This window comes from Anomalospiza imberbis, chromosome 1 (genome assembly GCF_031753505.1).
Source record: "Anomalospiza imberbis isolate Cuckoo-Finch-1a 21T00152 chromosome 1, ASM3175350v1, whole genome shotgun sequence".
Classification (NCBI taxonomy): domain Eukaryota; kingdom Metazoa; phylum Chordata; class Aves; order Passeriformes; family Viduidae; genus Anomalospiza; species Anomalospiza imberbis.
This window is the reverse complement of record NC_089681.1, coordinates 37,539,309-37,611,397: the sequence shown is the minus strand read 5'-3', so window position 1 is coordinate 37,611,397 and position 72,089 is coordinate 37,539,309. Positions and strand designations below refer to the sequence as shown.

At 36.6% G+C, this 72,089-nt stretch overlaps 1 long non-coding RNA gene across 1 annotated transcript; it reads right to left on the bottom strand.

The window, feature by feature from the left end:
* Positions 1-44,993: 44,993 nt before the first annotated feature.
* Positions 44,994-54,292, bottom strand: LOC137477532 (uncharacterized). The gene is made up of 2 exons (XR_011001048.1): positions 53,093-54,292; positions 44,994-45,165 (listed from the first exon to the last, which is right to left on the bottom strand). It is a non-coding gene; the product is annotated as an uncharacterized lncRNA (long non-coding RNA).
* Between the last annotated feature and the right edge of the window lie 17,797 nt (positions 54,293-72,089).

The following is a 72,089-nucleotide window of genomic DNA, read 5'->3' as shown; positions in this document are numbered from 1 at the left end:
ATCCACCTAAAACTTAAAATACTTTCATTTTGTAATACATGTTGACTGCTCCCTTACCTCCACTCTACAAATACTCTTCTCTGTAAATTCAAGGCTGGAGATTTAAAACATTGAAGACAATGTAATGGAAAATAGTAATAAACACATCAAAATTTTGAGCATTATATTTACATTCACATCTCTTGCTTTCCCCTCTGGTTATGTACTGTGCATCTTTTCAAACTGACTGTAAACCAGATTTTCAATGGAACCTCTGTCTAACTGGATAATCGCGCTAGCCATGTTGGTTCTGCAATACACTACAAACACTATTTTCTGAAATACCAGTTGCAGAAACCAGTGATCAAATTAATAAATTTTGTTTTCCAGATTATGCCCTCATCTCCCAGAAAGCCTTTTGCTCGTCTATCACTTAGGCTGCAGTTAATTGTTACATCACTAAACTATGGTAATTAATTGCATGGTCAAACTTGCTGAGGAGGCTGGTTTTTTGTAATTGGACCTGTTTGCCTGTTCTTGAGTACATCTTATAAATTTGTTCTTGCCACTTTGCAATGAACTGCACTCCACTGGTGCTTACTTATCACCTGGTTTTGTGGATGAACTCGGCTTTGTGTATTTTCAAGTCTTTTACTACTGTTCATGCACAAGCAGATGGTTCTAGTTAAGTTGAGGCACAGTGTCAAAGTTGCTGCTTCAATCACAATTGCTTGTCCTATTGATATTTTGTATACATTGAGATTTTTTGCCATCTGGGGAGCATGGAAGAACACTTCCTCAACACTCTGAATCAATTAGGGATTTGTTTTGTTTTCTTTTGTGCTGGGAATAATAGTGTGCACCCAGGCGCACAGCCCTGAATTATTTCTTCTTCAGTAAGTTCTTCATTTAAATACATCACAAATATTAATGAACTCCTCAGAACACTTCTGCAAGAGAAGGAATCATTGCTAGTACGTAACCAAGACATGGAGAAATAAGGAGTTATATCCACAAGAGGCTATGAGATACCCTGCAATCAAACCCAGTTTCATTAATATCTTACCTAAAAGATCATTTTTGTTGAACTGTTGAACCCAAACAATATCCTCATGATATGAGGATGAACATGAACTATTCACCCAAACAATATTCTCATTGGAATGACTGGGACCTTCTCTCTTAGATGAATCCTCTTGTAACTCCATGGTTACTCTGTTATGTGTGGAATTAAGGGAATTTTAAGGAAACTGTGATAAAATGACGTGCCTACTGGGAATGTGCTTAGCCACTGGCAATTGTTACCCAGCAGGGAGTAAGATTTCTCCCACAAAGTTACTCAAAGCTAGGTAGAAAAATTGTCCTTTTGTAAGAAACATAGTGCTACTTTTAATTTAGCTGTTCCTTTCTCCAGAAGAAATTAAAAGCTATATATGTCCAATTTCCCCAAGAGGCAATCATGCTGTCAAAACCCATTACCATAGGGAAAAGAAACAAAATTTTAAAACAATTGAAAACTCGCCACTAAACAAAAGAGAAACTTGCCCACTATACAAAAAACTGTAGCCATTTGAAGTTGTCCACCAAATGCAAATATTAAGCTTTAAAGAACAAAAGCCACAGGCTACTCAGTCAGTGAAACACAAAAAAAATGGGTCAGATCCCAAAGAGCTAAAATATTGCTCATCATTCGCCCTGTATCAAATTTCTGCCCCTATTGAACTTACTATATTATGAGTCATAGGAACAAAGCAGGAGGGCAAGATGCATAATCATCTTCCAGTGAAATATCTTTTTTTTTTCTTGACTGTCCTCAGACTTCCATCCCAGACTTGAATAAGATTCTGTCTTTTGTCAATTGTCCCATATTAATTTCTACATCAACTTTCTCAGTGGAACCTCTTCAATTGTATTGCTGCTGGTAAGGTCCATTAGGTTACAGATGTTGCTTTTTTATTCTTAGGAGCCCTAGAGCCTTCCTGTTTCTTTCTGTCATCTGGGATTTTCAAATGCTTCAACTTAGACATCTTTCCATCGACTTTAATAGATTTTGCATCAGGCCACAAACTCCTGACTTTGTTTTAAATTTTCTTTAACTAGATATTCACCCAGGGTGCTGCTACCTGAGCCTTAACACCAGCAACCCTGCCTGGTGCCCTGTGATGCCTTCCAGCTTCCTAGCTCAGGCGCTGTGCCACTGACAATACCAGTGTGGATCTGCCATGTCTTTCAATAGTGGCCCAGCGTGTAGCTTCCCCACCCACACCACAGCCTGGCTGTGGTCTCCTACTCTGCACACCACCTGAAGGGTCTGCAACACCAAGAACTGCTTGCCTCTGACTTGAGATCAGTTTTGGCCTCAAGGACTGGAAATCCTAGCATAAGAAATGCAAATGTGATAATTTAAGATATGAATTAACAGTAGGCTGAAAAAACAAAATAGCTGATGAGAGGGGCATTTCTTAAGCCTTGTTCAGCTTAATCTGAGCAACTGATGGAATGAAAAATCTAACTTCCATGCTAAATAATGCAGCAGGTTCCGGTGAACATACAATTACTGATAATAGAAATTTAATCAAAATGAATAAAATAAGTTAATCGGTTAATTAATACTTCATGTCTGCTTTCTTTTGCTTCCCCTACTGTTATGTATCATTTACCCTAAACAATTCATCATGACTGTTTACACAAAAGAAGATGTGGTCTCTGTGCAGAAGAACTTAACAGTCACATTTTAAGCTTGACCTGGCTGGATGCAGGACCAAGATGGAAGGGTTAATACCAGTCCTGCCTCTGTGCCATAGGCCCTACATTACTAACAGATAATGGATTTTTGTTTGCTGACAAGGGAGAGGTTTGTACTATGACAACAAAAAGGTCAGCCTTTCCGATCGAGTGCAACAAAACAGTGTTTGTGGAATTTCATGTGGTTAAGAATTTCCTCATGGTTTTTGAGATTAGAAAATATCTGTGAAGTTTACTGTGCACAATACAAACAAGAATGTAATATTGATAGTATAGACAAGCTACAGAGTTTCTCATAAGGTCATTTAGTAGGTGACTTTGCTAGCTATCTGTTGGGATTACTCTTATAAGTACTAGGAATACATTCTGTGCTCTAAATAGCATCTTCTGTTGAGCAATAAAACTTTCCACTTGTTTTCCTGAAGACAAGAGGCAAGGAATTAGGTTTTTCTTCCATAGTGAAAATTGCTGTTATAAAGCTGATGCACCCTGGCTCCTCATTTTCCATCCCACCTTTTAGTGAATGTATGTGCCATTTGCAAAGAAAAAAAAAATTAAAAAGTAAAAACAAATCAGAAGATACTTTCATAATATGAAAACATTTTATCAGAATATGCTTTGTAATATCCTGAGTTATTTTTGATCAACAGGGCAATGTAACTGCTCAACCTAAGTAAATATGTGCTGAATGAGGGCAGAGAGCATGAAGCAAAAGTAGAAAAGAAACCAAATATGTTTCTGTATTTCTGGTACTTATGAAACCAGACAGATTCAGTAAGGCAATCTCCTGAAATGTATTGATCGATGAATTTTGCTGCCCCTACTTTCCTCCTGCAATTTTGGTCAATATTATTTCTGCTGTTGCTTTCATTATTACTGACTTTTTGCTGTTTTATTTGTATTTATGCTCAGAAACTATAAAACATAGAAGTGGTTAGATATGTTGCCACAAAATATCTTTGTGGTTAATAAGGACTTGCCCAGGCTGCTGACAACAATTGTTTGTTTAGAATAAATATTATGCTACAAAAAGGTCATACTGGAACTGGAAAATGTCCAGATTATAGACATTTTGTTTAAGAAGAGATTTAAACAAAAAATAAATAACTCTTTGTCATGATAGAAAGCAGCAATAAATACTTCCTCAAATCCTTGAGGCAGAAATAGTATTAATGTGTAGACGTATGGGAAAGAATATACATGTCACTTTTATTTCAGTAGGTCTTACATTTCATAGTGAGACCTGAGATGTAAATTTCTATTCCTTCTTTCAAAACTTTCCATAGCAGCCTTAAGGCTGGGTCTTATAATTCTTTTAATAAAAATGTGCTCTGTAATGTGAATCCAGAACATAAACTTAGTGAAAGGTGCCTGGAGATATCCATCAATTCTTACTTCAGACAATGTAATATTATCTTATTTAAAGATCTTCAAAATCAGCCCAGTGGGTTGGGACAACAATGGTTCACTGAAGTGATGACAAATTTGCTGCATTGGGAAAAGTTCTGGAAAAGAAGATCCAGTCCGTCATGTGGATTTTGTAGCAAAAGGTATCAGTAGATTATGCTGAGTGACTACATATGTAGTATGCTCACAAGTAGAAGTTGACATATATGTTTTAATTGCAAAATAATGTGTGGGTCATATCAGCTCAGAGCAAATTCCTTCAAATCAAGAAAATCCAAGAGAAGTTGTACTAATCCCACCTAAAAATACCTGTAAGGCAGTTGAAAATCTCAAGTGGAAAGGCTCAAAATATGAATATGTTTGGGGTTTTTGTTAAGCAGTAAGATTAGAATTCTTATGTGCTTTTTTTTGTGGAGCAGAACTTGCCTTGAAGAAGGCTACTAAGAGATTTCAGACTACTGTAACCTTGTCATTCTAAGTGCTTGAATTGGTTGCATATGCTGACTCTCTCTTCTGTTTGGAATTTTAGAAGCCAGCTGAAGCAACTTGAATAATTAACAGTAATGAGGGCCCATCAAGAACTGGATTTATTAGGTAGGTCCTATGAGGTGGGTCCAAAGATAAGTTGCAATTCCTTGTGCTATCTAAAGAGCTTCTTCTCATAAATATAATATTTTATTTAAAAAATTAAGGGCCAAGATAATAAAGGAAAACACGGCCCTGAACTAAGTCCTAAATCTGACATTTGCATTATTTTCCCTGTGACTTGCTGTGTCAACTACACCATACCCTGATCTTCCTTGAGTTGGGAGAGAAGAGAGGTTGAGGAGATATAAGGGAGTGTTTCTCCAGCTTGCTCACACCACTGCCCACATTAGTTTTCAAAGCAGGATCAAAATAGTTCAGTGTAGAAGAGAATAATTGATTGACCTCAACACCCCATATGGCTTTGCCTTCTTGTCAACCCTTCTTTCTCAGCTATGGTGTATGTCATAGTACCCTTTTAATTCTCTAAATATGTGTAAGAAGTGTATGAATGGAAAATTTGACTTCTTGTCTCTCTGGGGTATATTTTACTACATGTACCTACTAGACAAAGTACACAGAGTTGTTTCTGTAGCAATGGGCATAAATCACCTTCACCGAGCTGCTGATAGTCCTGGGTGCCAAGGGTGTGCATTACACTTACACATCTTGGCCCGCTGTCTCCTTATCAAGGATACTTCATTTGGACAGACACAAATCCCTTCACTTTCAGAATTACCTCTGTGTCCCTATATAAACTGGTTTCACTTTACCTACTTCTCAAAACTAAGAAATTTGGAAAACAAAACTAAAAGAAAGGCATATGTTTTTTTTCTAAACAGAGCAAGTTTGTGAGTCCTTCAGTAGGTTCAGTGTTTCAAGACAAGTTTGTCTTTCCCTTTGCATCTTTCAAGGTCTGAGAGATTACCTGTAACTAGCCTGAATTTAGCAATGGACTTAGCACATTAGAAACAATATATGGGCAGGTAGCATACCCTCTTCAAGATTTAAGCGTCTCAAAGGTAATAATAAGACACTGGCAGTGGATAGTTTCAAATTGCTTTTCCTTTCTAATTGGCAATTAGATCTAATTAACTTTTAGTTATTATTCAATGATTTCCTTTAACAAATGGAACCCTGATGAGATCACATCTGTTAAGACCACTTGGTTTGTGTCTCCACGTTCTGTGTATTTCTGTAATTTTAAATTAATTCAGCTACAGTCTAGAAGAAGATCATGTATCAGCTGGAATGAAAGTATGCATTTATCTAAAGTTACCATAAGTCCAGGAAACAGTAATTTGAAAAACAACATTGGTATGTAATCCTCAGGGCTTGGAGAGGAAAACTTGTAGAGATCAAACTATAAGTTTGAATGTATTCAGGGTCTCTTTGATATTAGCTAGTTTCTTTTTGTGAAATAATTTAAAATATTGCTCTTATTCTTAGACACAATGGATAGAGATTTAAAGGGTCATGTCCTCAATTACTAGCTTCACATGAAGGAAAAAACCCACTAGATATGTACTCATTCAAAATAAGCTGAGAATTCTGTCTCAGTGTATAGAAAATATATTTTGCTGATTTTGGATCTTAGAAATTAAAGTTAGGATTTATTTGAGTCTCCAGCATAAGTAACTGAAGATAGCAGATTATATTATATTATATTAATAAGACATGAACAAGCAAATAAGTATACTCAAGTCTTTCAAGAACTCAGCTGCAAAATTTTATCCTTACATGGACAGTCCAGCTAACAAAAATAGAGCTGCTTGCATGAGCACAGAACATTTGCTGCAGTAAAGGTTTGCAGGACAGTCATTAGGCACATTTTGTTCCCTCAGCTTTCCAGGCACTGATTTTATACAATATCTATTTTTGTTTATTGCTTTTTTATTTTCTCACATTGCACTAATATGTGTCACGACTGGATTTTTTTTTTTTGCTACTTACCCCATGTCTTTCCTTCTGTTTCTGTCCCACTTTGAGTGTGTTCTGTGCAATTTCTCAGTAAAACAGCCTGCAAGTATATCCTTGGAAACTGTCTCTATTTTAATCCTACTGATTAGAAATACTTTTCTAACTCAATTTTTCATCAGTTAAGTATTTAATAATTATATAGGTATTGCTCATCTTACATGAATTCAGGTACATATTGACCTGCAGAATAATACATTTCTATCTGAGGAAAATTCATACCATATAGACCACAAAATCAAAGTTTGCTTATGGTTGGTTTTTTGGATTTTTTTTATTTGAGCATCAGATTATATTTCCTTCACAGAAAACAAGAATTTTAAACTTTGCTTGAAGAACCAAAGCAAAACAAAACTGTCAGTGCACAACAATTTATTGTTAAAATGTGGTGCTAAACTTCAAACATGTAACAAACAAAATTTACAGTTATACAAACCTACATGGAGAAGCTGGATGGAAATAGGAGAAATCATTATTCTTTGTATAAACACCCTAAACACCATTAAAGATTTTTTTTGGCTTAAATATAGGGTTGCTATGTATCAGATCTCTGCTACTTAATTTTTGAAATTCAATATTTATTTTTTTCCTGCTTTTTGAATTGAACTTTGTTTGTTTGAATGCAAAAAAAAAACTGGACTTTTCAAAGAGCAAAGAGTATTACTAGCTTCCATCACATTACCTAATTTCAATCCCAGATTTGACCTTTCCCTTGGCTATGATAGGCCTGGTTCAATGCTCATGTGCCATGGTTCATGCTGCTGTGAGCACATTGACATTGTGGAATTATTTCCAACTTTTATCTATGATAGTGAAATGGGAATGATGGCTGCTCAGTCTGCTGCCAAACTCTTCTGTAATTTAGTCTTATTAATCTTCAGAAGTCAAGTAAGACTTGGTTAGCTGGAATCCTTCCAAAAATAACTCCACAAATACTTTGGAAAAGAATAGCTATATGATATTATGTGGGATACATTTTTGTCAAAAGAAAAACCAAACCCCCAAAACTAAACCAAAATTTGAATTCCTGTTTTGATATTTAAGAGCATTCTACAGATTCAGTATTTCATTATTTGAAGCAAGGTTCTAGCATCTTAGGGAAATGTAGAATATGATATGAAAATAGGGATGTTAATTAGCCCTAATGCTTTGCCTAGAACAGGCTTTTGTTAATGATATATGCCTAGGTTAAATATTAATCGTCAGCATTTATAAAGAGCTTTGCATTTTTTTAAGTACTCAGCAAACATAAACTAATTACATGTCACAATATCCTGTCTAATTAGATAACTGTGTAATTTCCCCATAAGATACATTATTTTTCACTTCCTGTCACTGAACTATTTTGTAGTATTGCTTTACATTGCTAAATGGCTTGTTTCCACTCCAGGAATGGTTGAACAATTGGAAAAAAAAATCAAAAACCATGAAAGCTGCCTGGGAAATTTCATTTTCTCATTGGAAAATTCTAAGCTTATTGTTTACTTATAGGAAAAAGTCTGTCTTGCTGAAACTCTTGAATAGAAAAAGATTTTAAAAAGGTGATTTCTTTGTACAATGGAAAAAATGTTGCATATGTTGTTTTCAATAAGAAAGATTTTGGAAAGGCTTTCACTCCAAAAGTTTGGTTTCTTTATATGAAATAAAAAGGAAACACACCTTACATGCCAAACTTTGCAGGAACCTTTCGAAATCTTTCATGCTTTGGCCCAATCTGCTTTCTGCTGCTGGGAAACATTTCCAACTTTTGGTACATGTAGCATGAACAGATCTTCTGAGCATCCTTGTAGATAAAATACAGGTTGCCTTGGCTTTTAAGATTGTTAAAACACAGAATATGTCTATTTGTCTGTTTTTTCATGTTTTCCATTCTCAATCTGAGATAGCTGGAAAGTGAAAAATAAAATGTATACCTTGTAAATTCATGTGATATCACTGAATCAAGAATATTGTATAGGTAGAATGATTTACATAGTATCTATCTGAGGTCAACTTTTTTGGCAATGGTAAATTCCTGCTACATTTTCTCTCCCTTTGATTTCTTGCATGAATGCTGAGATATGTACTGGGAAAACTGATGTCACTGCTGACATCAATTGAAAGGCAAATTACTTTGAAAATACATCAATACACCTAAAGTGACTCAAACATGAATTTCAAAAAATTTGTTCTTCTCTTTTCTGTAGGATGAGACCTGTCTCTTAAGAGATACCTGTCTCTGATATGCCCTGCCACCAAATTGTACCTTGGTATTTACCATGTATTCTTGGAGGAGGTTCTCTGCTACTCTTTCTTGACTCACATGTCTGACCCAGGGTGTGTTAGTATATTGCTAATGCTACTAGATTTGCTTTTACTATTATTTGAACAGGAAACAGCTTGAGTTAGGACCTTTCCTCTTCCTACAGAGCAGCATCTTGGAAATTGGGCCCTAAAAAGCCCTTTATGCACCATGGGCAGAATGAACAGCCGTTTTCTCCTAATGCTTGGCAAGGTTATGAAGTGGTCAGTTTTCGTAGTTGCTCATAGTTGTCAGTTTGCCCAAGCAGATCCTTGGCATCAGGAGGTGACATGGCATTTTTCACTGAGGCAATAACAAATAAATATTTCTGCACAACAATTTTTCTTCTTGAAAAAAATCAGTTATGGTTACAAATTCCTCATTCGTGATTTTTTAGAAAGAGCTATGGGAATGAAGTTCTCAAATCCCACTGAAAGTCAAACATATAAAACTCTTAGGCACTTTAATGTTAGGACTGACTGTTCCTAGGCTTGACAGCATAGCAACTGTTTTTCAAATTACAAACTGTAAAAGTGAAGCATTGGTGAAAATTAGTTTATTTATTTAGGAATTCAGAGAAAGATTGAACTGCAGTGGCAAGTCTGACTCTAAAACACTCAGATATTTTAATCATAATACTAAAAAGGCTCATCTTAAATTTACATTTCTGGTAACATTGGCAATGCAGTTGAGTCACCTTTGCCACTCTTTCTGAAAAAAAGAACTATTTTCAATCCTTGTGGGTATTTTGGTGAGTATCAGGTATGTAATGAAAATAAAAAGGAAAGATTCATCTGTGCTTCTCACACGACCAGCAAATAAAGAAGCATGATCATCTTAAGTTTGTACTTAAGGAAAAAGGTAAAGAAATGTGTTCCAACCCAAAATTTCATGTTCTAGGGAGGACTTTCTGGAGTACTTATGCAAACCTACCTGCTGTCTCTCTGTCTGATTTAGATTTATTAGAGTAATTGAGGAAGCTGTATGTCTTTTGAGTAAAAGAAATGGCTCTTGAGTTGCTCAGGCCCTGCGTCTATTCTCAACCAGCTCCTATTCATGATATGGAGGCATTAACCCTTCCTCTAATTCATAAACCATAGATTCCTGAGGTTGTGGTGAAGCACAGCCGCTGAGCGAACACAGATATTAACATTCCCACAGCTTTAGAAATATGGTATTGTAGCTTATGGAATTTAATAGAGTGCCATGCATTCAATTCCTGTGTCACTGATGTTATTATATGTATGTTAGAAATCTCATCTGAGAAGTATAGATTACTTCAGTGCCTTTTGTTCATCACTAACTCTTTAGAAACCATATGGAGTGGGATTTTTCAAAAGACTGTACCATGGACCTAACTTTGCTCGAGTTCAGACCAGAGAGTTTTATCATTAACTTCAGTGGAAGCTGAAGTAGGTCAGTGCCAGTTTCTGTAGAAGAACCAATCCTTTAAGCTTATTGAAAGAGCTATAACAGGGGAACTCATTCTAGATCCAAGTCAATGGAATCCTGGGTATGAAAGAAACTCATTGCTGGCTCTTGTGTAAAGAAGAGGACCTCATCAACTGGACTTCACAGAAGTCCTTTGGTTTCAGCCATGCATTCATAGATGCTGACATAGGCTTCTTAATTCAGTTTCCAGAAACACATGTTCTGTCTCATTGACAGTCTTACTGAAGGATTCAATTCTGATGGGTGGGGCAGGCTCTGAGAAAACTGATGTAGTGAAAGGTATCCCTTGCCCCTGGCAGGTGATCTTTAATGTCCCTTCCAACTCAAACCATCCTATGATTCTGTGATTCTGTGATTCTTTGGTTATATGTTGTAAGAATGACCTCAGTGCCATTTGTTTTGAGTTCTGATGCCCATGTTTCAAGATACCCCACACTGTGCTTGTAAGTAATATTTAAAATGTCAAAAGCAACCAGAAGTGCTCAATGGGTACCTTAAAGCTAAGATTCTGCTCAAGCATAATACAAGTCAGGGCAGGCAAGTGAACTCTTTCAAACCTCCATGGAGTACACAGTATTTATAATAACAAAGAATTAAATGTGAATCTACAGGACATCAACTGTTTTTGTATCTCAGAAAAATTTGTAAGATTGTTGGCTTTTTGGAAGTAATTAAAATTCACATATAGCCCTGATATCAGAGTGCATTTTGAGTGCAAAGTAGGTCTACACCTTTTTACTGGCCTCTCTTAGCTATTCTAAGGTACCTTTCTGGATGATAACAAATTACTTAAAACTGATTAAAGAGTTACATCCCATTTCTAAATGTGCTGAAGAAATGTAAAAAAAAAAAATCAATTTAGATAAGAATCAGGCACTATAATTTCAGTCTGATAGCATTTCACATCACTTGTAGAGCTGAACGACTACAGAAGTGAAGGACAGTAATGAACTGATGCTCTGCTTCAGCTGAGATTAAATTTTAAACAAATATCTGTATATAGATGGGGATTTATAGAGGAGTCTAAGAAGAAAAACCGTAATGTAGATTAATACAAATATACTTTACAAATCTTCAGCTTAATCCTGGACCATATACCTCAGATAGATTGTATTAATATTTAAGTGTATCAGTATTACTTTCTTTGTTATTTCAGTCTTCTTTCACAGCCTCTTGTGATATACTTTTCATAGCATTTTGTTTTTATCCTAATATGTCAATGACATGCTTCCTTTATTTCCCTGTATTCTACTCCTCTTCTGTGGTTAGCTTTTGGAGGGTTTTTTTAGGCTTTCCTGTGACAGTGAACCAAGAAAGTCTGGAGACCTGGTGATGTTAGCCTTATATGATACTTAAAGATCTGAAACATAAACATCTAAAATTAAACAGTATACTGTCTTCTTTTCCCCTCAATAACCATATTTAACTTCAGTTTTCAGGTTACGTAGAGCTCCAATAAACATTTTCAGCACAACAGAATATTTTGGGGCAAATATTGTCTGTTGTCTGGCATCTTGCCCAGCTCAAAGCAACAAAGGGTAGGACCATGCTCTTCCAGGTTTCTGAGACCACAGTATTCTTTCTGAATAGATATGGCATGTACTTTGTGGGGCAAAATGCTAGACTTAGTCTGAGCTGGGTCTGGGGGAAGGTGTGTGTGTGGGGTGTGGCCTACCAGCCATCACATTTAGCCCCTGTCTCAGTCTTGGACCATACCTAGCCAAATTAAGTACCACAAGAAAATCTAAAAGTAAATATAACTCCATGCAGTCTTTCTGTGACAGAGATGATGGTGAAGGTCTGTATATGACCCTAAAACATAAATCAGTGTTATGCTACTAGATTTACATTGACAACAGAAAGCGAGTAGCGTCATTATTCCAGCACTGAATATGTTTTATTTTCGTAAATTATAAATATTACGTTTTTTCTCTCCACCTTCAGCCTTAAGAATGTGGTTTCACATTTCATTTAATGTTAAATGGTTCATTACATAGAGTAGCAACTTAGTTCTCTTATTATGGTGTTATCTTTCACTTTGTCAAAATATGTCTACTTGATAAGAAATCTGACAGAAGTTGCTTATGATGGGATCACTAACAGCCATCAGTTTCTCTCTAGAAAATGAAACTGTAACCATGGAAACGGCCTTTTTTTGCCAGAATGAAAATGAGACAGCACTCTGCTGCAGCCATTAGTAGAATACACAAATGTCCCTCAAGGCAAACATCTAAAGCAAATGGACTGCAAAGTAAGGAGCACTAATTTCTATTTATTTAGGATTTGTAAACCTAGCAGAGCAAGATATTAACAAAGGAACAAACAAAAGGAGGTTAAAAAAAAAAGATGTTTGTATTTTTCTTTCAATTTACAGAACTCCATATTTTAAATAAAAATGCTTTATTCTGGTCTTATAGCTATAAGCTTAAATAGTACTATAACAGTGCATTTAAATAAAGCTGTGGCATGACTGTGCCTGTTCTTTGCAGAAAATTATTTTTAAAAATACACTACAAGAATGGTTGGGATTTTAAAGCTTTTGGAAATCCATATTTAAATGAAAAGGTATTAAAAATACTGAGTGTGAGACCTTTCTTTCCATGTTGTTTAATTTTCAAACAACCATGTTCATACTGATAAGATACACCAAGGCTGATAATAAGTGTATTCTAAACACTATCAGCAGTCAGCCGCAGCCTGTCAAAGACCTTTCAAGTGTCAGACTCTTCTTACTATCCTCTTTATTCAGTACTATGCCCCTCTTGCTACAAACTGCTTATTGAATGCAGAGATTCTTTTGACAGACTCAGATTAGGTGAGGGGGCTTAAATGGTCAACGATGTACATCAGTAAGATATATCTTAACTTGTTTGCCTTCTCCTTTCACATCAAAAATCATAGTTACACTGGGAACAGCAATGTCTAGCTTCTGTTCTATTTCCAGCTCACTGAATAAAGCAAAGATAAAATTTTCCACTAGGATAGTTAGTTCGTTAACCAAAACTGTTTAGATATTTAATTCATAGCTAACAATGGATTGGAATCATCATGCCAATTACTTACAGATACCTTGGGGTGCTTCAAATACCTGTATGCCTGTAAATATGACAAAGTGACATGCTATGACAGTCACTTTCAGAGAGCTGTTTCCTATAGTGTGATTAGAAATACCCACCATTGTTCTCATATGTTTCACATGGGTCAGGGTCAAGACATACTTATAGAAGTTGTTGCTTACTGCCAGTTTTTTGGTTGTAGATGTAAAAAAAATAAGAACAGGCAATGACAGGATAGAAAAACTAACCTGAGGTAGTTTTGACTCTAAAAGAAGTGTTTGAGCTTTTACAAACTTGCAGTCCACAACCTTTATGGTTTTTCAAGCATTAATCATGTTGGAAATGAACCAACTTGGGTAATTAAAATGGCATGACTAAGACCAATGCCTCACTGGAAAGTTGCTTATCTATCCTATCTGCAAAATGCCACTAAAATATTCCTTTTTGAAATCAAAGGTACATTTTAAAATAAACATAAAAAAGGAGAGGTGTCTTGGTTTTTGGTTTTGCTTGATATTGTCTTTTAATTGTCCTAAGCATATGTTCAGCCATATGTGTGAGTACATATGTATACTCACATAGATGCACACATAAAATAAAAACAGTTTATTAACATTGCAGGTAAGTCTGCAAAATGTTTTTTCAGTCTTAATGAGCTATCTTCCAGAGTAGATGCTTGCCTGGTAAAAAAGCAAGCAAATGAGCAAATCTTTATATATTGAAAGACTAGGGGGGTGGTAGGAATACACAAATAGCTTTATTTTCTTTATTGTACTATAAAAACATAGGACTTTACTGGTATTCTAAGGTAAAGAACACATATTCAGACAAAGTACTAGTTAAGAGCAGTGCTTGCTTATACTAGTAGATATAACAGCTAATTAAAATTGGCAAAATTTCCAAGTAAATAGGGCTGTTATTGGCTGCTGGAAGCTGACAGCTGGAGTTGCAATTCTCTTTAGTCCAGACATCAGAAAAAGCTTTAGCTGGATGATACTAACCTAGTCTGAAGCTCCATTTGAAAAAAAAAAAAAAAAACAAAAAAAGATCAGTTAGCAGCTGAAATGTGTAGCATGAAGATACATTTGATGTGAGAGGACAGAGAATAGGTGATGTATACCACCACATTCTCAGTATTTTTATTACATTTCAAATTCATTCACCTTTACCATCCCCTAATACAATATAGTTGTAGTTTTGGGTACAGGAAATGTTTAGTGGTTGCCTATGATGTGTTATTTCTCTGCAAGATAGTGAATTATATTTATATAAAATTAAACAAATATATGCAAATGTTATGATGTTTAAAGTAAATGTGACAGGGATATTCCATTGCTCAGGTAGTTTGCTGTCCTATATTATTGCCATGCATTCAGTGGAGCTTATGTACTGGATAATTTGCTTCTCCAAATGAGTAATTCTCCAAATTCTTCAATTGAGTAATTATATTGTCCCATAATCCTGAATTGATCCAGTCTTCTCAAGGCAACTAAACAGAGACAATACCTCTCCTAGGCTTCTTCAGTATTCAATGAGATGTGAGAAGCTCACGTAGAGAAAGAAATCTAAATTATATCTTGGAGGTTCTTATTTTTCCCTTTGACCATACAGGGAGCTGTCAACTGAGTTCAGGAAGTGCCCAAAATCGAGTGGAGAAGTTTCTGCAGAAGCAGGAGAAGTTGCCTCATATCCAGAAAAGAACAGATTAAATATTTTAAGTCAGTCTAAAAATGCACAGGCTTGCAGCACATTTTGTCACAGCAGCAGCATCACCATTGATATTGCTGCTACACCACTCCTTCTGTTGGAATAAAAGCAAGAGAAAGAGGAAAATGAGAATGAAAAATTAGGTCACCTAGCAGGAAAAGAGAAATAGCAATGTTCCTGTTAGCTGTACTATGACATTTTTGCCTCCTGATTTGATTCTGATGTAATGCTGACTGTGGCAGGAGAGGCTGGTAGGGCTGGAGCTGCAGCAGCACTCACAGTCCAGACCCATCTCTGGGATCCATAACCTCCAGCAGGCACCTGCCATGCAGCGACCCAGCAACCACTCACTGCAGGACAGGTCAGAAAGAGCTTCTGGCATAACAAATTCAGATTTACCTGTCTTCATTAATATACAGTGGGTTCTGTTCTTCCTCAAGTAAAATGGACAAGTTGAAATACATCTTAGGAAAGCTTCTAGATTGATTTTTTTCTCCAACAGATCATTCTACTCTGAACTGTATCTGACAATACTACAAATCACCATGGGTACAGTGCACTGCTGCATATGGTTATGTTGAAAAAAAACCTGTATATGTAGATATTGGCCTCTGGTAAGTTCAGTTATTTCTGTCCTGAAGAGATGGTTGTGTCTAGATAACAAAAAAGAAATTCACTTTCACAGCTACGGAAACAAGTTAATTAAAAACAGATAATTCTGCCTCACAGAGAAGTGATGAGAAAAGTTCCAGGTACCATATGCTCTTCACATTCATAAATTACTAGTTTGCATTTTACTATTTTTCTTGGTCCTGATGCTGACCTCAGTGATGTCTGTAGTTGTTTACTATTTGATTCTTATAATTTATTGTGAAAGAATTCTTCTTTATAAAGTATAAAAACTTTTAAAAAGAAAGGATGTGAATATGTGTCCATGTTTCAAAGTACAGGATATTTGCCACTTTTAAAAAGTATCTTTTAAAGATCTGGTTACCCCTATCTTTGGTCCATTGCCTTTGGAGCATATCCATGCTATATGACTCTAGTGTCTCAAGCTTCTTTAGACTAATAGAAAACCACTTCTCTCCGCTGCTCTAGAGAGAGACTGAACATTTAACTTCTTTCTTTTTTTTTTTTTTTTTTAATAACATTCTTATTTTAAAGACTCACATTAGTTCAATGCCTAAAGCTAGGCAGTCTGAAAAGCAAACCTTGACAGAGTCAGATTGTTCATGCTTTTTGTCCCTTTCAAATAGCCCGTTTTTTCCCAGACTCAAGGACCAGGTAAAGAGCAAAGATTTTGCTACATATATGGTTTCAAATCTGATTTCAGTTTTTGTGTTGGCAGATCTTATCCTGGCTAAATACATAAGACAAGTATCTGCATCATCTGAACCATGAAAGTCATAAATTGCCACCAAAATTACTCATGTTCATTCATTTGCATACCATGACAACTTCAATGAGTGTAAGAGTATTCTGCTGACAGATTTTGTGTTTTTCAGTATGTTTAGACCTCTAATGGTACTTCAGGAGCTCTTCTAGCTGTTATAGCTTGGAGTATTCTGTGCATCATGAAAGTCTTACATGTTTTCCACAACAGCTAAAAGCCCCTCCCACCTCCCCCCACCAGTTATCAAATAAAGCAAAATTGATAAGTTAGCTGGACTGGCATAGAAAACACAAAAAGGAAGACTGATCACTAAATCTGTTAACTCCTAACTGCTTTATCACATGTATTTGGTAATATGTTCCCTGACACAAACTAAACCTGGATTCAAAACACTAGGATACAAATACATTGTTTCAATTGCTATGAGTATAATTTAATGTAATTTTAAAAACTTTTATATAATAAATTAAAGAAGTAATTGAGTGAAAAAAATGTAATTATTGGGGAAAAATAAGTCTGAAGATCTCCTATTCTAAAATATCTCAGGTCTGTACAGTTTGATACCTAACATATTTTTTAGTCCACAGTCATCATGTCTGTAGGGATCTGATCAGGATAATCCTTGGTTTGCTTCAAATAAACCTCTGTTCTCCTGTACTGAGCTGTGCAATAGCTTTTTCCAAGAAACACTGCCAAGAAGGAGCACAGTAACAGGGGTCAAGTCCAACCATGAACTTTATGAATTGTTTAGTTGCACATTAAAGGACAGCATCAAGTTCAGTTATAAGCTTTGAAATGATCTTATTTCTAGCTTGTGCAGGTGGATGTTTCTCAGTACATTTGATTCACTTGGTCAAGATTTAACCCATTGTCTCTTGCAGCTTTCCCTTATGCAAAAGTCTCTGCCTTATGCTTTTTTATATTTTATGAGTGTTAAAAAAAAAAAACCCAAACAACTGGATAAAAATCTGGAGAGTGTTTAGGATGCAGGAATATTGCTACACACAAAGCTGATTCTTAACTTTTTGACTGCAGCCCTAAGCTCAGGAAGAAGGCTCTTCTCCACAGGGCTCTTCTAAAGCAGAGAATCCTCTAGGTTCATAAAATGACACACAGGGTGTTTCAGGCTCAAACATAACAAAAGGAAGACTCTTGCTTTCTTTGCTGTTGATTCTTTCAACACCTTGAAGAATTATAACAGAGTTACCAATATTAGGGACTTGCAGTTACAGGTAGTTGAAATGTGTGGGATCTGCTTTGCCAATTTCTTCAAGCATGTACTCTAAAAGTAAGACGAAAGAATTCAATCTTTCAGTGCCTACTTCCACATTTTCAGTGCCACTACCTATCTACCTCAGAGATGCTAAATTCACCCTTGAAAAAAGCTCTAAAGCCAAGGTCCATCTGAATCCTCATGGAAGTTTTAGCATACTTGCTCCCTGAGCAAATTCAGCTTCACTTCCATATCATCCTTAGAGTACAAAACTGACCTCTTATGGTGGATGTGGAACCAAACAAACAGGATAACAGACAAGACCTCATTACTAGAAATGAAAAAGTAAAAATCCAGTTTCTCTATATTTAAAATTCATGTTCTGATTTATTCTTCAGCTTTACTGGGAATGTTGTGCCAAGAAGTTTGCATGATAGCAAAGAGAGAAGAGCATGACCCGTGCAATACAAACTGGTGGGTGGTAGTCATGTTGTGATAGCACTGTAATCCCACAGTGCCTTAGTGTACTAATCATATTCAGTGTGTCCATACAGACCTTATCCATGCAAGTATTTTTTTTCCCCTCTTATGTAATTACTTATTTTCTTTTTTTTTTCCTGCTGTTAAACTTCTGGCAAAAGGAGGGATATCAGGAACATGAGATCTATCAGGACTAGGCTGCTGCTTCCATCTACTGCTATTGCTGATGTATCATTCCTCCTTAGATAAGACATATTTTCCGGGCCAAATCTGCATTAACATTTACAGAGCAGTAACACCAATGCTGGAAACTTAGATAAGTCTCATGTGCATCTAATGAAGCTGAAATGGGTATTGAGGCTTACAGGAATGTTGGAGGAGAGCTGCATGACTGATTTTTTTTATCATTTGGATAAAGAATAATCAATTGGAAAAATAATTTGAACATTTTTAATATTCCCAAAGTAAAGAGATCTGAGACTTTACTTTCAGATTGACCAAAAAATTAAATATTCAGGGGAACATCTAAAAAGGTGCTAAATTTTTCTAAATGAAAAGTTGTTTTGAAATGAAAAAAATCAAAACATTTCACTTGAAAATGTCAGAGTGAAGTGTTTTGACTTCTTAAAATGTTTTTGCTGAAAAATGATAAATTATACATGAATTTTTGAATTGTTTCATCATCTCAAATATGCTTTTTAGTTAAAAGAAAGTTACAGCTCCCTTCATAGTGTTAGGGGTTTTTTTTAATATCATGTCGCTAGTCTAAGAAATCAAGTGTTTTCTCCCCAGTTTTTGGATTTTGTTTTGTTTGAAATTTAATATATTTAATGATCATAAATATCAAAGACTTGAACTATAGGGATGTGGGAGGAGTATATTTGACTTCTCTGAAAAGAAGTACTTACAGTCATAGACACTGACACATGCGAACACACCCAAAGAGAGGGGCAATTTCTGCTCTAAGTTACAATAGTTTAAAACTGAATGATTAGTCTAAGTTGGATTGAGTTCTTTCAGAATCCAAATTGTAATACATTTAGATCATTGTGCTTATTGGAAATTGTAGCTATTGAGAAAGCTGTGATAAATCATGGCATGTCCTATTGAGTGCTCAACATCTGAATAATTACTGCAATGATTGTTGCCATTCTCTCTGTACTGTATTACATGATATAGTTTCTATGATATAAATTAAATACTGTCATAATGTTATATCTGTTTTCAAAGAGTTGTTTGGACTGGTAGGGAAATGAGATAGCATTCAATTTAAGGTTTTAAGTTAAAATACAATTGAGATCAGTGATTATTAAAAATCATTACTCAGATTGAGCCTGTTATTTCCTCCAGTATTTCTTAATTTATCTGATTTGTATTTGAGTAAAATCAAATCCTGAGAGGAATAATTTCTGATTAGATCATAGCTGTTATTTAGTATCTGTGGGGGACTTAATGCAATTGCAGCTAATTCTTGAAATTTGGCCAAGTGGTAGTTAACATCCTACAGATGAGTCAGAACAAAATACTTTCCAATGTCTCTGTACAAAATGTAAATACAAAGACTTGTAAAATGTTATATACTCTTTTAGTTATAAAAAGTATTTAATTTTTTTAATCCACTTTATTTAATACATATTTTTCCACTATTACCTATCAATGGTATTTCTTTGAATTGTTTCCAAAATTGGTTTAGATCAAACATTATGAAGTGTTACTGACTAATTTAGTTTTAAATTATAAGGAAATCTTTCCATTCTTTAAAAGCATTATAAAGAGAAATAGAAGCCATAGTACATTATTTATTTACATTCAATGTGAATTATACCTCAGCAGTGAATTTTCTGTCTCTTTGGATCTGATATAAAGGTAATTTTTATTTCAAACATAATTGCTTAAAACACAACTGTTTAATTGTAGAAACTTAACTTTCGACCTTGTGAAGTCTTCAGGATATGATCTCTGCTCTGGTAAATGGCTACAAGTCAGTGAGGCTCCTCGGTGTTCTTTCATTTATTTACATCAGCAGAAAATTTGGGGCTCAGAAATAAATACTCCAGGATCCAGCTGAAACGAATGATCAAAAGGCATATCATACTGAAATGAAATTTCAACATGTTTTTTGTTTTTCTGTTCTGAAATGGAAGAATGATTCAAAAGGAGTATCACATCAAGCATTGTGATGTGTTTGTGTTAGCTGACATTTTCCTGGCTATTTCAAATAGCTCTTAAACAACTGAAAAGAGCCTTCCAGTAACTCGCGTGTATCAGATGTGCTGGGAAGACAAAAGCTTCCAGGCTGTAATCTGGACAGTACTGAAATCTCTACACTTTCCCTTGAGTATGAGTGTTATAAATAGTGGCTAACTGCAACTTGCAGGCTTCAGAACAAGGTTTCATTTGCTAGGGACTTAGTGTGGGAGTGTTGTTCATACAAAGGTGCAAAAACCCCCAAGACAATTTAACAATAACCTAACAGGTTCCCTTTGTTTAAACTATTCCCAGGAAGTGCAAACAGTCTGGATTTCTAACCACAGCTTCAGAAGGACTGAAAGGCATTTCTGGAAAAAGACATATGCCAACAGAGTTTAAAGCAAAGATGATAATGAGTTGAGGTTTAATTTGGCAATTTTTTAGCCTTCATGTTTCTTTCAGATCTCAGCATTACTTTCAGATTGCTTGAACTTCATAGAACAACTGTACTAGGTAGAACATTAAAAAAAAAATTAGTAAAATGTTTATATTAGACAATGGCAAAAGTTTGGTTTTTAAAAACATTACAGTTTGCTTCTCTTCAAGGTATATCCATTTGCTTATGTACTGTATTGAAAGTATTTCTGTTTGACTTGATTACATTTACATTTACCTTTCTCTCAATATTTGGTTTTATTTTCCAGTAAACATTTCACCAACATGAAGATATTTCTGAATTATTCTGTGTTTCTATCAACAGAAATGCTAAATATAGTCTGCAGCAGTGGCTGCCTTCATTAATATGATTTCAAAACAAACGTGATGCTCAGTGCATACTTTATTTCTGCTAGGAGACATCACATTTCTAATTAAACTCAAATCATAACTGAATGAAAATACACGGAATTCAGAAATATTATTTATATTATACTCTTAATCATTATTACTTTTATTTTTTACCAGGCAGAAGAAAAAAAATCATAGGACAGAGGATGATGTTTGAAAAAAAAATTTTCTCTATGAGCAGGCTTTGTTGTCACAAGTGCTATTCTGCCAATAAGATCTTTAAGAAAATTCAGTTTGTATCACAACATGCACTATTCATCAGGAATTAGTAAATTCATCAAGGAAAAAACCCAAAGGATTCTTTGCTATAGATGTCTGTAGTACTTCTCAGGAAAAGTCTTGCTATTTTAGTCCATGGAAAACTTCTTTGTACTTAAAATGAATAAAGAGAAAGAGAGAAAAATATTTTTTTTCAAAGAGCACTAAGGAAGATGATGGATTAAAGCAGATGCAGACTGTTTGCGGTTATATAAGGCTATTAGGTACCCTGCTTGTTCTGGCTTTTGTAATTTGTCCATGTCCTACTTTATATAACTCAATCCATTGTGAGCAAAAACATGAAATACCAGAATAGTTCATATTTCATTTTGTCAGCAAATTAGAAGAAAAAAAAATATAAAAACAAACACAATAGACATCATATTTGCTGAGTACAGAAGTGAGTATTTTTTCATATCAAAGGAGTCTGAAAAGAACAGAAGGTTAAGAAGATTTCTTTTTACAATGAGCAGATGTGCTTGTTACTGTTGATGGACAAGCTTATCCATTTACATCAATTAATATCAACAGCAAGCACATCAATATGGAAGCTTGTCCTGACGCCTTGATTTTTTCCCATCTGACAGGTAATAGTAGGGCTGGGAAAATGTCACAACAATTTAGTCATGCTTCACTGGCTTTAACTAGTTCAGTGACAATGGGAATGCATCATGCTAAGATTCCTTATGATTCATAATGGTAATGCATTAGTCGGCTATTGCAGAGGATTTAAACTAGTCTTTGTCAATTAAGGGTTTAAGGTCAAATCCTCTTTATGGTTTTTTCATTCGTGCATTAAGTAAAAGCAAGTTAAAATATTTATGAATGGCACTGAAATGTGGAAACTTTCTTTAGGAACCTGTCTTTTCATATTGAGTCATAACTGAAACCAACATTGTTTGACAAAGAAACGCTATTTCATCACATGGCATGGCTTATCCCTCCCTTCTCTAAAGGCCTGAGCTACAATCTACTCCATTTTGGCAGGAAAACTTCTGTGGTTAGGAGCCTGAAGTCATAAACATTTTAGGCACTGAGATGAAATTATGCCTCAGCACACTTGACAATGATCAAGACTACCTTAATATTGCTAAATAATTTTTAAATTTTCTTGAATGCTCATCAAGCCAAGAAATGTTCAAAAACCAGAAGAGAGCACTGAATATGGGTCAGTAAAAGGGATGCAGGGTAAGGTCTCTGCTGCCCAGCAGGAAAACCATAACAAGGCCTGACGAGCCTGGATAAGATGTGCTGTCCCAGTGGCTGCAGTGGGTGTCCAGCCCACCATATGCAGGCTATCCATTCTGGCTTCCTGGAGCCCACACGTCCTACTTTGAGGATGGTTCAGGGAGCAGGGACAAGGAAGAGTTTCTGGCTTCACCCCTGGAGCCTCACCTGCTGGTCAGCCCATTCAGCCCAGGGGGACCTCTGCGTCTTCCTTTATTTCACAAATTGAAAACAGCTGAATATGTATGCTTTCTTCTTGAGGAGTAAGAAGTAATGGGACATCTTTTGCTTGTTTTTTTAGATGCTGCCTCACTGTTTTCTGTGGGTTGCACGGAAAAAGTTGCACGGGTAGCTGAAAGCACGTCATGTCCAATACAAGCATATTTTATTGTTATGCAACTTTTCAGTGCTTTGGGCTACAAATGGCAATATGAATCTTTTTGCATAGAGACACATCCATGCACTTGCACGACTTCTCCACTCAAATATTTTTGACTGAAATATCCATGTTGTTTTCAGATTGTTTATTTTCTGCTTATACCTTGCAAGGGGAGTTATACTTGAAGTAAGAGGGGATTCAATGTTCAGCTATAAGTCATTGATTTAACCCTTCTGTCACGAGAAAAGTAAAATCAGCTTGCTAATATAGTTAAATGTTTAGTTATATATGAAATGAGATCTTTAGAAAGAATAGGAAATTGCATTTTCTATAATCAATCATCTGTGAAGTTTATTTAAAGTGACTCTTTTCTGATTACTTCTAGAAGAGATAAATAGATAATTATTCATAAATAAATCAATATATTGATAAGGTGACAGCTGAGAGGTTGTGCTGTTCAATGTGGATCATTTTATGAATGCCCGTGGAACAAGACAATGTTATCTAAATAAGCTTATAGTAATGGCATATGTATATTGGATCAACAGCCTCATTAGAAATTCAATCACAATAATTAAAATTTTCTAGCCATCCTATGACAACTATATATAAAATACCAGCATGAAAAATACATGAATACTGAGGATATTTTTACTAATTTGTAAAATGCCACAATAGGTCATAAAAACAGATAATAGAGCTACATATCCAGAGAACATTTTTTTGTATACTTACCACATATTAACTCTTAAGTTGTACAAAAGTGCATGGTGATACCCCCATGGCTCTTCCCCATCCCTGGAAGCCTTATTTTGTAGACATTCATCATATTCTTCATCACAGAACCTTGAAGAAATAGCTTTGTGCCCATTGCCAAGGTGATGGGCATATAGGAGAATATTTTGTATGAGGAAACATGAGAGAGATGTTCAGTCCATAGGGAAAGGTACTTCTTGGGACAGCATGAAAGTCTGTGAGAAACTAATGTGAAGGAGGTTCCAGAAATTATCTCCCAAAATCATGAAGATGGTGGGTGTAGTATGGCTCTGAGAGGAAAAAAGAAGGCTTTGAAATCTCTTAAACAGCATTAGTTTCTCCTTTCTTCCTCATTCTTAGAAACACCTTTTTCTAGAATCCTAAATTTATTTGGCTAAGGGAAGAAGGGATAAGTCATTAAAATATTGAGCCTGAATGTTTTTAACCAGATCACTTAGTGCTCTATTCTTTGATCACAAATTTCATCAAATTCCTTATGTGAAAACCCTTGGTGTTTTCCAAAGGTTAAAATGGCAATTTTAAGAGAAATTAAAATTTGCATTAGGAAACTTCAGTTTTTCTGAAAGTTCACTTTTCAATACAAAGACCTCTGCAACACTGTTAAGAAAAGCTCTCAGAAAAGTTAAGATATGAATCCTATCTCAAAGTAGTTAAAAGATTACGTATTGAACTTACTGGAAATCTCTTTACCAAAATCTGGAATAATTTGGGCCTTTTTTTCTCATGCTAGTTGTTTGTGGTTTTTTTTAATTTGGCTATTTGGTGGTCTTAATGTTAAGAAACTTAGTTCTTTCCATTTCAAAAAAAAAAAAAAATCCTCTTATAACACACTATATATATCAAGAGTATATCTCACAAAGACAGCAAACTGAGAAAATAAGTATTAAAATGAAGAGTTAGTATAAGTTTCTTCAGATGCTTTAAGAAGTTCTCTCCTGGTACTATGAAATTTTTGGGGCAGTTTTCAAGAACTAGACAGGAGCCAGCACAACAGTGATAGTGAGCAAAAATGGTGAATATATATCTGTGCTAATTCCTGTTTTATAAGGTGATCACCCTGCAAGAGCTCCTTTAAGCATGATGCTTGGTAATTAGAGGGAAGATGAAAGAGGTGTAGTAGAGAGCTCTTAGGTTTCTGAGTCATCCAAGGGAACAAAAAAATAAAATAGAGAAATAAAATGCACTGAAACCACGGGATTCAGGCATAGGTATTGCCCAAGAGATTTTTAGGAACAAGTTGCCCAAAAAGACACAGACAAAAAAAGGGCAGGTTTTGTTCATTTGGTCCACCGTAAGAATTTATTTCTGTTCAAAATGTCAATTCTGATACCTACTAATACCTTGATTTGCTTCACTCTGACATATTGAGGAGATATTGGAGGATACATATTTGGTCTGGAAAGGGTAGCCCTATGATTTGTAGTCAGCACTGATACTCCTGCAGAAACTAGGCTGTTTTTCCCTTAGATGAACTGATCTCACCAACATCATTGGCCAGCTATCAGCATAAGCCCAGATGCCAAGCAGCTTTTGCTAAGCAGTGTCAGTGTGTGTGGCCAGTAAGACCTCTGCTTTGGCAGCATAGGTCCCCTGGAAGCAACTTTCTTCCATTTCCCTAAGAAAGCAAATTAAGGGTTTTGCTGTTCTTGAGGTGCTGCAGAAGCATCTTGAAATGATCATGTGATCTGTTCTACAAGCCAGAAGAGGTGTTTCTTCAAGGCCTTTTTTAAACTGAGATATGCTGCTGCTTGCTCAAACCCTCCCACATATAGATGAGGACATAATATAGGGCTATGTCTCATTATGCAACCTACCTCCCACACGCATGTTCTAAAAGAAAGCACTGAACAGCTGCACAGCACTCCTTGGGGCATGAATAGAGTCTTTAATACCAGCTCTGAAATGAGAGTGATTAGTGCTGTTGTTGGCACACGCAGCACCTGAGCATTCACAGCTCAGTTCAATGCAGCTGATGGAGCATCCTGATTTCTGAGGGGAAAGAGCTGCCAGATTTCCTCACAGGATACTCCGTAGTGACTTATGGTCTGGGCATTACTAAACCTTGTACATGGAACTCAGATTCATGCTGACTATGGGATCAATGTCACCACCTCATTAATTAGCAGCTTATTCTGATTGTTTTGCAAGAATAAAATACCAGGGGCAATGCTACAAGTTAGAATAACTAGAATGCTACTGGGATGCCACTGCCAGTACCGGAGTGGTGAGGGAGAGCTTTGCCTGACCCACTCAACAGGCAGAGCCCTGCAAATAGCAGTCATGAGATGTCTGCATCACACACCGAAGAGAAGCGTGCTGTTGTAGATGGATATGCTCTCTGACAGCTCAGAAAGAAAAAAGAGAAAGAGATTTAGTTGTAAGCAAGGACAGTATACTGGTAAATTAGTCCTATTTATATTCCTTGGCAAACTGAGCACTTTACCCACCCTGTCAGGATGACTGCCTGACCCCAAAAATCTCAGCTTGAAGGAGGAGGACTGTAGAGGCTAGTAACAAGCAGTGTGAAAAATTAATACTTACAGCTCATAGCTCATTGCAACAGGATTATTTATTTATTTAGATTCCTGCAAATGTGAAAAAGCAGCTTCTCCATATGGCCTAAATGCCATTGATGTAATCTGAAAATACCTCCTGATAGAGCAATTTAAGAAGCATCTCTTCACATACTGATCCTCCCTCCGTGCTCGATCAATGCTCTGCTTTTACAATGGCCATTGTATACCCCCATTTTCAAACAGAGTGAAAAAAAGATGAGCCTTGCAATATGCCCTGCAGGTCAAATTCAGGTTATATTAAGTCAGAGAAGGGGAGGAATCCATTTCAATGCTAGTGAGGAGTGGATCTATTTATAAGGCCTTTTTAAACCTTTGCTTCATTTCACAGCATGTATGACAGCTGATTTTCTTCAGCCCAAATGACTATGGCTGCTGGAGTATCACCTTCTGAGGGAAATTAGTCTATTACCTTCTTATTCCTAGAAACAGAATGAATAAAACAAATGAACAAGGCAAAAGTGAAAGAGAACTGAAGAAAACATCAGCAGATTTTCCTCTAGTCAGCACAATGTGTTATGGTTTTATTTCTGTTGCTATTACAGAAGTTGTGACATTCTTTCAACATGTCTAGTGTGGCCTTAAGCATAGGGATTTTTTTCAGTATTCCAGCAAATAAGAATGTTTGGGAAAATGTCCTGCCTTAGTGTTCTGTTCTAGTGGTAGGAAACAGTATTTGTGAGAACCAGGCTACACATTTCAAAAAACTTATACAAGTGTGGGTTCTCACATTTCTTAAGTACCAAAAGTCCAACCCTTGCTATCTGAAGATCTAGCTTTTGCAAATACTTAAGCACATAATAAACAGTGATTTCACTAGTAAACACACACCTCTTAGGGTTTTTCAGGGTTAACCCTCTTTGTACAAAAATTATTTTCACATACATTTCACTATACATTATTTTCACCATACATTATTATTTTATACTTGCTTTCCCTACCAAATATCTATTAGTTTTAGTGAACCAAATTATGATATGCAGATTGAGCTCCACTTTTTATATTGCACTAAACAAAAAGGTCATTTAACAGTGCCCGAATACAAGACTTGTTTTTTGCATAGGCTATGAAATACATTCAGTTTGAGTAGTAACACAGGATCAACTCTTTGCCTTGATAAAAAAGAAGCTTTTGGAACCTGCCTAATAAATTTCTTTGTGGTTAAAATCGTTAGATAAATTAGTTTTTAGAGAAGCTATTATAACGTAAAGCTTTAAAATCATCTTCTCAGATAATATCGCAGGAGCTCTGACCACTATCCTGGATTACCCTTTGCACAAGAAACAGCTATCCTTGTATTAGTGAAAAACATTGACATTATGAAGGTAATTTCCAGTCAAGGAGTACCTGGCAGAGAAGGAGAAGAGGTCTTTGGCTTTGATTTATTTTTCATATCACAAATATGTACATATTTACCTGAATTATATAGAGTAAATACCTGTCTGTGGAAAGGGTAGAGCATTTCTGCAAATCAGAATCAAAACTTTTGCTGTTACACTTTGGAACATTCAGTGCTCTGGGAATGGCTTTCTACTACAAAGGTCTGATGGCTATGTGCTGTTGAGTGCTGGTCTGGTGTAATAAGGAGTCAGGGTGACCTAGCTTTTCCCAGAGAAGTGACAATAAACTCTGTACTCACTCATGCTACTACAAATATGGCACTTCTTATATATTTCCTAAAATGAAAATCACAACAGAACTTCTTCAGGAATTAGTGAATTGTAACTAGACGTTTTAAAATATTTATGAACACCTTTTTTTCTGATTGTGAATCAGTTAAAGGTGTTTCGTCCTCTGTATGACTCACCAAGGCGTCTTAGAGAGGACAAGAGTTACCCTAGCGGTGAGTTTCCCCTAAATGCAGCAATCTAAAATATAAGTGTCCATTACAAGATAGTTGTCTACGTTCTTTCTATGGGCAGTGGAGAAAGCACCACAGCTCAAAAAGAATATTTATCTTAGATGCCTGTCTTAAATTTGGTGAAACAGCCTCTGGAAATCCCTATATCTGTCTACCAATTATGGAGGTAGGCAAGAGTTTTCAATAGCTACAATTAGGAGAACAACTGATATATTTTAAAATATTAAAAATTTCAATATAATATCTCATAAATTACTAGAAGCAATTACAAGCTGTTAAAAAAAGTAGAGGTACTGACAAGGCGCAGAATACATACACAAGACTCCTCTTGCTTTACAGTTACAAAGAAATATTAAAATGCATAAGAATAAATAAACCATGTAGGGTTAAAATTGGTTTTTTTAATATCAGGGAAGTGAGATTTTTCTTATTTATTTTAGCAAATAGCTGGACAGTGTGTTACGACAACACTGTTTGTTCTCAGTTCTGAAGGAGTATTTTCAAACTGTTCCAGCACTTACAAGAAGCCACTCATCACCACATTGAAGAATAACTGAAATGCTTGTCTTTACTTAGAACTCTTTGTTAAGGACTTTCTTATACTTAACTTTTGTAATCCTTGATGCTGCCACTGGAGATGTTTGTTGAATGGCTTGTGCAAGTCCCTTCACATCCGCTTGCCCTATGTCCATGCTTTGAGTGTAAGAGCAGTTACTATTTCTTTCAAATGTTTTGATTTTTATGTCTGAAAGGTAGTACACCATGAGTAAACTGTAAAAAGAATTTGCAGGAGTATTTTTGTTAGCACCATTGTGATTATTTCTAGCATTGGACTTCTAAATCCCCTCGCTAACATTGTCTAAAGAGGATGGGTGCAGCATTTCCATTCTAAAACTCATTTTAAATAGATGAAAAAATTCAATTTGCTGGCCAGAGTTTGAAAGTTTTCAAAGCTAGAACATCTTTCTTTGAGTAGCCTGTTGAGGTGGATTACAACCTCACAGAGTTACTTTCCCCTCACATACACAGATCAGTGTGTGAATAGGCACAGGTATTACTAAATAACTGGAAGGTGCTTCGGTAGATGTTTACAACAGATCCGAATTTTATAGCAATGGCAAGAAACGAAGGGAGCACTATTGCACTATTTATGCTGATATCAAGTTTCACTGACTACCCTGTATTGTACTACAGGTACAGTAGTTTCACTTCCAGAAACTGGGAATAATTCCAGAGGAATGCATCTGGATAACATTTGCCTGTTACCCTCCTCAGAAAAGAATTAGTCACCAAGGGCCCTATTCATAAAAACTAATTCAGGCCCTTTCCACATGAATATCACATCTTTATGTGGAAAAAGTGTGGTGCGTGCTTTTATTTCTACATAAAGGATCCTTTTCTGTGATTAATGGAGTTATTTCCCCCTGTCTGTAAATGTACACCTCCCTGATTTGTTAAAGAGGAGATTGAAGCCCATAGCAGAAGTGGGAGTGGTATGAAGAAGAAACTCACAGCTTTTAAGGGTATAAATTAATGGCGTTTGAAAATGGTTACAGTATAAATTATTTAGCTGCTTGACCAACAGAGTTCTTGAAAATGTAGAGGGAAAAGTGGTCAGTCCTTCCTGAACACAGAGATTTTTATGAACTGGCATAACATTTTTCTTAACGTTTACAGTTTCCTATTAACTTCCCAGAGTTGAGGAAGCCAAACCTTCCACTTTGTTTTGCGTTTCACAAAGTCCTGCTTCTAGCAGCAATGAGTTAATCATAATCGTGTGATAGCTTTAATCAGCCCACAAGGCTGATAAATTGGATTGATTGGAATCACATCGTTAGCATGTGAATTTTGGTGGAATTTTAATAGCCACCAGGGGTGCACAAGATTTATGGCAGAGTCAGCTTATGATTTTCTTTTGGTTGAATGCTCATTTTAATGTCCCGTAACATACACTAGACCTTGCCTACTGTTCAATTTGTGCTGTGACGAAGGGTTTCAACATACTGTAAGTTCAGATCATTACATTTCATGTGCAATACAGTATATAACTAAAATATTATGTTTTACTTCAATCACTCCAGGGAAAAGTATAGTTTTATTGAAGACATTTAATGCAGTTGCAACTACAGCTGCAGAACACTTGAATGAGCCTCACACGGCAGTGAATATTTCTGGGTTTTGATGGATATAGTCCCCATCTTGGTTTTACCAAGAAAATATTTAGAGAAATTTGGGTAGGAATCTCTTGGATGTTTATGACACTCCCCAGTGTCTGTGAAAGACAATGTATTACATGCATTAAAGTTATGAGAAATGCAATGGAAAGGACAAAAGAATCCAAGTTTGAGTTAGTGGTTCAGACTGTGTGAGTGTACTGATTGAATGCTCCGAGTGAAGATGACAAGGAGGGAAAAACAGACTATTAGAGCTAACTTGATCCATATGATAAACCCTGATGCCAGTAGATAGAAATAATGAGATAATGTAATCCATGTGAAACATGGAGAAACAAAATGTTTCCTGTCATAAGACCTAAGCCTTCAACTTGTTATGCAGTGATGTGTACCCCTTGCCTATAAATTAGATGTGTCTGTCAATTTATGATCAGTCTCCAGATTTTACATAAAGCATAACAAAATTCTCAACTGTAAAATTTCCATTCATTTAAGGACAGTATAGCAAAATGGCACCAATGTCTTCTCCATTGTCCTATTTACTGTGGAGCCAACATTTCTTGTAACAAAATATGCAAAAATACCAAATATCACTTCAGACTTTTCTCCATGCGCCGTTTTCTTGTTTGGTTCGGATTTTTTTAATGGAGCGGGGATGTTTGGTTTTGGGAGTTTTTTTGGTTGTTGTTGGGTTTTTGTTATTGTTACTGGTTTTTAGCACAGTTTTACAATATTATAGCCTCAGATTATTTTTCATACAGTTAGGACTTTGAATGCAGGAAAAAAATAATTTAGAAACAAAGGATCCTGAGAACTAAAATTCCTGAGTCATCCAATCCACTACAAAGATCAGCACTGCCACAGGGCAAAAGCCACAGAACTAAGAAAATTAGAGACTGTACTGGTTTTTCAGTGCTTTGCCTTTTTTTTTCCTTCCTCTGGCAAACTAAGCAATTGACTGCACTTGCAATTGACCGGTCTTTTCAGGTGTTAGAACCAAGTGTTCCTTATTTGGTCATCCATTTGTCCATTGACCATTAAGCAACATAATTTAGAAGTACAGTCAGTTATCACTGTTTTGCTGGAAAAATGGCTCTCTGAACTTATGTTTCTGATTGCACAGAGGCTCCATACTGGAGGGCATGTTTAGTGATAATTTTGTAATGGTATAAAAACATTAGAAACACAGAAATAAATGGAGCATTCTTGGGCAAATTAGATTAGCTTGAGCTCTTTCTACATGTGATTGGAGATGATCTAATTGGCCTGTGGCATTAAGTAAGTTATACTGAGTGAATATAATGCATGTATGTTTGCAATAATAAATGCATTAGAAGCATTTTTTATTGTTGGTCTCTCTCTTAACATACTTCCTGTTAGCATGAACTGCACGGTACTTGCCATGGCAAAATGAAATACTGCTTCATACCAGTGTAAACTATTTTCCTCTGCCTGCAGTTTTACCTCTTCTTGAGACCTCTTCCTAATCAAAGGACTGATCCTTCAAAGCAGAACATTACTGAGGAGCAGCAGCTACACAGTCCTGCACTGCTATTGAGGAGTTTCCATGGCACATTTTAAAAAGTTATAATCATTAAACTTTTGCTCCCATCATTAAACGTTTGCTCCCACTGATAAGAGATAGATAGATAGATAGATAGATAGATTAGATAGATAGATAGATAGATAGATAGATGATAGATAGACAGACCGATTATTAGTTTCTGTCTACGTTGGCTGGCTTCACACACAGATCATCTGAATTTAGGTCCTGGTCACACTTGGACATGTCAGTGAATGAGCAAAGAGCATCCTTCCACAGCAAACAGACAAGGTAGTCTTTAAAATAACATGACTGGTTTGTATGGATCTGTTCATAACAAGAAGTTTAAAGTTAGGCAGCCTTACTCTGCTAGCTTTGTATGTTGCAGAGAGCCTTAGGACAGCCACCACACATGAATTCATGACCCCACAGATTTATTTGGAGTTTACCCAGTGAGGCCAGAATTTCCCTCTGCAATTTACAGTGACTGAATTACAATTTGTGAAGACATCAACTAGATCCTCTGAGGACTAAAAAAAACCACTGGGATTTGTTTTCAGAATAGAAAATAATAACTTCTAATAGGCCAGTTTTTTTATTACCCTGGAAAACCATTCATCTACACTTTTCATAATGTTCTTCTGATGATCGTGAATGCAAACAACTCTAAAAAGATAGATGGAGGGATGACAAGCAAGAAGGCCACAGGCAACATTAGACACTGAATATGTTTGCTCTAGAATTCTTCCCTTTTAGCAAATAAATTTAATTTTGTGTTGAAGTAAAATTGTTGACAGTATCATCTTGAGTATATACTGTTATAACAGTATTTTTGAGCAGGAGAAACTCACATCCAGGAAAAAAAAAAAAGAGCTTCTCATATTAACCTTCTCCAGCTGTTCTCTATACCCCTAAATCTCATTCAGCAACATTATCTGCTTCATATGAACAATCAGCTGTGACTGAGTGACTCCAACGAAGTTACAACAGGGATGAATTTGGCTGTTAGTTACAGAGAGCTTTCACTGACAGTGACTTCAACCCTCAGAACAGTTTTCTAGGCATTGGGAAATTTCAGGTTCATGATTACAGTTTGGCCTGCTATAAAGAGAAAACAAATCAAAAAGCCCAGTTCTACACCATCACAGATGTCCTGGTCCTGACTGCTAAATGATGTCTCCTGCAAAAAAAATATATCTGAAAATTTGTGTTAATCAAATGCATAAGGAGATACAACAACAACAAAAACACAAGAAAAAGACCCTTAAAAAAAAAAAAGGTTATATTTCTCACCTCTAAAACCCCTAGAAAAGTATTAATGCAGAATTTATTCCTTTATCCAATTCTGTTTACTTCTCCACTACTGGTTTTACTTTTTACTTTAGTTAAAGACTCTAATGCCCGTATTAGTAATAAAGATCAGTGCATTTATTATCACAAATACATGAAGCTTTCTGCATGTCTGACCTGAAGGAAATTGCTTACTCATTTTAAGGAATTATCCACGCAGCACCAGCTCCCAGAGACAGTACACTTTGCATTTCCCCTCTGCCGTACTTTGTGCGTATGTGTAACATAATTTGAGTGGGAGATGAAACTTCCTCTGAAATGGTATCTAACTGCCAAAATATACAGAAACTTTCAAAAAGGAATACCTCCCAAAACAGCTAATACAGCCCTAGCCAACCAGACATTTGTTTAATATAGTTAGACTGCTCTTCACCTGCGTTCATCATTTGTACCCCTTTTGACCTGAAGGTAGCCATTGGGGGCTGGGAGGGAAGTAAGAGGTTTGAAATTTGCTTCCTCCTCAAGTTAGGACTTGCATTTCTGTACATAGTGCCATCTGTTTATTCAGGTTCAAGCCTCTGCAGACAGCAGGCATGAAGCAAGGGGAGCCAATTTATCTCTTCCTTTTTCCAAGCCTTTTCTTGAAGAGGTCTTTGCCCAAAAGTTCTTCCAGTCCTAGCTGTTCCTCAGGTTTCTGCTTCGTGTCTGTGAGACTTCCTGTTGATTGCTCTGCACTCTTCTGAAGCGTATCTGCTCTGCTCTTTTATATCCAACCTCTCACACCCACCACCACCTTCTTCACAGTAAAATGGGAAATTCCCCTCCCAACAGAGGTCACTCCCTTAGTCAATTTACATGAGGCTTTTTCAGAATGATGAGTTCCTGTTGTTTGTACCACTGAAAAAATTTATTCATCTGTTTTATTATATTTATTATGGAGAAAACATATTATATTGCATGTACTAGCTTCAAAAGGTTTCATCAAGCCTGAATGCCACTATACTAGGCCAAATCACAGCTCTCCACATTTTGTCACTGAACTAGGATACTTATACTTTTTTTTTTCCTGTGTGGGTTTGACCCCCATCTCCAATCCAAGTTCTTATTCATGGATTTTGAATGAATACAGCTAAGATTCTTCACAAAATTATCTCCCTTATGGCTGTTACTGGTAATCTTACTTATCTGAGAGGAGTTTTCTTAAGAGAAAGCATGAGACAGGTACATGAGCTTAGACCTAGACCTTGTTTCTACCACAATCTCTCTGTTTGCTTTATTTCCATAGTGTATATCTCTGCTCCTGCTCCTAAGTGTTTTCAGGGTTTTTGGGAGCATGATCCTTATCTCTGTGCAGTACAGTTCAGATTGCTCTAGAACAGTAAAAAAAGGTCTCATCTCAAATCTTGGCTTTGTCATAGATATTGTATCTTCTTTGCAACTGTCCTACATTCTCATTTATATTCTCATACAAACAAGAATCAGGTCCTAATTTTCTAATGTGATTTGACATTGAAAGAACACTTCACATCAAAGATCTAAATTGGCTGCTTTTGAATTCAATTCTGAATTAAATGGAAAGCGGCTTCGTCTCTCAGTATAAATCTCTAATGGTATCTGGCCTTGCTGACATTTACAGGACTGCTGCTCTATATTTTCACTGATACAAGCACTCTCTCTGGGGAAAACACCATCAAACTGTAGCTCTTCTGGCAGCTTTCTTCGGTCAAATTTCTTTGCATCCACTTCCCTTCTTATTATTTTGAAGTGGAAATCCCATGGCTGTAAACTTGAAAACACATTATATCAAGTCAAATCATGACTGTAGTTACTGGATTTTTCTAGCTCTGGTGTTTCTGTGTCTAATTTAAACTTCATGTCTCACTTTCTGCTTGATCCAAAATTTTCTCACCAGAAAGAAAGGCAGAAAACTAGTTAGCTTTGCCTACTTTATTTTAATTTCAAAATAAAATGATTCAGGGAAAAAGAAAAAAAATAAAGAACAGTATGCCCATTTTCCTTTTTTCCAGTCTAACATAAGAGTGTAGTGCAATGCCCAGCTCTAGGTATCTGGTTTGAGTCTACAGAGGCTCCAGATGGTGATTCAAAGCACTCACACGAAGAGCCTGTGTTGACTACATGTGAATGCTGCTCAGGTATGAAACAGAGCTTCAGGAATAGAGGGACTGCACACCAAAATATGTCACTAGCCCATCTATCTAACTTTCCATTTCCAGTAGTAACCATATCAGATCCTTCAGCTGATTCTTATCTAAACACAGGAAATCCTGAGGTAAATTGTTGGAAAAAATTATGTAACAACAAGAGTTTCTTAATTAATCTTCATATTAATTGAGGGTTTGGATAGCTTTATCTTTTAAATCTTAGCTTTAGGTGCTAAGTACTTATATAAAGTTGTCACATGTTCAGCCTTATGTGGGTTTAGCAAGCTTTTCTAAAAAATATGCAACAATGTGTTCAAAGGGCCCATTGTACATTCTCTGAAAAGGATTTCATTTTATTAATGTAAAACTCACTGCATTCCAGATTCGGTGTACAACTTGTTCAGGGTCCTTTCAGGCCTATCAGTCTCTGTCAGTCTGTAAAGGCTGAAACTCTTATCTTTGTGAAAGCTGGAGTGCAGGTAAGTACAGGGCTGTTTCATAATCAGGTCACAAAGTACCTGTGCTTTGTTTGTGGGTTTGTTTTTATTATTTCTGATGGGTTTTGCTCTTTTCAAAAGAAATTATTCTAGTGCTGTCAAGGCAGAACCATGTTCTCAATTTTATTACCCTTCCAACTATTAGAGAATTTGAGGATTCAGCAATATTTTCTTTTCTTCCAGCTTTCATGGTTGTTCATTCTGTGTAGGTTGTTTATGAATGAAGAACCAGTTATAAAAGGAGGCTGATAAAGCCTCACTAAAATCATTATCAGCAACTACTCCCCGGGTTTGGGAGTAAAATAAATGAATAGATTATTCTGCACTTGAATGCTGCTCATCTTATATAACAAATAAGCTTTTACCAAAGTGCCAAAACTTCTCCCCTGAATATTAGTCAGTCTTAAGATGTATCAAAATTTAAAATAACTTATTCAACAGACACATTATTCGTTCTGATTTGTTTAAAGCAAGTTTGCAGGAAATGTAAAATGCGACTTCTGTTGAGCTATACTTATCCTCCCCTGCATGAGATTTTAATGGTTATTTTAGGATTAAAAATTAATTCAAGGTCCCTGGGCTAAATTCTGATCTCACATTTCACCAATGTCAAGCATTACCTGGCAAAGAATGAAGTGTCTCTGGGCTATATCAGTATAAGTAGGTGTGCAAATTTGGGGCCCAAGTTACTATGACAATAATTTCTTTTTACTCTGCAAATATTTATAGACAGTTTCTAATGTTTTTGGCGCATATTTCCTACATTTGTTCCAAGGTAAAATGTAATAATTTCACTGGAAAAACACACATTTTGAGGCAAATACAAAAGTTGACTTCTCTACTCAAAGATTTGCATTCAGAAGTATCTTCGTTTTAGCAGGACAGCAAGCTTCTATCAACAACAACAAAAAAAATTTTGCCAGTGCTAAACAGTGAGTGACTGCGCAGCTCTCACTGAAATGCTACAGCAGTTAGTTACATACGCAAAGACTGTTGGGCTCCTCTGAAACCTTTAGGCTTAAACCTACTAGTTTTTATTGACAATTCTACTTCCATCAGTCTTGCTAACAGTGAACTGAAAACTTTTCCATATTCTTGATTTTTTCCATACTGTTTATTTTGTCACCAGTTTTGCCACATAAGAACACAATTACAGCAAAGATTAAAACAAAAATATTTTTTTCTAGATTAATGAAATTTCATCATAAAAACAAGGTTTTTACAATTAAACATTTTTGGGAACTTTATGTTAATTTTTTTCTGTGTTCATTAGTAGGAGCAGTGAGTGAATTTATTCAGTTTGACTCAGTTTACTACAATGTCTGCATTTTACTTGTGGCAAAACCAAATGGTTTTGCTTTCCTTTTTTGATGGACTATATGTATTTTCACAAAACACCCATTTAAAAAAAAGCATTTATCCTATATTTACTCAGATGAGCATATTTAATTTATTTAGCATACATCATCAATCAAAAAGGTTTGTGACACATTTCCAAGACTGCCTTGATAAAATATTCTCTGTAAACCTCAAGTATTACTTCAATCAGCAGTTATATTATTTTCCAATGTGTAAATATAAATCACAATGAGACTGAATCCTGAAACATGGAAAAATGGGTGGTGAGGCACTGGAACAGGTTGCCCAGAGAAATTTTGGATGCCCCATCCCTGAAAATGTTCACAGCCAGGCTGGATGGGATTTTGAGCAAACTGGTCTACTAAAAGCTGCCCTTGCCCACAACAGGGGAATTGGAATTGGATGGTCTTTAAGTCCCCTTCTGGCTCAAGCCATTCTGTGACTCTATAATTCTGAGATTAGATGAAAAATAAAAAGAGAAGGTTAAATTATTTAAAGCCCTGGATCCAGATGTTTCTGGCTTTGGTATACTGGAGAGATCAGTCACAGTTTTTAACAGATCTCTTCTTAATTTTTGAACAAAAAACTGGAGTGAAATTTAGGCTCCTTCGGGTTGTTTGGGGTTCTTTTTTGGGAAGTGGGGGTTGTATTATTTTATTTATATTCACAAAATTGGGTTAAGGATATAATAGAAAATAAAATGTCTTCGGTGATGGGGCATTTGTAATCTAAGTAAATAACAGAGAAAAAAAAAACAATATGACAGAGTAGAAATCAGATATTATGTAGAGTAATATACAGGGCAATGACACATAGCTATTGTTCTTTACGGCCTTATTTTTAACAGCTCTTTGTGGAAAGGCTTGGAGTTCCAGGTCACAGGGAAAAACCTCCTGTTTTAAAGAAAGCTTAAAATTGCAGATCTGAGTGCTTTATCATAGATCAACTCATATAACAAATCCTATAGTATTTCTACCATCATTTAATGTTGGGGTTAAACATGATGGCCTGGATGGTTCTTTGTCTCAAGGAGACCATAAATCATAAGTCTTTCAAACTTAGAAGAGGAACGATCCCTCCCCACAACCTCTGATTTTCACAGACATTTCATAGTCTCTGGCCCTCTGCTAGAGAGAAGTTAGATAGACCTTTGATCTTATGCTCTATGAGCTTGTGCAGTCTTTGATTATCATTCTATGAAAGTTTAGCTTCAAATAGAGCCTGTTCTCACTGTGTCCTGATTCTTTGTCTATCATTCTTACTTTTCCTTACATTCCTTCATGTGTAGCCAGCATTAGCAAAGAATACCACCTCGCATGGATTTTATCTAATACTGCTTCCTATGGGGGCTGGATGTGAATGGGGAATGGCATTTGATAATCTCTGACTCCATTGTAAATGAAATTTAAATTAAAAGCAGCTGTTTCTTTTAAAGTGAAAGACACATCTGCATTAAATATAATACAACTTCATCTGGCTTGGGCTGCCAACACTTCAGTGAGTGTCAAATAGAAGCTTCATATGGTTTTGGTCCTGTCACTGTCATCCATTTTGCTAAGCCTTTTGATTTCTTTTCAGAAAGGTGGGAAGGAATTAATTTAAGTTGCCTTTAAATAGTTAAATAATGACTTTCTTTTCTTCCTCTTGCAAAGTAGGCAGCTTGATGAATTCGGATAGTATAGTACTAAGGTTATCAATGAATAAGTAGTGTTTGCCTTTGATGGTGGGGACTCATGAACACTGGATTAACCAAACACAACAGAGGCAGTTGGGAACCAGGCAGCCCCAAACTCACAGACACTCCTGGGAAAGACCTTTTCTGGAGGTTGGCATGTGGATGTTGCAGCTGTGAAAGCTCAGCAGATGAGTGGCTACAGGTGTTGGCTTCATTTTTACTCCACATATATTTGTACGAAAATGGGCATTGGTGCCAAGGACAAAGAAAGATTGAGCCAAGCTGCTATAAAGAAAAAAAAATTTGCTTTTGACACAATGCAATCTGTATGGCTTGTATGACAGCTATATGGTGTTCTGGAGAATTCTGTTTATGAATAATAATGGGGGTTCTGGCAGTGTTGGTGGCAGCACTCAATGGAGAGTGAAACAAAGGGCATTTTGTTTCACAGTCATATCTTATGTAGTCAGGCATTTTGGAATCCTACAATCACAGTGTTTCCCTTCCTACTTTCAATTAGGTTCTTCCAGTCTTGTACACTTTTTTTTTTCACTGGTTTAAGCAAGATTATCTTGCAGAGTTTTAAATTAAATGTCCTTAAAATTACTCATTCAAGTGTGATTGATTAGGTTGCCAAAACTGGCTCCATCTTCTGATGGGTGGGGAGAAGGAAAGAAGAAAGGAATGAAAACAAAAAGAAAAAAGATGGAATGGAAAACTGTCTAGAAGGACTTTTTGTACAAATGTTTTATGTGAGGTGGAAACGAGGATAACCTCCTATCTTTACATTGTACTGATAAACTGGCAAAAGCCAAAAATTCAGTAGGTTAAAATAAAGTGAATTCCTTTAGAACAAAAAAAGAAGTGACTTTTTTTCAAATCAGATATCTCTCATTGTGGAGAATGACTCCAGAATTTTGAAACTGACCTTGAAAACTTTTACTTTCTGAACAAATTCTTGTGACAAAGAAAAAATATATTTTCTTCTATGTCCCTTTCCCTACCATTTCTTGTCTGTCTGTATCCTGGTGAAAGGAGAAAAACAGAGGCATGGTGCAAATGTCTGATTGGCACAGAAGGAGTAGGTTGGAGGAGATGGTGCTCTGGAGAAGGGAGGGATCCCCTTCCCAACCTGCTGACCTCCAACATGGTGGTCATGGAGCAGAGCTGGGATCTTGAAATCCATCAGATGCTCAGCTGGTGATGCCCCTTCCCTGGGATCCTGAAAAGTAAAACTGCATTGAAAGACAAAATATTATCCTCTCTGGTACAATTTCAAACTATTTCTCATTCTTTTTGGACCACTTCCCCACTTGTTCACTTTATATTTTAAACCAGATTTTAGAAAAAGCCCCAAAATAGCTCATCAAAATCACGTGTCCCATGCAGGAGACTGATTTATGGAGAATACTGTCTTCAGAGAATTTGGTGGAAGTTGCATTCCTTTGCAGACTTTTTCTTTAAGGAAACAGACAATACAAACTGTGAAAAAATGGAGTACCTTTCCAATCCATTTTTCTATTCACAAACACAGATCTTTCCTTAAAAACAAAATGTCCTGGACCACAAAGAGGATAATTCTGCCCAAAAAAAGCCCCCTATCTGCCTATAGATATCTAGATATGGAATATACATATTATACATATTACATGTATATGCAATTTGCTATTTCTTCTCAGAACAATATTTTACTTGCATGTTTAATAGGCCTGTTTAAGTAACATCGAACAAAGTAATTATAGGATTTGTGGGATTTGCCACACTAATGTGAACTATCCCTGATTTTGGCTTTGAGAAGGGACAGTATCTTACACTTCTCAACAAGAAATGAAAAGAAACCACAAATACAGAGTAATCTACCTATCAGCAGTGATTTTCCTCATAACCTAGCAATATACTTAGACCTTGAAGCACATATATTAGTGTCACGTGCAGATTTGAAATTATGACAGTTCAGGAGATACTTATTATCAGGAACAAAATCTTTATTTCAAATGGCAACATTCTTACTGAGGACCAGTTGGAGCTACTCAGTTAGGTTTTGGGTACAGTTAGGTCTTGTTTATTCTCCATCCCACCCTGGTAAAGTAGTGATCCTTCAAAGATATTTTTTGATGGAGGGGGTTGGCTGTACACATACAGAACTTTTTGCTGTTTGTTTGGAAAGCAAATCAATCTAATTTGTAGGATTTCTCTATAAAGGCCTATACTTTTGACCTCCAGTTTGACCTTTGCTTCAGACCTTTTTATTTTCTTGTTTGAGTTCTCCTCATTACTAATAACTTGTCAGGTGATCATGACCCAGATCAGCTTGGTAATCCCTCCTATTTTTCCCACTGCTTGGATAGAAACTCTAATAATTCAGCACATTGTCCTAAAGAAATGCCAAGTTCTCTTTGAATGTATATTCTCAGACTACTTTAGGCAATATTATTTGTTAACCAATTGGCAAAATTTTCCCTGGTGAAACTGAGAAGCAGCTTTATAGACTTTACTTGATTAATTCTTCTTTTTAACATAAACTATGTTACTTTCTGGTTAGATCAATGTAAGGTGTTGTCCGGGTCTGACAAGGAAGTGAGTTTTCTCAGGAAGTTGGGGTCAAACCAATCAGTGGTCAGATTTGGATATTGACACTTGGAGTGACCACTGAAGGCATGGACACACCTCTGAGAACACAGAGGGTTAAAAGCAGAGAACTCCCAGGGGAACTTTCTCTTTGGTTCCAGTCAGCAGAAGAGTTCAGACCTCCCCCACCCAGCCACAGGGGAAGCCATGCAGCCTAGGAGAGGTAGGCCCAGGCTGTGAAGGGAGTGGAACTGGGTCGGCCCCCACGGACGGAAGGGTGGAAAGAAACTGAGATGTCTTTGTTCCCCCCACCAGTGGGAGAGAGAGTGAGAGAGACAGAGACTGTGCCGGCAGTACGCCGGCAGAGGAGAAAGGGAAGTGAGGGGGTGGAAGATGATGCCCGGCCATGGGAGTTCGAGTTCTGGGAGCCAAGATTTCAGCCGTCCTGAAATCTTGTCCTAGGAGTCCGAGACTTTTAACCCCTTTTTGGACAATGAAAGCTTTGTGAAACATTAATCCTCCTTGATCTGAAAGAGAAGAGAGATGGCCTGTGGCCCAAGATGTCAGAAGAAGATGGGGAAAGAATCCTAGGTGGGAGGAGATGATGGAGTGGCTTTTGGCTGGACTTTTCTTGTATAGCCATTGACTGAACCAATTTCTCCTGCAACACAGACTGCATTCATAGGGGATGCAATGGTTGGAGCCAAGAGAGTGACCTGCTCCAGTGATGCCAGGACAGTGACAGGAATGGAGTGAACAGAGAAAAGTTGAGGAGGGTGTGGTGGTGCCCTCTGTCTTCAGGGAAGAAGAAGATCTCTGTTCTCAAGACCCTCGGCCCCAAGAGAGGAGAAAATGGGGGGGGACTGTTGTCCCAAAAATGAGAAACTGTTTTTCTTTTGGTCCTTGGCAAAGCATCCTTAAAGGAGCCCTATGAACAGTTTTAGTCCATGCACAGTGGTGAGAGCACTGTGACATGGAAAGGAGGGTGTCACAATGGCAGATTTTCTCAGGGCAGTGCCCAAGAGGTCACAAGTGTGTTTCCTGGGGGGTCTATGGTGCAAGAGAGACTACTCTCTCCCCTGATGGACTGAGTATTGATTATCTGAGGGGTGGTAACTTGATTGGGACTCCTGGTTTTGTCTCAATGTACTTTGTTGGAAATTGGGTGGGACGAGGAGGAATGTTTTGGAAAGTTTTTCATTCTGGAATCTGTGTGTGTCTTTTATTATAGTGGCAGGTTAATAAAGTTTTTCTTTCCTTCATTTCTAAGCTCAAGCCTGCTCTGCTCTGTTCCTGATCGCATCTCATAGCACTCATTTGGGGAAGGTGTATTTTCATGGGGGCACTGGCATTGCGCCAGTGTCAAACCATGACAGGTGTGGAGCCATCGGTCTCTCCTCTTTGTGGTTCCATGGCCACCTGTTGAAGGAAGCAGAATTATCTTCCAGTCTCTGTTGAAGGAACCCTGGCTGCCATCCCCATCCCTGCCCCATTCAAGGTGGTGGGATGGGATCCCTGCCAGTGAAGCCACTGCCTCAGACAGATTTATCATGGGACTTGGATGCAGTTGCCTGGCTCCTTGTCCTGGCCAGCCCTCACCAGGCCCTAAACAACCTGCTTCTGCTTGTTTCTCTTCAAATAGTTTTCACTGGATAACTTGGACCCAACTAGATTACAATTTTGTTCTTTACAATGTGTCATATTATTAATCATTTTTTTGTGTTTTGATTAGTGTTAATTAGTACATCAAACCAGATTTCTGCTATTCAGAGTTTGCGTAATACATGGGAAATGAGTTCTGAGAAAAGTAAGACACTTTCTGATGGGTGTTTTAAATTTTACATAGGTCAAGAAACTTCTCTTTGCTCTAGGTTTTGCTTATTTTTTTTAATCCTTTTGTAAAGTCAGTTCTCTGTTGTGTCAGCTATGCTCCAAAAGCAGCAAACTATAAGCAACATACCTATTATTATGGAGCTCTGTCAGAAGCTGTGATCAAGCCAGTGGAGCACCCTGGGAGTAGAGCAGAGCTGCTGTACAGACCCACAGCACAGTGCTCATGCTTCATGCAGATGTGCCTCAGGCAGGCTGGAGCTCCATCCCATGGGAGACTGGCACATGAGACTGCTCAGCAGTTCCATCTGTCCCACCTGTGTGAAACTGCTGAATCACCAAAGAAACATCAGTGGGATTTGTAGGAATAAATTTTATCTTATAACATAATGGGGACACCATCAGTGGACCCATTTCTGTTTTGATCAATAGCAGAGCTGTCTCACATTGTTCAGATTCTTTTTGAGATATTTCTCTGTGTCATCCTCTCAGATGACAGGATATGCATGCCATTTTTAGATTATATACATAAAGCATGTTAGTTACCATATGACAGGCAAAACGAAAATGTTAAGAACTGTGAAAACTTGATATAAAGTTGAATATGTATGACCAGTGGAATGTGGAAATTTTATATGTAAGATGATAGAAGCACTTAATTCCTTTTTTTAAAGCCTTAAGAAAATAAATGAAAAAGGTGGGGAAAGGGATTGAATCACTTGCCTCTTGATCAGAAAACCATCAAAAGCTTTTGTAGTTGTTGGTAGGCAGATTATTCCCAGAACTTTGTATTATTAAGCCACACATTGAACAACCATATGTTTCCCTGCATTAAACCCTGAGGACTTTCTAAGAAAATGCATGAAGGTTAGTTCTGGTCTAATAATACATTCTAACAGGCCAGTTGTCCAGTCAAGAATTCATGCCTCTGCATAGCTTGGCTTGGCAATGTCTTTAAGTTTGTAGGTTAAAAACAGCCTTATTCTGTTCATTGTGCCTTACATTCAACCTCTCCTACTGATACAAATAACCAGGAACAACTAGAGAATACCGCCTCTTTAATTATTTAGAGATTTTATGGGGCTTTAAATGTAACATGTTGCTGCAAATAGTTATTTTTGGCTTGTCAGTGAAAAAAAATCATCTCTATATGTCTCTCTTGACTCCTTTTGGCATTCCTCTCCTACAGTACTGGACGAAAGTGTTCTCTCAGCCATTGCATACAAGAGTCAAGGCACATCCAGATTTTCATACAGAGAACACAGAAGTAGTCAACTGTTTGGAAGCAGAGCTAGATGTTTTGTTCCAGAAGAGAAATATGCTCTAGAGTACAATGATGCATTGCACCCTTTTGTGTGTATATTCTTGGGAAATCAATTGTGTTACTGTGATACGGCCATATGTTACATAAAGGGATACATGTTATGAATTATAACAGTGATCGGATCCAGAATCTCCACTGCCAATGGAGTAAAGCACTACCACACAGAGCTTTGTTACAAAAGTAAACTGCATACTTGATAGTGGATTCCTCATTCTGGGATATACTGACTATATTTATTTCATGCAAGAGATTAATGGAATGTTTAAACAGAGATTTTGCAACCTTCATCCTTGTTGGAAGATGCTTTTGTCTTTCTGTCTTAACTTGAAGCATCACGTGTCTTTCAATGGAGCTACTTGACAGTTGACATTTTCTGCTTTTACTTCTACTCCAGCTGCTAATTGCATATTTACAATCCTTCAATCAAAAGGAAAAGAGAAACAGATTAGAAAAAATTTCAGTCTGTCAAGCAAACCATACATATAATGAAACATCCACTCATTAAATATGGAGAACTTTTATGGCTTTAATAATAAGTGTTATAAAGGGCACAAAGGTATTATTAATTCTGAAGGAATGCAGGGCTGGAAAAACAATAAGTCATTTTGACAGTTGCTATGAAGACTATTACCAAATGTTATGTTTACTTGAATAGATTCAATTTATAAAACAAGACCCATAAAAAATCTACAGCCTAATCAATTGAGATACCCTGTTAAAAACAACAGCTAATGGAGTAAGGTTCTGATATATTGATTAAAGACTGAATTGTCATCCTAGATTTTATAAAATTAAGATAATTGGTAATGTGTGCTGCTTCTGTACATTAAATTAAATACTGTGGTAATTAATTGAATTGCTATAATAAAAATTAACACTGTAAATGTTTTTTTTCCTAAGTTAAGGAAATGATTTTTTTTCTAAATGTGTGATTATCTTTCTAAAAGGAATCCACAAATGTGTGTTTATTATGTAAATATAGCAAGATACAGGAGCTTTTGTTCCTGTGCTGTAATCACCAATTAATTCCTCCATATATCTCTCATGAAAATTAAATTTGGGGGACATAATAAATTCTCCTTTGTTTCTGAGTGTGCTGGTTGCAATCCTGAACATAATCAAGCAAGCTGCCAGTGTGTATGATTATATATGATACCACTCTGCAGGAGACAGTTCCAATATTGTATCGCCACTCCTCCATTCATTATTGGCAAACATGTGCCCGGAACTCACTGCAATGTTACAACTGGCATTTTGAAATACTGTGATTTCTTTTTCTTCTAGCCAGGACTTGTATTCCCCATAGGATTTATGTACCGCATTGTATTATTCAGTATATGTTCATGACTTCCACTACTATTAGGAAAAGCTATGTGTATACATTCAGAGTAGAATATATCTCATAGTGGATTTCAGAAAATATAACACACAGTTACTTTAAAACATGAGGCTAACAAAATAAGAACTGAAAGACAAGGAAGAGAAAAACAAGCCATTTAAAAAGCATTCACTGAATACGTTTGATCCTGTACCCACTCTTTCCATAGTAAATCATTAGTTACTTTTAAAAATTCAATACAAGCTGACATAAAGCTGGTAGCAAATCAAACTTGAGCCTACCCTGCTTAAAAACCTGAAATATATTATTCATTTTAAAGGAGCAATTGCCCTGAAACCTGAAAATTGATAGGCGCTTTTTAACTACTCACTAGGCCACAAAATACTTTTTAGAAGACCTTAACTGAGTGTGGCAATAATAGCACCACAACAGACTGTGGCAGAGCTATAAAGGCTAACTGGTGCTTAGGCCACTGTAGTGGGGCTTACAAGCTCTGATTGCAGTTGTGCCAAAATACTATCAGCAAGCCACTTTCCCTCTCAGAGGCTCTGTCTCCACAAACTTAAAGTGAGGATACTGATAATGTTAACAGGTTAGAGATGTACAGTCAAAGAGCAGAAGGATTTGTATCAATACAGTTTATCAATTCCATCAGTTGGATAAGGATGTAACCAGTGGAACTGAGCCAACTCGCAGAGAAGCACAAGTTTCTAGTAAGGCCAAATATCTCTAGATCACAAGGCATTCACAGTCACCTCTTCTACTGCTTCTGTCTATTCAAAGGATGTTTTTTCTCTTTTTAAGGGGTAGAATAAAATCTGATTTTTCTAGAGGTACCTGCTCCCTCACCCTCATTAAGTAGAAGAGGAGTTAGGAGACTATGTTCACCTGTTCCTCCACAGGCAGCTGCAAGCTACCTTTGGCTCTGCATGGAGCAGATGTGGTCTGGGCACTTCCAAAGGCAAATCTGAGAAACAGTGACAAATGCTTCTGTCAGCTGGGTCTAAGAAACCTTTGTCAGGGCCATTTCAGGTCTAGCTAGCATCAAGTCAGAGCAGAAGACCATGTGGACATCCTCGAAGCAGGGAGTGCTGATGTCATCCAAGACCAGGACGTGCCACGTAGCCAGCCTGTGCTGGTCTGCTCAGGGAAGAAAGCACTGGGCTTGGTCTGAGAGGTTTGTGAACCAAAATCTCAAATCTGGAAAGTTTTTGGTTTTACAGATACTTCCAGTAGATTGATGAATAAAAATGATGAAAAATAAAGGACATAAAAGGCTACAAAATGAAATCTAAAAGAAGTCTCTAACTTTGTACCCAGCACCTGTCAGAAAAGGTCGTCTGTTATACAAGGCAGGAGATGCAAAACAAGAGCATCTGTAACTATTTGTAAATAGTGTCAAATTTATAGAGTTGATTTGACATGAGGAAAAAAATATCCCTAGAAGAGACTTGCAAAACATTCAAAGTAGTTTATTTTGACATTTTAAAAACTTTAAAAAATGCTATTCTGCTTAAAAATTTATCTAAATTTGCATTTAGACCTATTTTGCAAGTAAACGAAGGACATCAAAGTGAAATAAAGCATTTCATTTGGGTTCAAACAAAATGTTTATTTGGATCCAAAATATTGTCTTCGTTTCAGCCAGAGAGTTGAAAAAATATGCAGCTATTTTAATAGCTTTTACTATAACATCATTTTTTAATTTTATATTTCCCTATTTCTCGTATTTTCTATAAAGAACACTCATGATTTTTCCTCTAGTGAAATGTAGAGCGTTTGATTTTTTCATAAGGTGCCACCCTCTTGTTCAAATGTGGACTTGAGTGATGGATTGTCATCAGTATTGTTAATATTGTTATTACTTAAGGTCTTTCCAATGCAAAAATCTCATTTGCTTTTCACTATTCTCCTTTCTTTTCTGTTTTCTAAAACTTGATATTTCTTTACATCATAGTTGCTTCCTTTCAATTGTATTTTTACTTTTACATTTAAGGTGGAAATGACTAGAAGCTAGCAAAAGCAATGAAAATTTTTGCTAGCACAGTTTGGGGAAAATTTTTCAAAATGTTCATTGAATCACTTCAGAATTTAGAAAACTATTAAAAGCTGCAGATAATGACCAAACAAGAAAAAGCCTGAAGTTCATAAAAACTTTTTGAGATTTTTTTCCTTCTTTTAGCCCTAGTTGTATTTTTCTCCTATTTCCTTTTTCTAACACTGTTTTTTTTTTTCCCTTCTATTTCCTTGTAGGTCTGAATCAGAAAGGTCTATCTGCAATTTAGATTTATTGGAATAGAAGTAAAAAAGAATAAGAGCAACTTTTCACTGTCAGATTTGTACAAAGAAGTCAGTGCAAGTGAAAGCCAAGTTCTTTCCCATTTATCTCTTACTCTTCTTTATCTCTACTCACTTTATTTCAGTGCTTTCCATCCCTCTTCCTTGCCTTTCTTAATACTTTTTTCCTCCCCTATATCCCTACTTTTAGTTTTTTTACCAATCCTCACACATCCCTACCTATTATCCAGGGACCTATTCAGCCACAGAAGTCTTGAATGTTAAGCATGAGAAAGTGAAAGAAACTGTTGCAACGAGCATGATGATAGATGATTTCAGTAGGATTTTTTGGGTTTTTTTACTGAAATGTTTTAATATTTTCAGCCAAAAGTGTTCCTATCCTTTCAATATGTTAAAAAAATAACCCCTGAAGGGTTGGTGTTGGTAGTGTATATTACTATTGTTACAGAAGCCAGCCAGAGGGAGGAAATGACCTTTAAAATGAGAAGAAAATTCTCATTCCTTCCTGACTCTTCCCTGCTTTCCGTTTGCTCTGCATTTTCTCATTTTCTTATTTTTACATCCTTCCCTTCTCTCCTGCCAGTTCCCCCACACTTTTAATTTTCGTTTTTTGGTGGTTGATGAATCTAAGGCTTATAAGCCACTTGAAATTCACCTTATTGGCCTAATTTGAATGCAGAGCATAAGGCCAAAGGTGAGATAGGCTATATGTATCTAAAGTCCACAAAGCCATGGGAGGAACTGAAACAAGAGAAAGAGTGTGGGAAATGTAGCACATTTATCCTCGAGGCTGCAGTTTCACACAGGTGTAGTTCTTAAGCACATCCATCAGTACACACTGATCTCAGCATTTCAGGGTGCTGCTGTGTGACACCATTTTTGGAGTCACACTAAAGGATTTCCATGGTGCTGTAATGGCTCACATGAAGAGGAAGGTGCTGGGGATTATTGCTGCCTCCTAGAAGCTCTTTCTGTCCCCTGTGCTGGAGGCAAAACTAGAGCCACTGCATGCCTGCTCCTCTGGGACAAAACTGGTCTGGACATGGCTGGAGCAGACAGAAGGGTGCTCTGCTCTGCCTTGTCTGTATCTGACATAGAGAGGAGCATCACCCAAGGGTTTCTGAGAAAGTCTCTCTCTAACTAGACCAGCACATGGAACCACAGCATTTCAATTCCTATGTCAGGTTCATACTTTGGGAAGAACCATATGTGCATATAAATGTCCTGTGCACTGCAGCAGCAAAAAATGTAGATGGGAGATATAGTATAACAGTATCTATGTTGCAAACCAAATCAAGAAGTGCCGAAGAATCTCTTATAAATACACTTCTTTGGGAACAGAATCTGCAGAATCGGTTCTTTGAAAAAAGATTCAGACATATGCTCGCTCCTCTGGTAAGTGCCCTGAGAAACAAAGCTTCAGATGTCAGCAGGAAGTTAATATATAGAGTTGGGAAACCTTAGAGGAAGGTTGTGGAACAAATTCCTTAAGGAGTTTGACCTTATATAAGCTTGTATAATGTTACAGGAGAAAAATTAAAGAAAAAATCAAGGTAAAAACATTGAAATAACTAATATATATCCAAAAGAAAAGAGAAAAATCAAAATTCTAGATTTATTTAATGTTTTCATTCAAAATAAGTTTCAAGAAAGGAAATCTTTGCTTTAGATCTTCTCACATAAATACAACAGAAGAAGACTGAGAGGGGATTATTTGCCTTTCTTTTAGATTTTATTTTTGAATTATCCAGTGAAGTAGCTGATTGTCATTCACAGTTTCTCACCCAAAACAGTTTTACTCATTGCACAAAGTGCTCATGGTTATATTGCAGTGATCACGGCCAAAAAACTAAGAACAAAACATATCATTTGAAATGTTTGGGTTTTGGGCTTCATTGTTAGTTTTAGTGTTGTTATTTCCCTGCTTATGTGAATTTAGGGTCTTCACTTTTCACTTTCATAGCTGTTGCTCAAACTGATCTAGTGAATTGACAAAACCCTATATTCATAATCTTACTTGAGACCACCCTTCTTAAAATTGAAGCCTGGATTTTTGGGATGTGACTCTTCCATGGGCCTAGTTTTGCACCTCATGCAGGCTGACACAACACAGACATGGGCTCTGCCCAGATTTAGCCTGGAATGACCACTGATGTCTGAAGAATATCACCTTCCTTGCAGTTTTATATAGTTAGATGCAGATGCTCTCTGTCTTCTCTGAACCCCTTGCAGTCATATCAGAGTCAGATTTGGATTTTGTTTGTTTGTTTTCAAAAATTTACCAAGTCAGACTGTTCCTTTCCTTGAAATGTATTTGTCCTCTACATGAAAGAAAAAGGAGAGAGGAGGAGCTGGCTGGCATATTCTGAACTACTATATATTGCAGAGCAGGCTTCCAGTTGTCAGCGTCTGCACCCTGCAGAAGTATGGTTTCAATTTTACTTTTGAAATCTGAGTCGAGCAATGTTGCCAACACATATTTTCCCCTGTCAAAACATTTCACTTATTCCTGAGTCTGTAGACAGCTTTTAGGTTACATCTTTTCCCCAATCTTATTGAAACAGGATCTTCATTTCTTTTGAAATCATTTTTCATTAGTGTGGGAGCAAAAAGTAGATACTAGAGCTGATAAGTGGCAGCACCTGGCTTAAAGATGTTCCATCAGCTCTTAGTTTCTGTGTGATCACTTCTGATAATTGGAGGATGAAAACCAAAGCAGCAGTCACACTCAAATAATGATAGGTGAAGACATTATCTTTCTTCTTTCTCTATGCCCTTAGTGCTGCCTGTGCTCCCTCTTGTTCTGCAGAGCAGACAGAAAATGCAAAATGCAGACTTAAGGTTTCACATGTTGCTTCAGCAAAAGATTTTTTTGACTAATTTGGTATTTGGTCATGAGGACTGGCTCACTGTTGAGTTAGGCTTAAATTAGCTGAAAAGGCATATAATTTTTGGGTTTTGTGAACAACTTATAAACTTATTCATGTTTGTAGTTGTCATAATTATTTTCAAACATATGCACACATTTCAGTCTAGAGGGTTTATGCAAACAATTGTTTCAACTGTTTGCTGTTCACTAGCTATTGTTCATGGCATGTAGTGAAGTCGTATGAACTACATTGTGTGATTCCTGCTTCCTACCTGGATGCCTGGCAAGACAATGAATAATAATTAAACAGTAACAGACAATGTCATTTCACTTCCCCTTCCCCCCCCCAAAAAAAAAAAAAAATCCCAATTCAGATTATAAATTCTTTGTATTCAAACTACTATATGCTCTGGGAGCAACATGTCTGAGAATTTATAAACTCTAGAGACTAATAAGAATTCCCTTAACAACTATGAAACAGGATTCCTTACATTAAAGCACAAAAATACTCAGAATCAATTACTGTTTGTATTGTTTTCCAGCTGTATTTATTATTTCATTCATGTTTCTGGATTAAAACCATCCTTATTTCCAACACCAAACTCCCCAACAGTCTGAGTTTAATCACTTGCCTGACATCAGACTGCAAAAAAAGAGCAGATCTAAGCAGTATAGAGGGAAGATGACACAGTCTTGAAAGCTTCAGCTTTTATTTCTATCCCAGATTCCTAACAAGATGAGGATCAACAGCTGTACTGTTTTCAAGTCTGTGCATCAGTAACAGATTAGCCAATAGAAAGCCAAGCCAACAGAAAACATGGGTAGCAAGAGAGCCCCAGAGTTCATGTAAACCATTCTCCTTTTCCAAAGCATGATCAGCTCTTCCTTAAATAATTCCTATTCAGCTGAGTCTAGCTCTGTCTTAAAGACTTTATGTAATGGCAATTTTTCCAAGCAATCTACTGTAGTGCTACATTTTTCTAGTATTGAAAATATTTCACACTAATAACCTGAACCTTTACTGAACCTTCCTTGATGCTATTTCAATCTACTGCTTTCTTTCCTGCCAAACTAAGATCTGCTATATTTTTTTTCTGTTCTTCCTTTTTACTTACCCTTTGGACATTGGACATCATGTCCACCTTTAGGGCCTCCTTTTATATTCAGATAGCATCACCTGCTCGGTCTTTCCTTGGAGGCTATATTATAAAGACTGATCCTTCATTTTCCTCTTTGGATTTTCTTCAAACATTCCATAATCATCATAAGGTGGAGCAAATATTTCAGGCTGTCTTACAGGATGTATTTCTATTTATTCAATCTAAAGTGTTGTTTGGTTTTCTTTGTGACAAAGCACTATTTAGGCATTGTGATCAATTATAATCTATAGCTCTTCTTTTGCTACCTAGTTAGCTGTTCTTCAGCTTGCCTTTGGGTAGCAGATTACTCTTTACTAAATGTAGCATTTTGCACCTGTCCCTGCTGAATTTTGAGTGAGCTCACCATACTAACTTTTGAACCTGTTGCTTAGTCTCAACTGAACAGACTTCAGTTGGCAGAGCTCAGCTGACACTCAGTAATTTCTGACTCAGTTTGTGAAAACAATCAGCTAGAGGGGGAGAACATCCCCATGGAGAGGAAGGTTATGATGTGAACTTGATGCTACTTGGATGTTAGCAACCCAGTACAACAAGGCTCCAAGGGAATGCAGCTTCATAGAAATATTTGTTTTAAAATTGAAGAGCTGTAAGGTTACTCATGTACTTACAGTCTTATGCCAGATAACTACTCTGGGGTGTTTCTCCTGTCATACATCCATCAGCTGCTAGAGAACTTACCACAAGGCTTCATGATCCTGGGGTTATGCTGACTGTAATAGTTGGGTCATTCCTTGGGTGATACAGGCTCCTGGAATTTAGCTCAGAGATCCAGTAGAGGAGACATCTAAAGAAAATTGTTTTCTAAAATGGCTGATATCTTTAAAGGGGAGTTTTGAGAGCAGTCTCACAGGCTATGTCTTTATTAATGTTAGCAAAGAGTTAAATCCTCAGTTGCATTCATTTTGTGAACAAACCTTTCATGGTGTTGTAGCATCCTGAAAGCTCATTAAGTATTGAACTTCTGAATTAATAAAATACAGAATATCACTTTGTTGAAACCACAACAGAAAAAAATTTTACACCACAGTATTTTGGTCTACCAGACAAAAATTGGTACCTACAGCTATGAGAAAAGAAATAGGCAATTTCTTTAAGTATAACATTCCTATAATGTTGACGAAATGAAACTTCACATATTAAAAACAGAGTAAAGAGAGGAAGAGGAACAGAAGAGATATAAAGTGAATTGGAAAAATAAAGATCTCTTTGCACATGACCACTATTCCCATTAGTTATTAAATCTCAGCAGAACTACAGACAAAAACAAAGACAGTAATTCAAAAGTTATAGTCAAATACCATGATATTCTGTGGTTACAGTTGCCTGAAGTATATATAATCAATATGATTGTCTTTTCATTATTTCTACTGAGTTTAAGAAAAAGTCATATAAAAGAATATTACTGAGAAAAAGACTGAAAATATTTCCCCCCTGTTGAAAAGATATTGCATTTGATTTTGGGGAATGTTTGGGCTTTTTACTGAAAAAAAATAAACACTGAAAACAGAAGATCTCATATTGATGGGTTGCTTGTTAGGGGATCCTAAAATGTTGATAAAAAGAGAGATATCTGTGAGGAATTACAGACCATTCAAAATTATTTTGTCCTGGAATAAAGACTGATGATGAATTTCTGGCCATTTCTTAGTCTTAATTGCCTAAGTAGAAACATGCAAGCCAATTGCAGTGAAAGAAAACTGAAGGAAAAATTGACTGACATATGATAAGATGTTGAAATGTATGATTTGGGGATTTTAGATCTCTTTCTTCTATTTGAAATAAGAAGTTTAATCCCATGAGAATGTATAGAAAACAGAAGTGAGGTGGCTGAGAATTTTCTACTCCACATTTTCATTGACAGAAAGATGTATTTTTGATCAAACAGGGTTTTTTAAAAAAGTTTACCCTCATTTAAAATGCAATTACATTTGTCTGAAAACAGAAATTCATAACTAAAAGTTACAAAGCACAAAAATGAAGGATCTAATTTGTTGTTGTTGTTGTTAATGAAGAATCAAAAGAGTAAGCCAAACTTCTTTAGTTGCCATCCTGTTTTTATCTGTGGTAGTCATCTGAGGTGAGTAGTCTTAGAGTGTTAGTTCTCAAGAACATATCCTAGATGATTTTGTAATAAACAAATCGCACAATAGGACATAAGAGTACAAGCAAGAAAACAGAAAAAAAGGGGAAAAAACAGGAAAAACTTACTTTTTTAATTAAAAATAAATTTTAAAACCCAAAGTAATTGAATTTAAAAATAAACTTGCTGCCTTAGGTGACAGAAATATTAAAAAAATGAAAGTTTTGAACAATATCAGCAATACCATGACTAAATATAAATGAAAAAACATTACCTCAATGGTTTGCTCTAGTTGTGTCCATTTTTTTTTTTTTTGCATTCTCTTTTCTATTCTCTTCAGTGTCCATAATAAATATCCTCTTAAGGATCCGGCTGCTGATGTAATTTTACATTTGGCCAGCTAACTATCATGCATACATCCCAATTTCAGGATTAAAGAGGTAAAATTAGTTTTTAGAAGACTATTTTTCTTCCCTTTAAACCCAAAGATGGTCACCCAGCTTAGCTGGTTAGACTGTGTTAATGATGTCACAGTTGTAGATTTGATCCCTGTATGGGCCATTCACTCAGGAGCTGGACTTAATGATCCTTGTGGGTCCCTTCCAGTGCTTCTTGTATTCTGTGTCATTCTTTGTATCTCATCTCTTTATGTTCCCATTACCTTGCCTTTTTTAATTCTGTGAATGTCAGATGAATGAATGGATAAGAGAGCTGTAAATAATGCAGTGTAATATGAAGAGTATAGAGGTACGGATTACACAGCATGGTTGGGTAGGTCCATGTGTTTTCCTGAGAATGCTTTTCTGCTTCCTTTCACTTGCAAAAGGGTTCTAAATTGGGCATGCCAGAGGAGACACATGCCCAGCAACATCAAATTTACTCCTGATGCTTAGAAAAACCCACTTTAACATGTCTCAGGGTACAGCTTCTCTGGGCTATCTACCTATGTGCTTGTATTTGGAGTGTGTAGTCCATGAGCAATGCATGGACATCCTTGCAGGCAAGTTTAAATAAATGAAAACCTATATTGCCACAGCAAGTAGAATTCTGCACTACAGAGGTGAGTCATTGGCACATAAGCAACACCAAACACTCACCATTTGCTAGGGACAGCTGGTGCCATGTACAACAAAATCCTGCCTTGATGCCGTCTCTTCTCTTACCCATATTACTAGGTGCTCATCATAACTACCGCCTTCTTCCACAAGCAAGAATGGGAATGTTTTAGATGTAGTGAGGAATGGTCACCTTTCAAACTGAGAGCAATCCCAAGGCTTCTGTCTCCATCTCTCATCTAATTTTTGAAGAAGTAAATCCATCATGGAGTTGAGTGGCTCTTCTGCTTGAGATGGTATTTGTGTACATGTACAATGTATTTTCAAGCATTATCTCTCTTCACCTTAAACATCATAAACATGTAAGTGTAAAGTAATATGCTTTGTTTTTCTAGAGACAAAAAAAAGTACTTTAAGAAAATTTAAGGATTTATAATAAATGTTTTTGCCAAATAGCCTTTCAAGTTCTAAACATTTTCTAATCATTGCAGGGGTTCTAGGTAAACAAGATGTTTCTAATTAGGCCTCTGAGGCAGCATCCAAACCATAATGCCTTTTTCTTCCATCTACGACCAAACAGAAGCTGAGACAATATCCACTCTGTCCTGCTCTTCCAAGCACAATCAGCTCTTTCTAATTCTTTTAACTTTGTCTTAAAAAGCCTCTCATGATGAATGCTCACTAATTGTAATTAATTCTAATGCATCATTACCTTTGGCAATGCCTAATTTGGAAAGGTTTTGATGCAATGACCTATTTAACATGGTGTTATGATTTAACCCCAGCTAGAAAGCATATTGGTTTTTAAATAAGTAGATTTTTGTCTTGGCTCCTCTTTTTATTTCTATTTCTTTCTTTTTCTTCCTTTTATTATTTCTCCTTTTTAATTGTTTTTGTTGGGTGTTTTGTTTTTTTGGTGTGGTTTTTTTTTTTTTTTTTTTTTTTTTTATTTCTATTTCTTTCTTTTTCTTCCTTTTATTATTTCTCCTTTTTAATTGTTTTTGTTGGGTGTTTTGTTTTTTTGGTGTGGTTTTTTTTTTTTTTTTTTTTTTTGCTATTCAGTACCTGAGGATCACACTGTGACTAACCTTGACTTGACTCTACCATGTATTTATATAGCTCTTTGGTGTGCTGTAGATTTAAGAAGAGCTGAACAAATCCCAACATAGTCAGAACACTTTCTCTTGCCCTTGGGCTGGAGATAGGCTAGGACAATGACTTTTACTGAAGACCAGAAATATAAAATGTATCACGTCTTTTGAACTGACATGTAGAATTTACCAAAATGGAAACCACATGTTTCTAAAAATTTAAACACAGAGGTGGCTGCACTAGCATTATACTCACATCTGGAAGTAGCCATCTCTCACAGAGGCAGCTTTGTAAATCTTTTCGGGGGGCATCATCCTAAAATTCATTTTGCATGGGCTAAAATAAAATAAGATACACTGAAAAACATACAGGAAATGTAGAAATATAATATAAAGAATAGACAGGGACAAGAAAAAAAGGACAAACATCAAATGGGAGAGAAGGGAAAGCAACTTGCGCCATTTCAGAAAAAAACATGAGTGTAACATTTGTTTTTCCTTCTCTCCATGAATGCATTTGAAAGAACAGTATTATTGTTACCTAGCTTGTCTTTGTTCAGTTTGCAAATGTATGCTGAGAGTGACCAAATTAAATAATAACTTCTTATTCAAAAGAATAGTTTCCTGTGTGTACTCAAAACCACATCATCTTTGTTGGCTGAAATAAGTTTTTACTACATTTTGGCATAAAAGAACAGTGGGACACTGAGCAGGACTATCTGCCTCATGCATCATCTGCAGGATTGTAAACTGCACCCAAACTTCACCCACTTTATTGCTGGTGGCAGAGAAGGTAGAAGTACTGTGACTTGACTTTTATCAAGTGGATCTGTATATATTTATAGAGAAGTGCTGCTTTTAGGCATCTAGTAGGGAGGAGTGATTAATTCCTGTGGCTACCAGAACGAGAAATTCTTCAACTTCCAGGTTGAATTGGAGGAGGATTTCCTGATTTTCATCAGAGGATTCTCTGGGCCTCAGATTTAGAGAGCAGGTCTTAGGTATGTGGGCACAAGGGGGAAAGAACATGTTATATATTTCTCTTTGAATCTTGGTTGCTTTGCTGAAGAGATGCCTAGTGTGGAGGTCTCAGCAGGAAGCAAATGCCATATGGGTTTGAGCTCTGTAAAAGAGAAATGGGTATATCAAATTCTGCAATATGGAATAGAACCATATTTTTATAAGGAGTGTTGACAACATTGAAAAGCTAAGCAGCAGGCCAGAAAAAGATTACCTATGCCCTTAACTGTCCCTCAAAACGTGTCCCTCCCATTAAACAATTGGGAAGTTCCACTACTGTGTAAATTTCAGTCCTAGTGTAAGAATTCAAGGGAAGCAAGTTCCAGTAGTGTCACACAGCTCTTCAAAGAGTTGAAGGTAGGTGGCTCTTCTAAGTAGAAAAAGGGCTTTAGCTTTTCTGCCTTCTCAGCTGTTGGAGACAGATTCCTGCCAAAAGAGCCAGCAGTTGGGAAATGGCAAAAAAAAAAAAAAAACATTATGTACTTCTTTCAAACAGGTGCACTATGCCTGCAGCAAAGAGAAAGACACATGAGAACATGCATTTGCACAAGGAGGCATTAGAATAAAAAAGGCTTGAGCTGCAGAGACTGAAATATCTTTACAAGATGGCAGGCAGCCAGAAAACTGAAGAGTGGGGGGATGACTGCTTTTTCTTATTTTTCACATTTTTGATTGAAGACACTTGATTCTGATTTCAGCTACGTGGTTACATATTGATGCTTAAAATGTGAAATCAGCTGTTATTCAGAAGCTGATTTAACAAGCTAGGCAGGAATATCTGCCAGCGTAGCTAAGTTCAGAAATCAGGCCCAGGTTTTCTGCCAAAAGAATTGGGAACCAAGAAACCATAACAAAACACAGCTACATCAGCCAGTATATGTTGCTACAGATCAGACCTGTATTAAAAATATTTTCTCAGTATAACAGGAATATTTGGGTGTTTCTTAAAAGATTTTGTTGAGCTTAAGGTAACACAGTTTGCATTTTACCATAGAAAATGCTGCAATGTCTTTCAATATATGCCTCTATTTCTGTCCTTATGTGCAACTGAGTTCTTTATGCCTGCAGAATTCTAAAGTAACATAAAGATAGCTGTATATACCAAATATCTGTCAAAGGATTTAGCCTTTGTTATAACAGCCATGAGTTTGCAGGATGTACATGTAACCATCTGTACCTTTCCCTGAAGTGCTTATCTGTGCGATCCTTCAAAAAATTAAACCTATTCTTTGAGTCACACAGATACATATTTTTCACTCATATGTAATTGGTGTTTAGAAAATAAAAGCTGTTATTCTCAGTTCCCGTCTCTCAAACAATTTAACATTTTCTAACAAAATATATACTTTATAAGTGAATCCAAGATCCCTCTAACTAAATATGTTCCATTTTCCTCACATCTTGAGAATTTTATTCTGCTTTTTCATTGACAATCATAATGGAAAAAGTGCCACAGCAAGAGCTCTGCTTATTATTTGCTTTGATAGACATAACTGGAAGGAGATGTTCAAAGCTCCAAGTATCTCAGGTAGCCATTTTAAAACATAATATTTGCAGTGGCTCTCTGAGCTAGAGAAAAGCCTTACAATTCAAAACTACTGTCTGATAACATCCTGTCCACTCGTTCTAGTTTATTTTACTGAGGCTTTATATGGTGATACAAAATAAATGTCACACAGTTGCGATTTTTGGGCTCAAAATTTTATGTCTGTTCTCGTTGCCTATAGTATCAAATTCTTCAAATTTTCTGACAATGCATATGAAGGTTTCTAACACAGAATCAAATCTTTTTGTCATCTTTTTGTCATAATCTCATTGCTGTAATATCATCACCTTTGGCAATCACGTCTGACAGTTCATGAAAATGCAGATTGTCATCAAACCAACAAGGAAGGAGCCTTCAGATGCCAATGCATCCTTAGGGCAATGAGTCAAACTACAAAGTTTATTGCTCTTCAAGTGGTCACATCCCTTTGGCATTTTTTCCCAGTCTTTCTCCTCCCTGAATCTTACACCGAAGAAAAGAAAGAAGTCATACAGCCAAATGAACATTACTATACAGGTATTTTTAGAAACTTGATTCTGGATTTAGATGAGCTCTAGGTGGGTAACAGATTACACTATGAATTTCCATATCTTTTCTCTCAAATGACATATTTTGTTCAGATTTAAATTCTGTTTCTATTTGTTTTCATATTCTGACTGTTATTTTTAAGGAATTCAAAATTAAGAAATATTAAATAAGTTAAAATTCTTTTTAATAGATGGTGGAAAAAAACAAACAACACATAAAGTAAAACAAAAGTGGGCAGTGTCAAGATCTGAAAAAATAGGGATATTTAAATTCAGTTGCAGTATATAAGAATCGTCTGTGCATAATATACAATTGTTAGGTACTGTTAGGAAATAGCATGGTCCACAGAGCCTATCTGAACACTAAGAAAAATAGTTGTCTGACAAGGTCTACCCTGACCAGACATGAATTACACCAAAGAAGATAAGAATATGAAATCTATAATATACAGAGGAACTACAGTATAAAAGTCCATCTTAACTGACATGAATTTCCCAATAGCTTTTTGTCTGAGGCTGAAATAAATCAATCAGAATTAAGAAAGATTCAGTTCTATTTGTATTTTTCTATATTCACATGGGAAATATCTTCTACTCCACTGAAAAGTCAGTCTTAAAAAAAAAAGGAACAATCGATTTTTGTGTCTTGAAGACACATAAATTCTAGTGACCGATTATCACAATGTGTAAACACCAAAAAGCATAAGATCCCTTAAGACATCAGCATAAGAAACATTTCTTAGACAGAAAGTTACTTAGGATCAGAGGTAGAAGTTACTGACAGGTATCTGGTAAAAAACAAGATAATCCTGTCATCTGACATCCAATTGACTACATTCTGCTGTATTAATTGAGTCTTCACTGTTGAGGGTTATTCTTCAAGGGTATATTGTGTTTAGAGCAGCTCTTGCAGTGTTTGTCAAATGCAATACTGACTCCATGACTGGCTCAAGTCTGTTGTTCACTGGCACCTTGGAGTCTCCTAGGAGCAAAGTTAAATAGGGTTAAGCTGCAAAACAGGGCATGGAATAAGAAAATGGGATGAGAAGAAAATTTTATACTAGAGATACCAGAGAGAGATGAAAATCTACAATCACTTTATTAATTCATTCATTATTAAGACCAAAAATTTGCAGGCTTTCTTTTCTGATATCACAGTTTTGCACTGTAAGGTAATGAGAGTTTCAGGAGAAAAACAAACAAGCAAATACTACAAAATTGCTTTTGAGATTAAAAAAAAAAAACCCAACAAATTGTTATTAACCATCATACTGTTGTATATAAACATGCTATTTGTGCATGACTAAAGGACAACATGGACTCCAAGGTCATTAGCAAAAATTTAGTAATGTGATGATTTCTGAGTTACAGAGCTTATGCCTCAAAACCAAACTTAAACTTGCAAAATGTACTGCTGTATCATAAAAAGGTACACAGCAGACTAGGAACGTAGCCTCACACAATCAGGATCCAGATCACAGAGCCTCAGGAAGATCGGAGCTGATCCCACCTGCTTCATCATTCCTCAAATTGTTCAAGTCCTATCCTAATGCATGCAGTAAGCTTTTTCATTCCTCTTAATTCTTTCATTCTTATGAAGTTCATTCCAATCACGAATATTTGTTGTTGCAACCATAGTGATAACAGTTAGTTACTGGAGACAGTACACTCGAAGTATTTTCAACAATTCTTTTTTAAAATTTGACTATATTAGTGCCTCTCTGTGGCAATGCTGCAATAAAGATACAATGTTGATATAATTCTTACATCAGTTTTCAGTTATGACATTAACAACTGTTCTGTTTAAGACTATTCCAGAAGCTATGAAGAGAGATCATTCTTTCATCTCAGCATTTTCCTGAGAAAATACAACTTCTCTGTATTTTCTTCAGAACTTCACATGTGCTTAAACTCTTCTGGGAAGACATCTACAGCCTTTAGCACACTCTAAATGTAGAATAAATTTCCAATGTTTGGTTTTACATGACTGAAATAAGTAAGGAACTTTTCTTGAGGGCACATTGATATAGGCATAAAGGAGAATTTGTACTATTTTCATAAAAAATCCATTTCTTTCACACGACATAAAAAAAGACGAGGAAAGCAAATGAAGTGAGTAGAGAAGAGAATAAAAAAGCATAAGGAAGGAAACAATTATATATATTTTTCAAATAAAATTGAGCAGAACACATTGTTATGGACCCAATGAGATTTTTGGGTGAGATATGTAATCTAGAAATATTAAATAATTCTTACTTCTAGTTTTGTGTGTTAGGCAGCCATATATTCTGTAACTTGCATGTGTATGTGTGTATATGTACAGGCACATATACTTGTATATGTATAGCACAGGCACTTCTCAAGCTGTTAAAAGTAGAACATATCCACCAGGAAATGGAGCAGATCCAGCAAACAGCTTTCCTAGTTTTGCAGTGGGCCATTAGTATATGGCAAGGAATATCACAGAGTTGCAATTAGATCTATGCAAGTAATGGAGAATAGATCTTAAAACTAGTAATCAAATTAATCAAGTAAGTTATCCAAGGAATTATTTCAGCAAAGTATGTGTTTAGCGTGAAAAGGTGAGATAGAAATTTTCAACAAAGAGGGATAGAGAGTTTTCTTGAAAGGCATAGCAGAGTTAGTGGTGCCTTAATTGGGCCCTTGGTAGGAAATCAGAGTAGAGAGATTGTTTTCATTGGATGTGTGAGAAATTGTGGAGATGTAAAATCAATGGAGCATTAGAAGTTTGAATTTTTGTAAGTATACTAAGGCTGTGAGCTGGCTAAAGAAAAATACAGTAGAAAATATCCAACTGAAAGTTTTAGGAGAAAAGGATAAAGATTGAACCTGACTTTTCTCTTTTCACTCCTCAATACTTAATTCACTAGAGTTTCTTTACAACTCACTTTACCAAGTGAATTTCTGCTTTTCCTGCTCAAATTTACAACTGGATTCTTTAACTTTTTTGAGTGAATAGACCAAGTAAAAGGATCACATTAGAATATATTTACTGTGATGTATTTGAAAATACAGAAGCCACAGATTCAAAAAAGACAAGAACACAGGATAGCCTCTTCCTTTAAGAGGAACAGCAGTTCCTAGTTCCTATTCCTTAAAGAGAAACAACAACTTAACAGTATTAATTGTACCAACCTCTCCAGATCTCCCATGGCATTTAAAATTAGTAGGAATTATTTAAAAGTGGAAAAAATTAGTAGTATAAAGCAAGAAGAGGAAAAAATAATCCACTTGATATATCTCAGTCTGGAGACATGACATTTTTGACTAGGAAAGGCAAAAAATGGTTATAATGTAAAAAGACAATCCCTCAGCCTATTCAACCCCCCAAACTCACAGAAAATTCCTACCATGATACAGGCAGAAAAATTATATTACAATAAATTTTATTTGATTCATTGAAACGATAACCTTGATTGTGTTTTGGAGTTTTTTGGGTTTTTTTTTTTTATTATTGTTGTTTAAATTAACAGGAAAAAAATTCTGGTATGCAGAATGTTTTCCTTTTAGAACTCTAAACTGACTATAGTCTGATATGGTGGTAATGGAAGATTATCATCTGATTTATGATCTATGTAAAAGACATTAAGTGCTCCAAGTCTTGTCTCCCTGAACATATCACAAAAGCAGCTGCCCTGTACAGTATTCTCACCCTGAAACAAAATTGCTTAAGTAGATCCCATGGAAGTCAGTGGGATGATGAAATCTTTCCAATAAACTTTCCTGTATGGATCAGTGCAGACGGGACACAGTGCTGATGGGCTCTCGGATTTTCAGTTAATCATTCTTCAGCCATTTAGCTAGTAAATTTTTAAGAGGAGGAAAATCAAAACCTGGGTGCAACCACAGAAAAGGATTATTCATTCTGGCACTGTGAATGAATATTTGGATAACAAGACACATATTTCAGTTCTACTCCCACGATATTAACTCCCTGGTATTTCTGAAACCTGACTACTGCCTCATGGCAAATTCCCTGGTAAGCAAAGTTGCAAGTTTTTGTTTTGTTGAATAAAATAAAAATGTTTTCTCAGATTTTTCCTAAGCAGTTGTTTTCCGAATTTGCCAAATATGTCAGCAACCTCTGTGATTCACATGCCAAGGCTGCTCAAAAACCACCATCGAGACATAAGTAGAGCTCAGCAGCTCCTAAGGGGTTAAACTTGTTATTCTGAGCTGAGCCAATTTCACTTTGTATGTTCTGCAGTGCAGTGAAAGTTAATTCATTCTAAAGCACAGAGCTTTCCAGCAACATTGTTAATATTGTAATGTTCCTTTGCTGCACTGTCCCAGCTAGTTTATTGGATGAAAGAAAAATACAGATGTGCTGACAAGCAGAGTTATACCTACCCATACTGGAAAATTTTTTATTAAAATTACTTTAAATCATTTTTATGCAGAACTATAAGCTCCTTTAAAATTCCAAAATAGTTATTTTGATTTTTAGTAGTATAGCTGATTACATTTGATATAGGCCTGCTGTTTGTTTTCTTTTAATAAAAAGGCATGCTTTTCTGATTGTGTGAGGATAATTTTTCTCTTTTTAAGCTGCAGTAGAATTTCCTGAATTAAAAGGTAATTGGGTTAGATGGGTGGTACATTTACAGATATAGAAAAAATTAATATACCAAAATAGTAACACAAAGACAGACATCATGTCTGTTTCTAATAGAAAAGCAAAACAACCCAATAGTTCTAGAGTGATTTCTGAGGAAAATATAAAACCTGGTTGATCCCACATACAATAGCTATAGTGAAACAAACAAACAAAAAAAAATCATAATATTTATCTGCAGAATGGAGTGAAGGTTGACAGCACATTCAGAGTCGAATGCATTTATTGGGCAGTCTCTTTCCTATCTGAGCTCTAGCAGTCAGATAAAGGCAGAAACAGTTTATTACAATGTACAAAGGACTCTAAGAAAGTCATCTCACTGGTTAAAGTTTAGCAGTAGACAAACTGGGAATAAAGGTACCAAAACAAGATTTAACACCTTTTCTTCCATTTCACTCCACACAACTCTGAATTCTAGTGGCTTTTGCATTATTTAAAGCTTATTTTGTGCCTATATCTTGCTGGATGTTTAGATCCCCTTGACACATGTATTGAGACAGTTGATTTTGCTTTCACTTCAAGGCCTTGAGTTCTAAACACATTTAGAACAATGTCATTACTATGGCATCGACACACCTGAAAATCCACACAAGCAGCTGACACCCTTCCATCCCTGACAAACTACCCAGCTTATTTCCAAGTCAGTGACTGTCATCACCTCCAAAGGCTGAGCTCTTTGTAAAACCCACTGCTGATGGCAGCACAGCACAGCACCTGTGCTGTCCAGAAGCCGATTTGAAGTGAGAGCAGGAGCACAAACATCAGCATTTCAAGAGGTGGTCTCTGCTCAGCAGTCATTCCAGTTGAGGTCAGGCCCAAATTCAGTGCTGGCTCCACAGGCTGAGCTATGAATTGGCTGCAAGGGATCCAAAATGGAAGAAACTTTGGACCTTGGAAAGGTAAGGGGGTGTTGTGTTCATTCCTGTTGTCTCCACTGCCTTCTGACAGTCCCACTGGACATTAGTTTAAAACTATGACTGCCCTTAGACCATAGTTCTCTCTTTCAGTACCTCAAAACCAACTGAGGACCCATTCTTCAAGGCACACTTGTTAGACAGTGTTTGTACCTTTCTTTGTTTCAAATTTTGAGAGTTGAGCCAGATAATTTGATTTGACTGCTCAGGACACAACAAAACACTGGGCAATTTCACTCGAGAGAAAGTTCAAAGATTTTAAAAGCTTCTCAAATGCATAAATGACTCACATTTCTCTGCTTCTGATTTGATTCTAAGAGGGAAAGAAATGATAAAATGTAAAACTAAAAAAGGCAATATTAAAAATAAGGATTATTTTTGAAGTAAAAAGGTGGTGAAAATCAGATATGCTGTAGAATTAATCAGCTTACAGTTTGCAAGATTTCATTTCCCTGAAATAGAGACAGAATATCATTCTTTATCCTCAGACATTTTAAAGTATGTTCATACAAACAAGCAAACAAGCAACTGCAGTGTTTAGAAGCAGGAGAGTAATGTTTCATTGCATGAGGAAAATAGGAGAAACTGAATGAACAGGATGTCTTTAGATCAAAAGACAGAGCAGATGAAAATAGACACTCCCATAGGGAAGAAAGTATGAAATAAATGTCAAGTAATTAGAAAAAGAATGAGGAAATCCAGAAAGTGACACATTAGTGATGTATTGAGGGGAAAGCAGAGAATGATGTCTCTCATGTGGGACATTTGAATATGGAGATACTGCATCTAAAATTTCCACAAATGAAAAAATATTCATTGTGTTCCTTTCATTTTTCCAAGCTATCTCAGGATGGACTTTCTTTTCTAGAACTTCTACAAGTTCTTAGAATTATCTAAGTGCATCTCAATCTCAAAATTATGCAGTTTATAAAATTAGCTGCCTTGCACGTACCAGAGAGAATGATGATTCAAAGATGATATATATTTGATCTGAGCTGAAGATTTCTCAAATGAATGAACAGAGCTAGAAATAAAGTTCACTAACAAATGAGGCCCATACCATGAGGATTTAACTTTGGTGAATAACTGTGAATAGCTAATTAAAACAAAACTTATGGAAGGAGCAATTCCAGACATGAGAAGGCATGGGAAGGCTAGCAGACCAGTACTGGGTCTTTGGACAGCATTGTTAAGTGTTTGGCAGGGAGATTGGAAAACCTTTAAAGCCCCTTCCAACCCGAGCTATTCTATGACTCTGTGATTCCATGTCCAAAAATGAGGATCTGACCATGTTTTCAAGCTCCTGGGCTCACCATCCTTCCTTCACAAGTACATCCTGATATATACACCGTGGTATGACATATAGTTGCTGCCTTTTGAGGCTAGAGCTTTCAGAAAGAGGAAACCAACACTGTATGGACCAGATGAACTTCAACCAAGCCCCCAGTAATCTGCAAGTACTTGAAAGTCTACTTAGATGTTACTGCTTTTCTGTTTGTTCCAGTATGAGGTTGTTGGGGTAAGTTGACCCTGGCTGGAACTCCAGGTGCCCACCAAAGCTGCTTCATTACTCCCCTCCTCTGCTGGACAGAGGAGAGAAAATATGACCAAAGACTAGACTCTTATCTTAGAGATAAGAACAGGGAGAAATCAGTCACCAAGTACTGTCATGGGTCAAAACAGACTCAGCTTAGTAAATTAATTGAATCAATTGAACCCTTTCCATTTTCCAGAGCTTGGCTTCACTCATGATTTCTCTACATGCTCCCTGCAGCAGCACAGAAGGATGGGGAATGGGGCTATGGTTAGTCACAGGTTGTCTCTGCTGCTCTTTTCTTCTCACTCTCTGCCCCTGACCCAGCACACATTCCTTCCCACAGGAGACAATTCTCCACAAACCTCTCCATGGTCTTTTGTGTGGACTACAGTTCTTCAGGAACTGCTGCAGGGTCATTCCCTTCCATGGGGTGTAATCCATCAGGAACAGACTGTTCCAGCATGGGTTTCCCAAGAGTTCCTCCCCAGGAACCTGCTACGGCACAGGCTCCTCACTCCCCAGGTGCACAGATCCTGCCAGGAGCGTCCTCTAGCATGGGTTCTCCTGCCATGGGTCACAACCTCCTTCAAGCACATCCACCTGTTCTGCCATGAGGATCTGCACAAGCTGCAGCTGGATCTCTCTCCACCGTGGACCTCTATGGGCTGCAGGGGCACAGCTTCCTCACCATTGGTTGCACCACTAGTTGCAGGGGAATCTCTGCTTCACCACCTGGAGCACGTCCTCCCCCTTCTTCACTGACCTGGAGATTTGCAGAGCTGTTTCTCTCACATATTCTCAGTCCTGCCTCATGACTGATGTTGCACAGCACTTCCTCCCCCCATTCTTAAATACATTACCTCAGAAGCACTACTGCCATCACTGATGAACTCAGCCTTGGCTGGCAACAGGTCCATCTAGGAGCTGGCTGGCATTGGCTCTGTCAGACATGAGGGAAGCTTGTGGCAGCTTTTCATAGAAACCACCCCTCTAGCTAACCCTTGCTACCAAAACTTTTCTACAAAAACCCAATATGTGTTTCTATATAATTTGTTGGCAAAAACTTAACATGAGCTGGCAGTCTGCACTCATAGCACAGAAGGACAACCATTATCCTGTGCTGCATCTAAAGGAACATGGCCAAGGTCAAGGCAGGTGATTTTCTACCTCTCTTACACTCTGGTGAGACCCTACTTTGAGTACTGTATCGAGCTCTGGAGTCCTCAACACAAGAAATGTTTGAACCTTATAGATCATGTCCAGGGAAGGACCATACAGTTAATAAGGGAGCTATCATCGCCTTTCCTCTGCAGACAGGCTGAGAAAATTGAGGCTGTTCAGCCTGGAGAAGACATCTCGTAGCACCTTTCCATATCTGAAGGGAAGCCAGAGAGGGACTCTTCTTCAGGAACTGTGATGTTAAGCCAAGGGGACATGGGTACAAACAGAAAGAGAGTAGGTTTAGATTAGATGTTAGGAAGAAATGCCTCAGGATGGTGAGGCTGAGGCACTGAACAGGCTGCCCAGAGAAGCTGTGGATGTATCAGTCCTTGCGGTGTTGAAGGCCAGGTTGGATGGGGCTTTAAGCCACACTGTCTAGTGAAAGGTATTCTTGGCCATGGCAGAAGTATTGGAACTAGATGATCTTTATGGTCTCTTCCAAGCCAAACCATTCTATGATACTGTGATTCTAATTTATAAATTTAATACATTTTATTTTGTCACTATACGGATAATATTTATTACATGCAGCAGTTGACATGCTATCTTCTGTTATTTTTAACCACCATAATTTTGCTTTTGCTCTTAGAAATGTTGTTTAGATGAAATCTAGGCTCACAGAAATACTGGATGAAGAAGATTGTTTTCCCCAAATACTGTTTTTTTAAGACAGCTAAGTGCAAAATTGCACATTCAAGAGACCAAAAAAAAAAATTAAAAAAAAAAATAAAAAAAAAAAAATTAGAGGGAGAACCAGAGGACAGATATATATACTGTTTATGACTCGGGATAAATAATGAGAAAAGTAATTAAAATAGTCAGGTGACAGCCTAGTGTACAGTTCCACTGAGGTTAATAGGAAAGTAATCCTTAATTCCACACTTCATAAAATTACCAATATTGAAAAGGCAAGATTGGAATACAAAAATGTTATAGGTCCTGAGAAGATACCTCACAGTGAGACATTTAGAGCCTGCTTTATTCACTTCAATAAAGAGAGAGTTCAAAGTTCTTGATCGTAGACCCTAGTACTGTGTAGAAAATGGCAGATACTAGGAAGTAATTTAATCTAACAGAGGAAAGCATAACAGGAACAAAAGGGCTCAAAGCATAAGGCAAGCAAAACTGCAATTAAAAATAAAGCAGAAATGCTCCTGAATGAGCATTATAAATTGTTAGAACCAAACCTTAAGAGGAATTGTGGCTTTTCTGTCTCTGCATGTCTTCAAACAAATACCCAAAACTTGAACAAGGAAAGTATTTTAGCAAAACGCAGAATTGTTGGGCTTGATATGAGGAAAGCTGAATGAAACTTAGTGGCCTATGATTTAGAAAAGGAGGTGAGACTATCTAATGGTAGCTTCTGACCTCACACACTATGAATCTATAAAAAATCTCTGAAAATGCTATGTATCACCACTTCTTTGCAAAAATCCATTTTCTTCTTGCCTCTAAGACAGGGTGGGTCCTTCAGTGCTTTTAGGGTAAATTTCTGCACTGGGCAAAGCTACCTAGGAATCCATGGATGTGTTGATGCTTACTACTAGTTAGGCTGTCTTCTTGCATTGATTTCAAATTGGCTAGTTGTGTCGTATATCTGTGCTGGTAGTCGTCATGGTTCTGACAACTTCTAGTTATAACGCTAATTGTGACAATGTTTTCCCTTTTTAGATGATGATTGGGATTGCAAGAAGATGTGTATAAACACCTATGTACAATGTCATGGGTCTGGAATTAAGGTAGAATTCACTTTCATATTATCCTGCCCATTTTTGTACTTTTTAAGGTTTGCTTTTTTCTGTCAGAATCCTAAGGGTTTGGCTTGGATGGATTAAGGGATTGGCTTGGATGGAATCTAGTCAAAAATAAAATAGGGATAAGTTTTAAAGAGAGAACTCTATAAAGTCAAAAAATGGGCAAAGATGGACAAGAAAGAGGCATTTCTGGGATAAAGAGGTTGCACTGTATTTTTACCAGGAGGGCATATTTTAATTTCCAACAGGAATGTGGTTGTTTTCCACAGAGGAAAGACTGAAAGTCAGTACCATCTGAAATTTGCTCTATTCTCTCAGGATGAATCCTTTCTTGGGATATGAGGGGCCGGCAGCTGATTTGGAGAGATATTACTTACATACCTATGAGCTGGCTTTGGTGTATGGATTTTTTGGGCAGGTTCCTGTGTAAATTTTACAGCAGTGTATCACAGTTTGTTTAGCAAAAAAGTAATAAAGTTAAAACCATATCAGTAGGAAAAAAAAACCTCTTCATATGCCATGATTACGAATTTGTGTTTAAGATGTTAACACCTCTATGTATTCTGCAATAATGATTTTACTTTTTCTTATGACCATTTTCAAACCCTCAGAGTTTTTTTTATACCCCAAAAAATCTTCCTTTGCTATTACAGAAGTTTAGTTACAAAAAAGAGGGAGATATTAATCCAGTAAAGGTCATATCATTTTGATTACAGCCAGTAAAGCAGACTGCTTATCTCTAGCAGAAAGGAATGGTGCAAATCTGAAAAGTTTTAATCTCATTTTATTTAAAAAAATAGAAAAAAGTGTTTAAAAATTATATTTTCATTTCTTTACTATTAATCTCTACAAATCTTCCTAGCTCATTTTAATGCCATGCTAACTAAATGGAATTACTTTGACAATGCCCCTCCTTGAACCTCCCACTTCAGGATTTTGTAAAGTTTTTGTTTCCCTCATTCTCCACCTTTTATTACTTGAATTGTGTTTTCTGAGCATTTGTCTACAGGCAACCTGAAATTTCATTTCCTTGCAAATTTCTGCAAGTCAGGTAATTGTGTTGTATTATTTATAAGGAGCCAACTGTCTGTTCACACTCTGCAGATGAAGACAAAGACATGTGTCCTGCCCTGAGGAGCTTGTAGGCTAATTCAAACACTCTTATACCATGAACAGTATACATGTTTAAGATAAAATCAGCAGGTCTGGTATGGTGATTAATCTCAAACATGGCTTATAGGTTAGTATTATTGATTTCAAGTGTACTACTTACATGACTAAATTGGGAAGGGCAAAAGTGTTTGCAAATTAGGTTCTTTAAGAGCTGATTTTTAAATGCAGCATGCAATGACTGTATTATATTTCATAAATGAATGATTCCAGAATGCTTGGAAAAAGTATGCTGCAAAGAATGGAAATAAAATATTCATCTCAAAAAGGTGATCTTGCTACAGTATCAAAGAAGGTGAAGAATCAGAAATTTGGATTTTTTGATGAAACCAGTATGTCCCTTACTAGCTGTTTTCCATATATTGAAATGACTGATTATTTCAATTTCCTTCAATTATCAGCCTTAGTATGTAGGTAAGACGCTTCTAGTGGAAAATTCTGTTCAACACTGGAAAAAATACAGTGGAAGCTCTGCACAGGAAGGTTGGGCTGAACACCATCTTTTGGAGGGAGTAAGCACCTTGCTGCACAGCTGCAGTACCTTACACGTGTACTGCGATTCAGAGCACCCTTTTTTTTCCCCAGTTATCGAGGCCATGTTATACTATTTTCCCATTGCATCACAGAGATCTGGTTCCTGTTTCTAGCAGCATGAAGGAGTCTGGGCTCCACTGCCTCAGCGTTCTTTGCTCCCAGCTGGCTGTAGTATGTTTGCAACAATATTTTTGTTCATTTTGAACAGGTTCCACCAAGTGTTTTGACTTTAATTCTGGAGAGAGTTGGTACAGCCTGTTTTGGCCCTTGTAAAAATTTTGTGCATCTTTTATTCTTCTCCTGAGCTATTTTTTTACAATGTTTGCCCTGGAATTGACCTTTGTGTGTTTTAATACTTCTGTTATCTCCAAATAACAGATCGCAAACCTTCAATAACTACATTTAGACAACTCATATATAACACATGGGTTTTTTTCCCAGCATCTCCAGCAATGAAAAACTGTAGAAGCACTACCTGGCTCCTCAGAAGACTTCATGTTTAAAAAAAAAATACATGTTTATTGGAAATAAAGATAGTGAAATTGTTCAATATGAGGCCTCAGGCTAATAGAAGTGTCCTTCCCAAAAAT